Source organism: Oenanthe melanoleuca, chromosome 1A (genome assembly GCF_029582105.1).
Source record: "Oenanthe melanoleuca isolate GR-GAL-2019-014 chromosome 1A, OMel1.0, whole genome shotgun sequence".
Lineage (NCBI taxonomy): Eukaryota > Metazoa > Chordata > Aves > Passeriformes > Muscicapidae > Oenanthe > Oenanthe melanoleuca.
In genome coordinates this window covers 60,043,125-60,115,213 of record NC_079334.1, presented here as the reverse complement: position 1 = coordinate 60,115,213, position 72,089 = coordinate 60,043,125, and the positions used below count along the sequence as shown (strand labels likewise).

The 72,089-nt window shown below is 37.4% G+C and overlaps 1 protein-coding gene across 3 annotated transcripts; it reads left to right on the top strand.

Annotated features, from left to right (window-relative positions):
- The first annotated feature begins 13,905 nt into the window (after nucleotides 1-13,905).
- HGF (hepatocyte growth factor) lies at nucleotides 13,906-70,700 on the top strand. 3 transcript variants are annotated; one of them, XM_056516419.1, is made up of 18 exons: nucleotides 13,906-14,138; nucleotides 26,110-26,275; nucleotides 30,945-31,057; nucleotides 31,693-31,807; nucleotides 35,842-35,969; nucleotides 37,723-37,843; nucleotides 42,034-42,152; nucleotides 50,738-50,912; nucleotides 52,353-52,480; nucleotides 53,865-53,967; nucleotides 55,766-55,905; nucleotides 57,891-57,929; nucleotides 58,392-58,488; nucleotides 60,931-61,005; nucleotides 61,609-61,755; nucleotides 62,428-62,534; nucleotides 64,403-64,548; nucleotides 66,622-70,700. In XM_056516419.1, the coding sequence occupies exons 1-18, from the start codon at nucleotides 14,063-14,065 to the stop codon at nucleotides 66,790-66,792; spliced, it is 2,166 nt and encodes a 721-aa protein (XP_056372394.1). In that variant the 5' UTR covers nucleotides 13,906-14,062; the 3' UTR covers nucleotides 66,793-70,700. The 3 variants fall into 3 exon arrangements, with proteins under 3 accessions (XP_056372394.1, XP_056372393.1, XP_056372395.1); XM_056516418.1 differs by having other exon boundaries at nucleotides 35,827-35,969; XM_056516420.1 differs by lacking the exon at nucleotides 66,622-70,700 and having other exon boundaries at nucleotides 35,827-35,969; nucleotides 62,428-62,598; nucleotides 64,403-64,487.
- Nucleotides 70,701-72,089: the final 1,389 nt, after the last annotated feature.

Sequence of the window (72,089 nt, the reverse complement as noted above, 5' to 3'; positions counted from 1 at the left end):
GAGCTATTGCTGTTCTCTGGTAGCCCATCTCTATCAGCAACAGGAAGCTGGCAAAATCAAAACAGATTTGGAGTCATTGACCCCAACTTAGGAACTCTAAGGGTGCATCAATATTTAGAAGGATGCAAAGGCTTTGCAATAAATACAGCAGTCTTACAGGTTGTGTCTAAACTGAATTGTAGGTGTGAATATAATTTGAATAAAAATCTTAATTCCTGGTAATTCAGATTAGGGAGCAAGGCTGAAAAACTTGTCTAATCTGATCCAATTTCCTGGATGTTATTTTCTGCAAAGGAGTGAAGCAAAGAAGGGAAGATGATTTGTACCTATCATGGAATGGATGTTAATTGAACTGAAGAGGCAAAGCAAAACTCAAAAGCCTGAAAGAAATAAAAATATAAATAAGAAAGTCATAATAGGAAAAGACAAGGAGCAGTATTCTTTTACAGCAGACAAAAATTACAAACACTTTTGAATTTAAGCCTCTTCAAACTGTTATTGCATTGTAAGGTTAAAAGTCTTCAGATTTAGATCTGGTGGAAGAATGAAAGATAAAGGAATATATTCAAACAATTTGTGAAGTAGAATTGCAAACAAAACTAAATAAGCATCTAACTTGACTTTTAAATATTCTTGACAAATATATACATGAAAATTAAACATAATTAATTTTGTCCTCCTATCTTTCTTTATAAAAAGTACCAAAAAGAAAATGAACTGCAGCGATTACTGACCTAACTATATAAGTGTCCACAGCCATCTTCTCAGATATTGCCTTGCTCAGACTAGAAGTGGAAAACCTTTCAGCTAACCTTTTGGCTTGAGTCTTCCTATTTTCCCCCTCCTTTAGTTTTATGGATTTATTCCAAAGACGATTTGGCATTAAATATCTAATTTCTTTTTTATGCAGTCTATGACTTTTAAAAATTTGGATATCTGCATCACATCTCTGGAAAAAAGGTATTTGCCATTACTGAATTTTATAATGAAAGAGATGAACTCTTTAAGTGGTCTTAAATTGATGAGAAAAATTGCACATCAAATATTGTCACAGAACAAATTGAGAGAAACACATACTAATCAGAGTAGTTGCTGTTTTCAAATCATGTTCTTGACAACCTGTTGCTATGTAAATCCAATTTCTGCAAAAGCTTTCTCTCTGTACATGTTTATATAAGTTTCTTAAGGAAGGCATAGCATAAATCTGTGATGCTGAGGACACTCAAGACCTAAGTCCTGATACAAGACATGCAGCTCATTGGCTTGGATTCGTGGTTCCAGATGTCTGGAAGGTGTCTCAGTGCAGAACTCAAAGCCTCCTGCCTCAGCACTCCCCACGAATTAATGGTGCAGGACACGTCCAGCCAGGCCCTCCATGAGGCAGTGCTGTGGATGATAAGAAATATGACATGGCTGTTCCAAGGAAAGGGAGAGCTCCTTAAGAGGCTTGCAAACATTGCTGTGACTCAGAAAGCAATTTAGGGTTTGCTATGAAAGCTGAAAGCAGAGAACAGCATGGACCTCTGCTCACACAGGTACTCAGGTGCTGAAGGTGGGATTTTCAACACCCTTGCAACTGTTCAGAATGAAATCAATTGGCAGGTTTTCCCCTAGATACACTGAGGCAGAAACAGGTCAGCTCTGAATGGCAGTGGTAACACCACAAATCCAAAACATATCTTTCTTGAGTGGTCTTCTGTCTAAGATCAGGATTCTCGCAATTCCCAAAAAGTCTGTGCTAATTTGCTGACTACAAGGAACTGTTTTCCCCTTTGCTGCATGTTTCAGGCACACACTCAGATCCTGTGTGTTGAGTTGTTGTTGCCTGCCTTGCTCTCAAAGAAAGAAAGAGCATTTCACAGGAGACTATGCATTATCAGTGGTGATGGGAGCAAACAAAAGCTGCAAGGTGCTATGAAGTATTCACCTTTGACTGCAAGATCCTCTGCTTGGATTTAACAAATTAGCTTCTCAGAAGTTTGCTGATCTGAGCAGCAGCTGTTTGCCATATGGATCAAAACTGCATTTGGCAAATGGAATCACTTCCTCATGCCCATCTGATTTTCATGTATAGTCAAATATCAGAATGTTTAAGGGAGGAGTTTGCTGGTCTGCTGAGGGTGGTTCAGCTGAGAAGTGTTTATTTTCTATGCCAGTTTTTCTTTTTTTTTTCTTTTTCCCAGAAAGTTCTTTTCCTACAGAAGACTTAAAACCCAGCCAAAAAAAAGTCCTAAAAACAAAACTTACAAAGGAATATGAGGAAAACAAAAGGTAGTTGAAAAGCAGGTGAGAAATATGTTTTAATCTTAGTAAAATAAGACAAATACTCTGAGTGAAATTCTATTTCTAAGGAAGGAAGAAACACTGTGGTTTTTATATCTTCTAAATATTGGATTACTGTCAACAGATATAATAATTTAATCAAAGAATATGAGGATGATTACTGTTAGTCATAATATTAGTGTAGGAAGCATTAATAGTTTTAAGTACTTTAAAATGTTGACAAGGAATTTCTAAGTTTAACAAGTTATGGTTTAAGTCTATGCAACAGGATTATGCAAATAGAAATGAAAAAACCCTTGTATTTGTTATAATTCTGTGAACACATAATTTTAGTTAGACTTCTAGCACTACTCATGCAAATCTGTCACAGCAGATTTCATGCTTTTAATGAATGAACAGAGCCTCATAACACCTTCTGGTTGTTATGGGTTAGAATTGTTGGAACCAGTAACTAAAATGAATGAGATTAGAAATTTTTTCGTGGACATAATGCATCCCCAGATTTACATATTATGGTCACATGTTCCCATATGGATTCCTACACCAACAACACAAATCACATCAGAGAGATAATACATACATAATACATACATAAAAATCAGGTAATGTGTAATTGTGGATTTATTTATAACTTTGGGATGCTCTCCTCATGACCAGAAGACTGGTTCATTGACCTCTTGAATTCTTGACTCATGACTTATCTAATCAGAACATTAGTTACACAGGGAATTACTTTTTATCATCATAAGAATTATTTTTATTATTTTTTATTTTTCTAGATTCCCATTGATTCTGTATTACATCACAAACATATAAACAAGGAATTTTTCATGTGTTTCCACTGGTTTCAGAATGGTTTTCTAATTCACTTCTGGTTCATTAAAGCAACAGAATTTCTGTCCTTTACCTATTTTTTGTTTCATGGGATATATTTCCTTAATTCTTAGAATTTTTTTCCTATGAACTTATTTATCTTCTTGCAACAAGAATCAACGAGCAAATTTCAGCTAAAAAGATGTAAGTTGAAGACACTCAGAAAAAGGGGAATTTGACTAAAAAGAAGCAAATACTTCCAGAATACTTTGAGGTCAGTCTGAAAACTGCCTTGAAATTTATTCTGTGAAGGCTGACTGATTGTGACACCAAATGCTTCTTTACTTCTAGCAATGCTACAATGAAACCTAAGTGATTACCTCAGATTTAATTGCCCAAACTCTGGACATCCAGCATTACATGAAATGAATACAACCCACAATCAATAACTAGGTACAAGTGAGAGGCCCACATAAACATTTCCATTGGAAAGATATCCTCTAGCAGGGAGTCATTATGTATATTATTGTTTGTTTGTGACCAGAAAATGTGATTTTGCCATGGTACATGGCAGAATGGTGTGTGTGCTGTTCCCACCTGCACAGCTGCTGCTGCAGGATGTGGCAGACACCTGAAGGCAGCTCAGGGACAAGCAGGAGAGTTCTCAGGAGGAGATGTGACCCCAGGAAGCTGGGCTTCCTTAGGTAAGGCTGGAGGACTACAAGGGAGAAACATGTAGGAAATGTGGGTATAACACAGCATAAATACAGTGTGACAGGCAGAAATACATATTTTCCCATCTATGTAAGAGACAATCACAGGTGTAATGATTTGCCTCTCTTCTAGTAGTATTTTTTTAGGCTTCCTGGACTCTAGAATATATCTGAAAATTTTTCTTATGTTTCTTATTTTCACTTCTGGTTCCCTGGTGTATATATAAAAATGTCTTTTAAAATGGATTTGTGGGTAGGCAACCTTCCATTCCAAACACAGATGGTACATCTGCATTTATTATTTAGACATGCTAAGTGGAGCACTTTTTTACAGACTATTGTAACTATACTATTTTTCTCACTGACTTAATCCATTTGGATATGATACAGTGACTCTTATTTAAAACAGAATATTTGTGCTCTATTGCCTTTTTAATAAGATGAATAAGCAAACAGTTTTATCCCTTTGCTGCAGCTTCTCTTCCTGCTTGACTGCAGATGTTTTTACCTGCTTAGAAGGTTGTGTCATTGTCTTGATTCTCAACAAGTACATGATCAGTCTTGGCTTAAACAGTGTGATACACTGCTAAAAAATTATTTTCCTTCCTGTTGCAGCCATGTCATATTAGACTGAATACTTGTTTCACCATGAGTGCTACTTCATTGGAATTTTTTGCTGGGCAGACGACCTATGATTTCCAGTTTGAGTGTGCATTTTTCCATCCTGACGTTCTCTTCTTTGCATTCCATCATGAAGGCTAGCTATTCATTCAGACTTGACTGTACAAGGCATATATTTATATTTTGGCTTTTTTTGTGAGTGTTTGGCTCAGGATAAAACTCTTACAATAGTTTGTAAGCTATTTTGGAGTCAACACCCTTTGAAATACCTCCTCTATTTTTATAAAAATAGTCCCATATACCTAGAGCCAAGAAACTTCTTTTGAAAAAGTGTCTACAAACATTAGTAGCCCCATAGATATGACTGGGAGATAAGCAAGGATAAGTGAATTTGTGACCATATTTTGTTATCTGTTTAAAGAAGGGCCATCCAGGACAACAGCTGGTTAATGTTATTCAGATGAGATCTTTGTGAACAGGAGAAAAGCTGATGATGCTGTTAAGCTCCATCTTTGAACAGGCTGCTGTTTACAGTGCTGATAGGTGGATACACTGATGTGATAGAACATTTCAAGCTCTAAGCATCCTTCCACCTCCTTAAAAAGTATCTTTGAACATCTACCACAGAGAAGTATCTTTGGTTCAACTGTAGCTGCATTTCAGCAGTTGTTCTGGTATCAGCAAAGTCAGGAAAGATGACCATGGACAGGATGGCAGGCAGCATGACTCAGTATTCCACCTAAAATGCCTACTCTCTGGGATTTAGCCACTAAATTTTGCCCTCAGAGTCACAATTCTTTTTTAACTTTCCATCCTGTAAATTTCTTTTTTAGTGTTTGTTCCATAGGTCAAAATTAAATTCATAAATCTTAGCCCACGTAACTATATTTTAAAATTAGCAATACACAGGAAGACTGTGGGGTTTTAATAAATCTTTTAAAAGAGAGAAAAAAAGAGGAGGGAAGAAGAACAGAAAGGTAGGGAGAAAGTTAAAGGAAGATTGTAAGAAGAAAGTTAAAAGAAGATTGTGATGAAGAAAGAGAGAAAAGGAAAAAAGGAGAGAAAGAAAGTAAGGAAGAAGATGAAAAAGTAGTAAAAGAGAAAAGGGGAAAGAAAGAGAAAGAAAGAAAGAAAGAAAGAAAGAAAGAAAGAAAGAAAGAAAGAAAGAAAGAAAGAAAGAAAGAAAGAAAGAAAGAAAGAAAGAAAATATTAAATTCTGTATCCACCATCCGTATCTACTGTCAATGAGGCATATAAGTGGTTTACCACAGTAATTAGCACTCAAGCTCTTTTTAAAAATGTGATCTACAGCATTCAACATTTTGGTTAACTATGCCTCCTGTTAAAAATTGGAAAATAATTTCCAGATACAGAGACAGGTTTCTATACCAGTCCTTTCAATAGGATTTTATCAAACATTCTTGTCATAAAATACAGATTAAATGTCAATAGTGTGTTTGCTATTTTAATCTTGGGAAACAAATACCAGATTTTTTTTTTTCCCTTGGAGCAGTTATAAGAAAAATAGTTTAAATGTTGTTCATCTCAGGCTGAGTGACATATCCCTGTATTTCCTGTGGGTGCTCAATGCACATTATCAGTGGTTTATCTGAAGTATTTCCATAACTGAAGGACATGTGTATAAAATAATCTCAGGCAAAAATAAAGAGTATTGCCATTGCTCTTTAATATATGAATTGAAACCACATTGGTTTATCTACTGGGAATAAATGAAGAAATACATTGGAATGGCAAAAAACTTGCTAATCAGATTTGTGGTATGTACATCTACATATTTTCTGTATTGATGGTTTTACTTCCTTATTAAAAATTGTTTATTCAAGGGTTCACATGAAAAGCAAGTAGAGGATAGAAGGGTTATTAGGGTTTGGTTTGGTCTGTCTTCTTCTCTTCCTAAGTAATATTATTGCAACCCTGAATATTCATTTTTCCATAGTATATGAAAAAAGCTATTTTTACCAGTAGAAAAAAAGAAACTCACAAAATGGTATATTTTAAAATCCCTTGTTCAGCTGATTTAGCTAATTTTTTTGCTTAGCTGTTTACATGGGAAACATCTCTTCACAGAGAGAGAAAAAAGTCATAAATCACTGGGAAGATAATTAATTTCATAGCACTGAAAGTTGGATAACCATCAAACGTTGGCATGTTGGGAAACATTCTAAAGAAATATCACTGAAAACTTGTTCTGGTTTTATACTTTTCCCTAGACAACCTTCATTGATTACTGTCAGATAAAATTTCTTACCTATTTGGACTTGTCCCTCAGCCTAATCTGCCGACTCAAAAATTAAAACCCAGTGTTACTGACCTGGGGAGTTATACAGGGAGTATTAATCTGTATATCACTACTGTAAGAAAGACTTAAAAAAAACTTCAAGTAATAATACAAAGTCAGAAATAATGTATTTCAGTATAGGGCACAGCACAACTGCTATTCAGCAGAGAAAAATAACTTTTCCAGTTTTTTCTGTGCTACTATTGCAAATGTATTTTTTCTTTGTGTTTATATGCATCAATCTGATTTTATTACTAGGAAAATCTTATTTAATAATATAACAAAAAACATTGAAATGGCCTATTATACCACCTTGCTTAGCAGTAGTGCTCCAAAATCAAAACATTTTTATTTGGTAAGTTTAATTTTTCATATAAAGAAGGGGAGCAAAACTTTAGAAAAGTTCAGCCAAGCTGCAGACAGCTTTAGATTTTTAACTTCAGCCCATAGACATCCAAATTCTGCTTCAGTCTTATTTTTGCTGCAAAAATTGGTAGCAAAAAGCTCCAGCAGAAGAATATGCTAAGGAAAGAATATACTCTGTCATTGCCTAATGTGCAGTGAAGCCTAATCATTCATGCTCAAATTTCACCTCTAACAAAAAAGCCTGGCCAACAGTTTATCTCTATGAAATGTGGGGATTGGGTACTTTATAAATAACACTGTACATAGTGTTGAGGTATAGAACACTAAAAATAGCCTGGAGAAGTGAATATGCTTTATTGACATAGCAGATGTGGAACAATCACACTGCTATCAGCCTCATTTCACTACCAGAATTGCAATACCTCTGGTAAGACCTTAGGGGAGAAAGCTGGGCTGAGGAAAGGTTTTCCTTTAAGATATAAAGAAATGACACAGCAGAGAAATTTAACAGTTTGCCCCAGTCTTCCTTTGAGAGTTCCTGTCCTGATTCTGCAGCCACATGTCCTTTTTCCCTACTTGACTATTTTCCAGTAGCTGCATTTCAAAGCTTGTATCCCAAACACAGAGACTTTGATTCAAATAAAGCACCCAAAGCTTGTTCTTTAAAAGTCAAGCTGAGATTTCTCCTTTGAGAGCATCTTTTCTGATATCTTGGCAAGCTTTCTGTTTTTGGGCTTACAGACCTTAAACCAGGAAAGATCAGTGTTTTATGGCCATGAACCACGAGCTCTTTTTTGTTTGTGTTTTTTTCTGAGCTGTTATTAACATGGCCTCATGTCTGGGAAACTGGTGAATCCCCATGAAGATTTCTTTCTAAAATCTTTAACAGCACCCTAGGTAGAAATTCTCCTCTTTGATATGAAATCCTAGAGAATTTACTCTTGACAGCAAGTTCTGGAAGTCTTCAGTCTCTGGAATTCAAAGAGCTGAGGCTTTTGTCACTGGATTTTAGAATCACTGGAGTTATTCCATAGTGTACAGTTCACAGTCAAGACCAGTTTACTTTTAATCTTTGGTACTCTAAACTCATTGAAAACACTTCCTAAAATTTATACCAGTCTGAGATATACTAATAGTATTTTTATAGCAATATCTCATTTTTATTAAACCACTGTGTGATTCCTTTTTTATTGTATCTGATCTCTCAGTTTGGGTAGTGTTTTCTCAGCTTACTGATAACAACATTTTTTACAGAAGTATCATAATGGAAAATAAAGAACCTTTGATTTTTGCCACCTACCTCCTCTAGGGATAAAATATATGCTATAGAGAACTTGTTGGAAAGTTTTCCCAATTGAAAAGCACACATTTAAGTTGAAAAAACTAGTACATGGGCCTGTGTTAACATGTCTGAATTGCTTTTGTCAAATTCTTCCTAGAATAGTTATGGTTTGTTTTGATTTTTTATTTTGATATACATATACATACATATATATACACATACATACATACATGCATATATTCATATATATATATATAATTTTTTTTTAATTCAAAGTAAAAAGCTATGTCCTGATTTGAAATCAATTCAAATTTTATTGTGTTTCTGAAATAAAAGCAATTACTGAAAATAAGAAATGCTCTAGGAAATGCAAAATCTATTCTCCAGTTTGGGGTCTAAAGTAAAAAGATCTTAGAAAAACTATCCTAGGTTGTATGGTTTAGCCAGGTAAATGAAAATAAATATTCAGCCAGGGATGTTCAGTGGTATTACTTGAGCACACTCTTGGATTTCATTGATTTCAAAAAATGCAGGGGAGGGGGTGAATTATTTCTACATATGAAAGGAACATTTGGATATATATGTCCAAATGACATATATACACAACTTACCTCAGAGACAAAAATCATCAAATTGATTTAAAAGACAGATAATTCTAAAGACAACATTACTTGGAGATTTTCTTGGTGATTAAATATTTACGTGGATATTTTCAAGCTTTTCAACAATAAAGAAAAAAGTACAAATACAAATCTGGATTTCCTTGACCATGGTCAAGCTTAGTACATTACCTAAATATGCAGAAAAATGAAGACTTTCTGAACCAAAAAACACATCCTCAGAGAAATAACTTTAACTATGGCATGTAAATTAAGGGCTTCTAGGGCTGTTGCTTCATATCAAACATATTCAGCTTCTGTTTCTTTTTCCAAAAGCCAGTACCACAACTTAATTCTAGTAGACCGAGGTCACAGAGAGGTTCATTTTTTCTTACATTCTTGCACAAAAAGTATAAATAAATAAAAAGCTATTGTAAAGGGTTTGCAGTTCAAATTAGGCCATGAGTAATACAAAGTAGATTAGAATCTATTTACGAGTACTACCAGGGATATTTATTCTTTGCAGACTTTCTTGGTATTGCAGACACTAATAGCAGAGGAAAAAAACAAATATAAACTAAAAGTTTAGCATTCTTCATCAATATCTCTAAACTCTTATTGTATACAAGGAACAAAATTCTTCAGAGTTGAGTGAGGGATTTTTTGGTGTTTCAAAATGCACATAACCATAATGCATCACGTCCTACAAAACTTCAAATGGTTATTAGTGGAAATTTTAATGAAAATAATAATTTTGGAAGCACATCTCCATGTAGGTAAAACATTTACATGTGGAAATATCTAAATTTCGATCAGATAAAATTTTAACAGCTATTTCCTACTAATAATATTGTTTTGTATATATTATTGCATTTTTTTCTTTCTTTTTTTTTTTCCCCTCTTCCCAGATATTAGTTATAGTCATTTCTGATGGGCTACATTATCATCTGCTGCCCTTGGGTGCCATTCCATAAATGACCTAAACGACTTTCATACTAGAACTTAAAAATTGCTCTGTTATCCATCTTAACTCTTCTTAGTTAGCATAGAGCAAATATGAGAAAAACACTTGTTTTATCCTGTGTCCCATGAAGGGAAACCATAAATGATTTATGCCATTGACTGACTGCAAGGATGAATGCTGGATTACCTGGCTCGGGTTTAGCAGGCAGGCATGAACACCTGGGACTCTGGGTGCAGGAAGAACTGTAAATTATGTGTGTTTGAATATTCTGAACACATGTGAATGATACAGGGTGGAACCAGCCCAACCAAGTCTCTCTGGACTCGTCCTCATTCTTGGGTTTCCCAGGTGGGAATCAGCTCAAGAGCTCATGAGAGGTGCCACACTGCCCCACTTCACTCACAGGCTCTTGGCTGGTGTGTGAACCTGCCCTCTGGGACTAGCAGGTCAGATCTGCATCATTTAGTATCACGACATGCAAAGTCCTTTGGGTTGAATCTGGAATAGCAGACCGTGACGTTTCTGAGCCCTTGCTTTCAACTGGACATTAATTCCCGTGTGTGGATCTTGTCATCCACTTCTTCCTGCTCCTCCTTCCCATTTTCATGCCTTATTTTCCTTTCTCTTTCTGCACAAGAAGGATGGGTATAATCTTGGAAAGTACCACATGTTCCCAGAGCTTAGGCTCTGGCTGAGGTGCCTCAGCAAGTGCTGACACCTCTCATGTGCTGCAGCTCTGCTTAAACTCTGCCTTTCCCACCAGTGTCACATCTCTGTGCTCCATACCACAACTTTTCTGTTCCTAATCTCAAGATCAGGTTATAAAAATAAGACAATAGAGCTTAATACTTCTTGAAATGTGAGGCTTGGTTAAGCTACTCAGGCAGCCTGAGACTTTTTAATCAACCAAACTCCCTGTTTAACGATAATTACTGCAAGCACTTACTTATTTTATTTGGCTTATTGTCCCGTACAACTTTACCACAGTGATACCTATACCAGATAAAGAAGTATAAAGGTTTATTTTGAGCAAAAGTGTTTCTTCAAATGAGACATGCTGGTTCATTTAGAAAAGATTTCTTTGAACTAATTGTGACTTAACATTATTTTCTATACATGTAAGGATTCCTGCCCAAACTGTGAATATCTAGCATTTCTGAACAGCAAGTTACATCTGAAAAACAGATTCATCTGTGGTTATGGTCAGAAAAGAGAATATAAAAATAGCAGTTTCTATGTGTTTGGTCATGTCTGCTTACTTTTCCAACCAAAATAAAGTTTTTCAAAATTTTTCACTCATGTAGGCAGTCCAGAGCAAATACCTCTCTGGTAAAGTGTGCAGTAACTCTTTTCTTTTTAGATAACTTCTACAGAAATGTTATGCTACCTTCCTAATACAGAGCTATGCTGATTTGAAAGCCAGGTTTTCAGAGCATGTTTGCAGGGCCGCCAAAAAATTAGAAAAAAAATATAATCAAAAAGCCCAACAGCCCAAAAATCCCCACTCTTAGATAAGCACCAGAAACAGAAATAGAGAAAGAGATTAATAAGTCCAAAAACATGCCCTCAAAAGGTCAGAAAAAATAATATTCTTGCATAAAACCTACTAGTTTTAAATATTATATTTTAGTTTTTAGTTACTCTATGTGCAGACTGAAACTGAACACAGAAATTTTTCAGAAAATTTAAGCATGAAAATGCAACTTTTGCAGCTTTCCTTCATACTGAAAATTCATTTCAAGGTAAAATTTGATTGAATTGACAAAACATAATGCTTCTGTTGCAAAATTATGGAGCAAGAAGACACAGAAAAAGAATCATGCTACGTTTTACAGTATATTATACAGCACCAAAAACTATTTTCCTTTCTCAAATCCAGACACAAATCTTTGTCTTGACAGATAGAACACCTGAATATAGAATCTGCAGGAACTTTCCCTTTTTAATGTCCCTGGCCCTCTAGTCCATGTGCCCTGACTTCCTCTGAGGGGAGAAATAGATGGCTTATGTAAAAGGCTGAGGCATCCTCAAGCAGCTCCCCAAAACTGGAGAAATGGAGCAGCAGGACTGTGGAGTTACACCTGCCCAGCACAATATATGCAGCTAAAGAAGTTTATGATCAGGACTTGAGCTCACCTACAGAGCTGAGACACATCATGAATAATCCACAAGATTATGTATTAATAATAGCAATCCATATAGCAGAATATTTCCTCCATTAAGGAGCACCCTAGTCCTCAAGAGACACAACAGCAATCTTCCTAAAATTCAGGAGGAATCTGAATACAGGCCAAGTATTCCCCTCAGGGAAGTCAGTGGTAAAAAATTCTACTTGACTTTAATGGCACATGATTCTGTCCTCTGCAGAAAAGGTCACTCAACACATGCATGGACAACAAGTCAAATACATCTGGTTAACAGAACGTGGCTATTTTGGGCTCAGAATGGTGATATGATTATTTTTGTTGCTTTTTGTTTATACTTATGTATATCTTTGGCAGGGAAAAAAAGAGAAAACAAGACCTGGGAAATCCATGTTTTGTCAGTTGCAGTGGACAAGGATTCCACACAAGGTTGTTGGCCAGTGGAACATATATTCTCTGTTTCTCAGGTTGTACATCTTCAAGAAACTCCTGAAAGTTAACTTTTACTCTTGGGAGAAAACAAGGACAGAAAAAAAAAAATTAACTAAGCCCCCCCTAGAAACAATGCTCATTCTGCAACAGAAAGTATTTTTTTTTCACACAAATGTGTTTTTCCTGTAATACCAAATGTTCAAAATATTTTCTTAACAGACTGTCTCTCAACTGCTTTTGTCACCTTACTTTCCTTTAGTAAGACAGTAATTCCCAAATGGAAATTTTAACTTTTTGCCACTGGGCACAAACTGGGTAAAAAAATCCCACTCGTATATGTTGGAAATACTTGATTAAAAGTTATTTGTGGATTGAGAAACAGCCTTTTTGTTTTTAAGAACAGCTGTTTCACTCGAAGGTGCTAATCATCAGTAGGGGCAGAGGAGTCTAGGTTGGGAAGGAGACATATTTTTCTGACTCACATGGTGTGGGGCCACATGTAGGTCTCTGGTTTATTTGTGGAAAATGGAGAGAAATGGTTTCCGCTGTTGTCACACACTCCTGCTGTAGATGGTAGGTGGATGCATGGGAGAAAGGAACAGTTTAAATTACAGAAAAACTTTTCCTTAAGTGTTTATTTTTGAACACTTGCGTGTCATGAAGGCCGGTCTCATGACTTTAAACAAAACCCAGTGTCATTGCTTCCATGAGGTTAAAATGAAGTGCAAGAGAAGAATTACAATGACTTTGCCTGCAACAGAAGGAAGGTCAGGCATGGCTTTGGACTGAAGCTTGTCTCCGTGGATCGATGCCAGCAGCTGATACTTGACCTTTAAATTCCCCAGAGCTGCCACAAATTTGGGGAAGTGGCATTTGTCAGATGGCCAAAGAGGGTGATGGAAAGGCCAGGCTGGTGGCTGGGGGTAGCCATGGGCAGGTGAGAGGAAAGGTGTTCCCTTACAGTGAAATTGTCCACGGGGTGGGAGAATCCCAGTGAAATGGCTATGGATGGAGGTGCTGCCCAAGGATCAGGCCAAGGGGCAGGTGCAGAAAGCGGGACGATGTGAAGGGACGTGTCTGCAGGGAAGGAGAGGTCTGTTCTGGCTGCAGGTGAGATGCAATGGGGGCTGTGAGAGAACCGTGCAGCACAAGCCACCAGCCCCGGGTAAGAGTTGAGAGACCCGGTCCCTGCTCCTCCGAGCCTCTGAGGGATGGAGAGAGAGAGGCGGGGGGAAGGAAGGAGGGAGGGAGGGATGAGGCGGTGGAAGACCTCTCCCTGGGCTGGTTGAGGGGTGGGAGGGAAGGGAGGCAGCTCCTGAGGAGGGGAGGAGAAGAAGAGACAGAGAGGGGATGTTGTTAAACAGTTTCTTACCGTAAGAGGGAGTTGGGACCCAGATCTTTCCAGTTAATCACACAACAAACTTAGATCATCGCAATAAAAAGCTCGGCTCACTCTGCCTCCTCTAGTGACCGGCGGTGCACGGGGTCCCTGCGAGGAGCCATCTCCCCTTCTGCTCCCCGCCAGCCGCCGGGGGCCGCCGGCACCATGCGGGCCACGCACCTCCTGCCAGCCCTGCTGCTCCACCAGCTGCTGCTGCTGCCCACCGCCAGCCCCGCGGCAGGTCAGTCCTTCTATCACTTCGCTAGCGACCCCCGTCCGCCCGCAGCCGCAGCACGTCCGCGGCAGGGAGCGAGGGAGGGAGGGAGGGCGCTGGGGCGGCGCGCCGGGAGCAGCCCGCAGCTCCGAGCCCCAGCCCGCAGGTCAGAGCCCCAGGTCCGAGCCCGCAGCTCCGAGCACCAGCCCGCAGGTCAGAGCCCCAGGTCCGAGCCCGCAGCTCCGAGCCCCAGCCCGCAGGTCAGAGCCCCAGGTCCGAGCCCGCAGCTCCGAGCCCCAGCCCGCAGGTCAGAGCCCGCAGCTCCGAGCCTGCAGGTCAGAGCCTGCAGGTCCGAACCCGTACCCCGCAGGTCAGAGCCCCAGGTCCGAGCCTGCAGGTCAGAGCCCCAGATCCGAACCCGTACCCCGCAGGTCAGAGCCTGCAGCTCTGAGCCCCAGCCCGCAGGTCAGAGCCTGCAGATCCGAACCCGGAGCTCCGTGTCTGCAGGTCAGAGCCCCCAGGTCCGAACCCGCACCCCGCAGGTCAGAGCCTGCAGGTCGGAGCCCCAGGTCCGAACCCGCACCCCGCAGGTCAGAGCCCCAGGTCCGAGCCCGCAGCTCCGAGCCCCAGCCCGCAGGTCAGAGCCCCAGCTCCGAGCCCGCAGCCCGCAGGTGGGGCTGGCAGCGGCTCGCCCCCGTGTCCGCGCTGCTGGCGGTGCCCGCGGTGCCCCGAGCCGGGCAGGACAGCCGCGCTCCGGCCTCTCAGCCCGCGGGAGGCGGCCCCGTCCCGGCCGCGGAGCCGCCGCCCGCACCGTGCGGGAGCGGGAGCGGGAGCGGGAGCGGGAGCGGGAGCGGGAGCGGGAGCGGGGCTCGCTCCGGACGGGCAGACCTGGATGGAAACCGGGAGAGGGGGCAAGGAAATCGCATCATCGCCCAGAGGCGCTCCCGGCCGTTGTCAGGAAGAGACAGTGTATCCTTAATTTCCAGTGGTAGAATAAACGTTAAGTAACAGAAGTTGACAAGGGATACCCAAAGCACGGGATAGTGCATTGCTGAACGGGAGTGTCCTTGCTGAAGTTCAGCAGCATGAACATGCTATTTCCAGACTGAAAGACTTGTAATTTCATTAGATGTTCCCGCTGAAATCCGGGAGGTGGAGGGGGGGACAAGGGACGAACAATAAGTAATCAAGTGCTGGATGCTCTTTAGCTGAATTTCTTTCCTGAAGTGTCCCCCCTGGACTGATTATCTGAAGAGCCAACTCTGTGCTTTCTATTGGCCCTCTGGGAAGACGTTTAAGGAAAAAAGTTTGTAAAGGTTTCTACAAACCTTTCCTTCCTTCCGGCAACATTGTTAGGGTCAGACCTTTGCACAGACAGAAACAAAGGACAGGAACAATTCAGGGAAAGAATCTGCCAGGAGCGGGCAAAGCAAGGGCAGGGAATAGTGGCAGCTGGGTTCTGGGGCAATATCTGAGGGCATCAGGCACAGTATGGCAGGGAACACTGATGGCTTACAAGATGTAGCTATGTTTTGTAGTTAAAAAAATAAATATTTTGAAATGGGATTACAAAGTGGAATATTTTGTGATCTGAGTGGGCAAGTCAAAAACAGACTGGCAGCATCACGTGCAGTAAAACCTGTTGTTTTCCCCCTGCAAGCAAGAGTGTGGCTCTGTAGGATGCTGAACAATCTCATTACAGCTTCTGTGCTCAGTCTGCCCACTGAGGATATTGTTTTCACAGGCATTCTTTAGCAGGTGACACAGAGATGCAAGACACTATGATACTATACTTTTCTGAATTCCTTTCCCATGTACATTGCAATTCTATTTTTTTTTTGATATGAAGCTTCTCTGTAAAGTGATGACTAGAGCTGGTTAGGAATTTTCTGAGAAAATTTTTGGGGTTTCTTTTACTGGAAAATGCTGATACATTGAAACTTTTCACAAAAATCATTCCTGTTAAAGAGAAAGTTTCTTTGGTTTGTTTCCCTCAAATCAAATGATAGAGAAATATGCAGCAGGAGACATTGACAATAGCTTGTAGTAACCTGCTGTTGAGAAACCCTCACCTGAGACAGAAGCTCATCAACTGATGGGCTAGTTAGAAAAAAAAAGCAAAATAAACACTGCAGACACACTCACACACACACTTTATTCCACAGGCCAAAAGTACACATCTAGTCTGTAGCCAAGCTCATAAGAAGCTAGGTCATGCTTTTCTCTCCTGGTAAGTCAGGGTGCTTTTCTTGAGTGAGAGAAAGTTGTCCCTGACTCTAAGGTCTTAGTGCGGGCCTGTAGTTTACCAGCCTCAATGTATGTTGGATCTATCTAATATTTTGTGAGGGAGACTGAGAGGAACCTTCTGTACTGCCTGTATGAGTACTGAGCTGATGAGTAGGGCTGTGCCTCCACCAATGGGCTCTCCAGTTCAGGAGTGAATGGTTCACTTTGATGAGGAGAAAATCAGGTTTCCAAAACTTCAGAGTTTTTCAGAGTAGGACTGTTTTTCTGACCAGCTCTCATAGTGACAGTTTCTTGATAACCCTGCCTTTCTTAATTTTCCTCCCCCTCCTTCCTTAATATTAATTAATCCTGTTGTTTGCCTTATTGGTAAGAAAGATGACTCTTATCACACGCTGCCATTTTGTTTGCCTTATTTTAAAAAATATGTGATCTTCAACAATAGTGTCTGTATGTTTACACTGTAGGCAAGGGAAAGTTGTGCTGCTTCTTTCTGAAAATACAAATTTCTGGATCATTTCTGAAAGTTATGGCTTTGTAAGCATATATGTTGTCTTAGTTTGGGATGTTGAATTCTTTTTACTGGGATGCTTTTAAGAAAGATTAGGACTTGCCTACATATGATTATTTTCAGATATGAAAAACAAACTATGAAAACAGAATTAAAACATGAGAAGTCTTTTGCTAGTGCATGTCCGTACTTCTAGTGATGCTCTGTCAAATCTGATACAAATGTACATAATGATGAACATAGTTTCTTCTGTGAATGAATATTCTGATTTTGTGACCCCATGCCCTAAGTTCACTGCAAAGACAATGTCCTGTGTATCAGAAGTTGCTGACTAATACAGTTGGGTTATATTAAGGGGTAAAGAAAAAGAAGAGTGAAGAAAACACAAGAAATTTAAATGTCAGCAAGCTGCCTCCGTTATCACTTTCTGAGTTTCTTTTTAATATGTAAAAGATAAAACAGTGATTGATGAAAGATAAATGTGCATGGTTCCTATAGACTGCTTGCCTAGTCATTATCAATATCCTGTAAGTCTCTGTGACTTGCACAAAGAAATTTATCTGTAGCTAAAACCTTTATCAGAGTTTTCTCTCTTGTTCAATATTCTTATTATTCAGTATTCTTGGGAAGCGTCTCTTTAATAATGCTCATCTAGTGAAATTAAAAATTACTCTTTAATCAAAGCAACAAGTAGATTGGCATGTTGCAAAAGAGCGAATGTTAAAGATTTATTTAAAGTAAAGATACATTTTTCTGTGAGAGGACTGTCAGCCAAGTATGTTTATTTAAATTTATTTAAAGCAAATTCTGTAGTTTGGATGATCTGAAGAAGTTGCTAATGAAGATGTGGGAGTTGCTCTTAGTTCCTATATATAATTATCACTTAAAGAAAAATAAAATCAAGTCCCATAGTCATAATCGATTTTTGAATGTTGTGTATTCCTGTGGTCTGCATAGCTAAGTATATTTTAAAAAATTAATGTGATTTATACTTTCCCATCCCAGCTGTAGGTAATCATTATACTATATACTGTCAACAAAGTGAAATGATACTGTGCCAGTTGGAAGAGTGTATTCCTTCTGTTTAATGGAATCCTTTTGGTGCTCAGTGCCAGGGGCTGCTTGTTTTGCTCTCACATGTAATACAGCTCTTACCCTGCTTAACAGATTTTCTGTTTCTATTAATGCCATTTTCATAAGCAACATAGCAGGAGAATACAGAGTTGAAAGACATGGGATTAAAATGTTGCATAAAACTCTGGAAAATCGACCACTGAAGTCAAGGAAAGGAAAGCCTCTTATTGGAGGAGCTCATCTGTCATTATTGTAATACTTCAGCTGAGGCCAGGGCTGGAAGTGAAATGTGCAGTCTCCCTCAGAGAGCAGAATATCTCCCTTTTGGATCTTTATGCTGAACATTAGTTTGCCACTTAAGCATTTCAAACTTTTCCAAGGAGGTTTGAAATCAGGCTAACTGGGCCTCTTTTTGAATAAAAGCATGACATGGGGAGAAAAAGCATTGCCTTGAATGTTTTACAATTACCTGTACTGGGTGAGTGTTGGAATTTCACTTTCTCCCCACCAGCATTGAGGTGGGGTGGAATGGTGGAGACTGGAAGGACAGAGGTGAGAATGGATTGATCATGGGGGTGGGAAAGGATTGATCTCCATGCTTATTTGGGAAGCAAGTATACTAGGACAATTGCCATAATGCAAGCAAAATTGCTGTGGGAAAAGTATGGCAGCTGAAAAGAACTGAGAAGGGGTGAGGACATCCTCACCCATCTTTTCCTGTAGGTTTTTGTGGCAGTGCCCTCAGAGAGCTGTAGAGCTGTTTCTGAAACTGGTTAGTACCTCCAAGCAAAGCAGAACTGTGGCAAAGCAGAGCTGGGAACATGCTCCAGATTAGTCAAATGTGTTGGCAAAATCTAGCTGTACTTTCAGTGGCTTGTGGGCCTCCACCCATGTGCAGTGTGATGAGCCCAGCCGTGCCTGGCAGTCCTCGGTGCTGCTGGCCCAGCTGGGACTGGCTGCTCCCTCTGTCCCCCTCAGCTCCAGATTTTCCTATGACTCGTTTCCTTGGCCAGCAGCACTATTTTTATGTATACAAGATGCAGCAAGGCTCCCACCACCCCTCACAGGGGCTGTTTTGCTGCCCTCAGCCATCTGTCATTCTTTGCTTTGCCCAGTCCCTGCCCTGCCCACTTGTGCTTTTCCCCCTAGCCCTTGCTGCACGCCCGGAATTCCAGTTGGCTGGGACAGGGAGGAAGGGCACAACATGCTGGGTGCCTTGAAGGGGACTCCAAGTGCTTGTAAAGACTGTTGAGTGCAATGGAAAATGGTGGGGATTTAATGCACAATGCATGAGGACAAATCTTACAAGGGGAAATCCTCTCAGCAAATTAGCCAGAGGTTAGATACAGTAAGTCAGAGTACAAACTGCAGCACATTTGTTTCTGCTAGTGGGTCCCAGCATCCTGCTGAGCAGATAACCTTTTCTTGGAAGGAAAAGAGCTGTCCATTCGCAGCTACCATCCAATTTTAGAATATACTATCAGTTGTTAGCATTATCTTTAGCTCCTTGAGCTTTCATGCTGACTAGAGGAGCGGGTTCCAAAGGCAGGACTTAGCATAAACATGAAGTTGGGTTCCCAGTTACATGGCAGTCTTTGCAGTTGCTAATAAGGGTGTGTGGGTGTGTGGTGTGAGTGGCAATGTAAAGCCAAAAAGAAATATCTTTTTGCATTTCCTGAATCTGCTCAACAACTAGACTGAGAGCCAACGTAGAAATGCGGAAATAATTATCTATTTTATATAGATATTGTATGGAAAGTTATATTTATTTCAAACTTCTTTCTAAAAATTGCATGTTTTTTCCCCATGAGGCTCCTGTGCCAAGAAAATTAATTTCAGAATTTAAAACATTCACATCATCCTCCAGGTACTTCTGAGAAACTGTTTAGTTTTGACAAGTTAGAGATGCCTCCTTAGACAGCTGGTTTTATTTTGGTGACTTTCCATCTACACAGCTGACTGCAGATTTTATGGGTATGGTTGGTAAACTTCTTTTACACCAAATTATTGTCTTACATAAATAGCGGCATTAAACTTAATCTGGCATTTTAAGCCTATCCAGCCTACAAAGTTGTTTTCTTGGGCACAACTCACATTGTTCCAGTTTCTCATTATGTTGGTATGCCTTTCTTCCTTTTTTTTCCCTTTTCCCCCCGAATGAGAAGTCATTTGGAAAAGGTGTTCACTTTTTGCATTCTAGCCAGGAGTCTGGATATTTCTGATGCTGAAGGAAAGAAGGAAAAGTTAAAGTAGATGAAAGTAAGTTAAAAGTGTTGAGCATTAATTTTTTTTGTCAGAGTGACTCTTTTATGACTTAAGAGATAAAATTGCCTTCAATGTATTTGCTGAAAAGTGCTTTCTAACTGTTCACACAGATAACAGTACTGTGATGACCTATTAATGATCTTAGTATCAACATTCATCTTTAACATCCTTCCTTTTATTTCTGTGGCCACGCTCTTAAGTATATTGTATCCAAAAGCATTTATTGACATCTACTTTCACCATCTGGTGAAGATTGGGTGTGTTTGTTTTTTTCTTTTTTTCTTGATGAAGCCAGTATATTTATGCTAGTATACTAAGGCACACACCAGAATACAGAGTACCCTTGATGTTTTATATCCTTTAGAAAGTATTGTCTTGGAAATACTTTATAGAACATAATTAAAACTGTCCCTTCTATCATGTTTAGGAGACAAACATCTCACTGTATTTGCATACTGGTTTCAACCCATGTATGATGAGAACTGTTCCTTTTTTCCAAACCCTGCTCGCTGAGCTTGTTACACAAGTTTTGCCAAATGCTATTTTATGCATATAAACATACTTTGTTTTTAATTTTTGTATTAAATTGTCAGTATTTATACTGATAAAGCATTCTGCTTTGATATATCTGACACTGTGATAATACATTGTTCTGCAGATTTTTGCTTTGCACATTTTTTTCCCATTCAGAAACTTATGAATATAAGTTACCATGCATTTTTTGTCAAGTGTGGTGTCCCCTGATAAAATGCTTGATATGTTTATTGTGTTGAACTGTGTTTTCCTACATTTATTTCAGGTGTGTTTAAAGTTGGAGATTTTTTCTTTTTTTTTTTCTTTTCTTTTTTTTTTTTTTTTTTTTTTTTAATTAAAGGTCTTTCATATGATGATAGATTTCTAATTTCCCACCCCATATGCCCAAGTTTTAAGTCACATGATATTCCTCTCATATTTTTTTTCCTAGCTCATTGGGAAAATCCAGTTTACTTTATTTTGCAGTTTGTTTGCAAAATTAAATTAATAGCTAATCTCATTTTAGTGTTCTGACCTGGTTATCAACTGTAACACAAATAAGTCAGTCTCTGATTAGTCCATCTGTTAACTGCTCAAGGTCAAGTGACTTAATTTCATTACAAACATGATGCAAAATATTAAACAGAGATCTGATATGCCAGCTGATACTAAAGAAAGTGCCTATGTCTGCTTTACATTTCTGAAATAGTTCTGTCACTTTATGTGACTATTTTTCTTCACTGGAATACATTTTGAAACCTCAGCTTCTCCATGTTTCCTGCAGAGCACGTGGACAATTTCCCTCTTTTAAATATTTCTCCTCATGCCATGTTGTTTTGTATTTCATTGTCCATTTGGAAGGGCTGCAGTTGAGTCCTGCAGTTCTCTGACAGCATCTGCTAGTCTAAGAAATTCAGGTACCTTAATTTCCTTGATTTATTTTATCATAGATTTAGTTGATCTCTGACATCTTGCAAACAAAGAGCAGTGATTATTTTACATGAGTATTCATATTCTTTTAAAAACTGGGAGTTATACTATAGACTAGAGTGAAATCTGGAAACCCTGGAAGCTGACATGCTGAGTGCATCATAACTGGTATTCAATAAAAGATTTGTAGAGTCTGTAACAAGTCCATAGAAGAGGAGATTTTTCTAGGGGAGGCAGCCAGTATGTTCCAGTTGTGCTCTGTAAGACCATAACTTTGCAGCCCAAAATGAACATCTTTATTGCAAAAAAAGGGAGTGGTGGAGGAAGGACAAAGGGATTACCAATGAAGCAGGTAAATTCAGGTAATCTCCTTGTAAAATTTTACACAAGTAATGTTTTGATCTCATTAAAATGAACAAAGGTGATCTTTGGGCCCTATGACACCCTGTAGCTATTTTGATTATGACAGAAATGGTATTTGCTGTATTAGGTTTTTTAGTACTAAATAGATAATGTAAAACCAAATACTTTTTGTGATGAGACTAAGACTTGAGGGTGTAAAATGTGACTTGCTTAGGTGTTTGAATTCTAAATAACCTGAAATTAAATTTATGCTGAATTTCTGTACTCTCATTTAGCTTGGTATCAGACCAATATTCTGCAAGGTGTAAGTTTTAATTTGGGACCTGGAACATAATCATGTAGTTTCAGAACTGAGTGATGTGGTGTTTGGGAGGCCCGAAGCCCTTTTTTGGTGTGGGACATGAGGACAGAAGGAAAAAAAGAAACTATTTTGCTGTCATTTTTCTAACAGCCCAGTAATTACAGAACAACTGGAGAGAAAGAGAAATCAAAATACAAACACCTTTGCCTTTTGAAACCTGTTTCTCTTGTTAATCAAGAATTTGTCTTTCTGTGATATTGCACACTGTGGCCTCCATTGCTCACAGTTCTCTGTCTTACTGGTTCAGTTTTGTATAAATATAATTAACATTAAAGTCTAGAATATGGGCACTGCAGCTCAGTAGTGAGTCTTCTTACAAAAATGTTGCAGAATGTCAATTTTCTTTATCTATGATTATTGAGATTATTTGACATGGACTGGAACTGCTCCAAGAGAAGGTATTGTTGGAAATCTTTTCCTCCAGGTGCCCTATAGTTTGAGCAGTGTCAGCCAATGATTCTTGTCTGAGAAGATTGTACAGAAACCTCATTTGGAAATGTAGTAAGGGAACAGAAAGGGGAGTTCTTGTAGCTCCAAGGCAAATGTCCTTCCCTATGAGATATCTTTTTTCTTAAGTAAATATTTAAAGTCTTTTATGAAACTGGGGAACACCAGCAGGGAGACTTTGGAAATCCCAAATGAGATTATGGAGCACTTGTCCAATGCTGCATCCTACTAGAGCAGATGTGTCAGTTCCCATTTCTCTAGGCACTGACTGAGCTCTTCTCTTTTCTCTCCAACTTCATGTCAAGAAACAGAAAAAGGCACCACCCTCACCTTTTTGAGGATTTTTTTTTTTTTAAGTGGACTGAAGAAATATTTTTAGTTAGTGGTTGTTTCTGTTGAAGAAAGAAATGTTGGTTCATATTTGACTGGATTCCTTTGTGTGTGAATCAGCTGCTAATATTTTCAAATTTAAGTGGAATGTCAGACTTCCTTGGTAATGTGATATGAAACTACAGGAAACATGAGAGGACATGGCCCACAAAATGAGCAGAAATCCTGATTAATAAAAGTTTAAAAAATTGAAATGAATGGCAATCACAAATTAGTTGCATTTCCATAGCATACTGCATACTAAGCTTTAATGTGGAGAGTGCCTAAGGCACTATTTGAATTAAGATTTTTTTAATAAAGGCACCTAATTTGAATCTAAAAGAATATTTTATATCTATTTTGTTGTGAGAATTGTTAAAGTAGTGCTTTGCATTATTCTGATGTTTCTAACAGTCACACCACAGATGCACTTGGCCCTTTGCCTCTTGGATTATAGGCAAGACATAGAATGTTGTTGTTTGAAAGCTCAACTAAATCAGGCTGTTATGAATTGCTAAATGCAAGATCAAACCCATAATCCTCTTTGGACAACTGCTAGGAAAAGAAGAGCAAAAAGAAAAAGCAGAACTCTCTACAATATTTTTCAGGCAGAACAGAATTTCTTGATTTTTTAAATCATATTCTTGCATGCTGGCTGGTGAGTTTAAGAAGCTGTTATCATTGGGAATTAAGATAATAGCACTTATCAGTAGATGGGAAATGTTATTATCAGAAACTGAAAGAAAATACTTTGATATTTCTCTACAGATTCTTACCACCACTTGACATAAAAGTCTTGGCTGACACAACATAAAACTAACAAGTATGTCTTGGAAGATAACAGTTTGAGAAATATACCACAAAAGCTTTATAGAAGATTTTTTTTTTTTCTGTGGTTGACTTAAAGGGCAAATTCAATCCTTTTTGAAGTACTTTGGCTCTATCACAGGTACAAAAAAAATAAAGCATCTTGAATGTAGACACAATTGTTTCCAGTAACAGGATGCAGATCCTTTAGAGGAGAACATTATCATAACATTTCTCTAAGCAGTGATTCATTTTGGGTTAATGTGCACTGCACAAATAGAGGGCTGAAAATGCTTAAGAGATCTGATACAAGTCCCTAAAACAACACCAAAATTACGAGGATTTGTTTTTTTAATCAAAACTTTTTCATATAATAATAATAATGATATTTAAAGGTAAATATTTTTTCATAATTTTTTTTTTGTGATTGGGATTAAAACTGTGAGTTGTTAGATACTGGAGAGTAGCATAGTTGATTTCCATCAGTTCAAAATGAAAGGAAGGAGGATTGGGTGGAGATTATTTTATAGGGATGTCACAGCACAGATATTCTGCTCCTTTGCTTTTCTTTTTTTTTTTTTTTTTTTTTTTTTTTTTTTTTTTTTTAAAGCTGAAGCTTGATGAGATCTAATGTAAATGCCTTTGTCATATTTCTAGGTGTCTTAGGATAACTCACCACTGAGAGGTGTGATTTAGCTGAATCTGGTAAAAATGTGAACTCAATTATCAGGATGGAAGTTCTGCAAAGGGAACACTCTAAGCCCTCCTTGGTTTTTCAGTATGTGGAGCTGTCAGTAACTCCTCCAGAGCCTCAGCTATTGCAATTTACAGTTACTCTGAGCTTCTGCAGAGTGCACCAAGCAACACTTCACTGGGCTAAGGGCAGCCTGCAAGTGCATGAGGATCTATCCAGTGCACTAGGCTGAAGTTTTATCTATTGGAAAAACTCTGACGAAATTTAATAAATTGAACCAGAACATTTGTGTTCTATTATTGTTGCAGAGTCTGTAGAGAAAAATGAAAGGACAGCTGTGAATACAGTTACATGGAAATAAGTTATGGAAAATACTATTATCTACTTTGTAAACTAGGGAGGAATTTATTCACCTAACCTTACGTGGATAAGCCATCTAATCCAAAAAGATCATCTGGGATCACTGAGTGAAAAAGGAGAAATAGATCCACAGGGCAATTTATTCTCCCTGTGTTAACTCATCTGACAGAATAGGGACAGTTACTCTCCAGATGTGCTCATCTGTCTTCACAGACAATGGAGTAGCCTTCACTGGCAGATTGGTTTTCATGGAATTCGAAGTAAAAATATAAATAAATATTGAGAAAACTCTGGAATTTTCTTGCAGATATCAAAGACCTTTCCTCTTGCACTTTAGCCAAACATCTCTAGCCAATCTTCCTCTCTCCATTTTATACCTCTTCCTCTGGGCCTTTCAACAGAGACATGGAAACAAGATCATTGTGTTCATCTTTGCAGGAATCTTTGCAACACTGCAGACTGTTTCCATGCTATGGCCTCTGTTAGACCTTATAATTTTTTTTATGAGCTAGCAACTCTAGTCAGTCAGACTAGACACAACACTCACACTGAGACATCATTGGAGTGAGAGGAGAAATTATTATTCTGTGTCACTTTGAGAATCCACTTCTCTTCACAATTTGTGATAAATACATTACGAACAGTTTTTTGCATTCAGCAAGTAATAATCTTTTTCAACTTGAGTTTTTCATACTTCATAATTATCTCAGATAATTATCAGGCATATTTTGCAGGTTCTGAAAAAAATTTGTGAATGGTGAGAAATTTTCAAACTTTCCTTTTACCATTTTACAGCATTATGCAAGTCTTTATTTGAAACTGGTTTTGCTATATTTCCTACCATTTTGGTTTTAAAAATGGAAATAAATCACTGTCTAAAATAATCAATTCTTCTGCAGTATATGCTTATAGCCTATTTTTGTGAGATTCTCTATGCTTAAGGTACTGAAGATGCTGTAATTCCTAGAAAATGTTATCCATATCTAATGCTATCTTTAATCTCAACATTTTTCTTAACAATGTGTTTTTGGTTTTTTTTTCTTCTTTGCTTGTTTTTTAGAGGGTAAAGGAAAAAAGAGAAATCCTCTTCATGACTTCAAAAAAACAGGAGAATTGATGCTCATTAAAGTAAACAAAACACTGGAAGTAAAAACAAAGCTGTTAAATTCCACAGAGCAATGTGCAAAGAGATGCAGCAGGAGCAAGGGCCTTTCCTTCACTTGCAAGTAAGTTATGTATCTCTTTTTGGTTTTTTCCCCCTAAGAAAACTTGTATAATAACCTTTGATCAAAGATCTCTCTGTAATTGTCCTCAGTGGTAGCTTGTACCAAGAACAACCTAAAGATTGTGATTTTTTATTGCAGTGATCTTGCTCTACATGTCCAGTGAGTGTCAGTCTTTTCTGAGGCTTCATCTGAGTTGTCTGTCTTCTTAGCTTGTCTAATCTGTAATCTTTTCCATAACATAGCTGAAAAAATGTACTCCTGTTAAGATGCAGATGACTTGGGCTGCAATGCAGCATTAGGTGAGCATTTCTGAGATTTTTATGTTTCTCATAAAATGGTTGTTGTCACACATCACAGCTGCAGTATCTCAGCACCACTTCAGGCCATACTCTGTCTCCGTTCTATGCACATTACTCCTGCTGAAATCAATGAGAACCTCACACAAGGAGCACAGATACACTCACTGCTGAAGCTCACTGGCAAGTACTGCAAACCTGATAAACGGAATCAAACCTGGGCTGTGGATAACTGTCCTTCAGCATCTGCTGTCTCTTAGAAACATCATGCAACTGGTTGCTTGTCTGCCTTGTACATATTCTCTACTGTTTTTTGGAACAAATCACTATCATTTTACTGACATGTTTGACTTCTCTGATCCCCCTGGCCTCTCAGTCTGGACCTTTAGCAATCAATAAAAGGCCATGAATGCAGAAGGATCTTGGAGAGAGTGGATGACTTGGGGAGTGGAGTACTGGGCTAAATGTGAGCCTGAACTTGAAATACAAAACACTTTTGACAATTGGTACAAATGGAAGCTGGATGAAATGTGCCAACAAGAGTTCTTCCTTGGTAGAGAAGATTCTTAACTGTGATTAAATTTTTCCTTAAACCTTTGATTCCATTGTTGCAACATCTTGTTTGTATCATTCTGTCTCTGTTTGTATGTGTAAATAATGAGCAGAATTAACTTTTTTCAGATAAAAATATTTTCCAGGCACTAACATTTTTCACGTGGTACAAGCCACTCCTTTCCCTATCAGCAGAGCTCCCATTGCAGTCATTGCCAAGAGGATCAGGTTGATATTCAATACAGCAAGACACCCTTGAGTTCTGATGAGCAGCAACAAGGAGTATTGCAAAATTAATTATCATATTATAAAACAAATTCTGAATAATGCCAAGCAAACAACAATTCTGTATTCTAGCATCAGTTTAGGAAAACCTTCTCAAGCTACTTGTAGTTGCTCTGGATGCTATCTTTTGTGTTCTGAAAATGAAAAGCAACATAATAATTGTTTTTTATAATAAAATTAATCTAGAATCTCAGAATTTTTAAAATGCTTTCATGTTTTATAGATTTTTTTTTTTTTGAGACAGTGTCTGATGGATATCTTAGGTGGCAATTTCCCCTTTAATGAATCAATACAACACAGAAGAGACATGAGGGACTTTTGAAAGTACAGCTTGGAAAAGCCCTGCTCACAGATAACAGAATGGCAATCTGTTGTGCAATTACTTTGCACTGAATATGGAGAAGAATTACAGATCCTGATGATCTCTAAATTCCTGTTTTTCTGGTGGGCTTTTAGCACAGAAGGTGCTGAAAACCTGCTTTAGCAGTAGAGGTGTAGGTGATGAGGTCTTGCCTGTGCTACCACTATGCACTGAGTGCATGGGATTTTCTTTTCTGGGATCTCAGAACATTCTTGTGGTTTCCCTTTTGGCCCCATATGGGTCCTGTTGTGGTGTGAACTGTTCTTTGATGCTACTGTAAACACACATTTTACAAGTGTTCCCTTATAAAGGATCTAGTGTTTACTAATGTTTCCCTTTTATTCATAGGATCCCAGTCTTTAGCTTCATATCAGCACATGGTTACTACAAGGTGAAATTTGTTGCCAACTTAAACGAAAACCAATTAGCTTCCTGCCTGCTGTGGGAGCATTCTAAAATAAGAAGTAACACAAAATGACATTTTAAATGCTTGAAATATGAGACTGGAAATTTTCTATGATTATTGACATTTTCATGGCTTGATTCTTATACTTCATATCCATGCAGCAGTTCTTTATTGCTTGGGTCACAGCATTGATGTTTTATTTTCTGTATGCAAGCTTTATGTAAGAATTAAAAATGGAATTACTTTATAACATTGTGACAATAGCACTGGGAGCAACAGCATCTGTGTCTGTGCACTGTGAGGTACACAAGCAGGAACAGTGTTTGGCTTTTTTTTTGCCAGAAAGTGGTAAAAGTAGCAGATTTCAGTCACTACAGACTTGTAAAGGTTCAGGTGCTCCTTATTTTGTGAAGGGGGAAGGAAATTAAGACAGCTTTCTATTTCTTCATTATATGTTTATGTATCATTTGCAAGTAAATTCTGAGTATTTTATTGGCTAATCATTTATCCTTGCTGGTTTTTACTCTAACACTTTTTTTGTTGAAGCTAATGCATGTCACTTTTCAAAAGAGATATTTCCTCTATTCCCTTGCTGTCGTGCTTGCACAGATCTTGTTCATTTCTGAGTTACAAGATCCTTATTTAGACTTGTTTCTTTGTCATAACATTATTCCTAAAATCCTCCATAAAAGAACTCCTTAGATCCACTTACTCTGTGTTTTTGACTTCATAAATCTCTGTGCCTCATTTTCTGCCTTCCCTATCAGTTTTATCAAGCTGCTACTGAGCTGTTCTATTCCTTTGTTTCACTATCCTTTGTAATCCATTACTTCCTCTGTTTTCCTACAGTCATCCTTGCAGTTTTTCCCACTACAATTACTATGGATGAAAAACAATCAATATAATTACTATTTTATTTGCTATACAGGTGACTTTTGCAGGTGTGTCACTTCCTTAGCTGCAAACTTGTCACTGTCTTGTCCTTTTTTATCAGCTCAGAGTGTCTGTATTTACACAGGAAGGGATTTCAATATAGACAACAGAATTTCAGTACCTGATAAGAAAACCAAAATCTGCAGAAAATCTACAGGCTATCCCAGTGCAAAGAGAAAAAAAAAATTGTTGTGATCGGCAGTATCAGTAGAAGAAAGTCCAAGAATTTGCTCAAATATGTTGACTTTGGAGGTATAAAAACCCTTCAGATTTGGGTCCAAGAAAAGATTTTTACAAACTTTTATGTGCAGAAGTGGTTGAAGCCAAACTGGAAAGAAACCAAAAGGCAACTGAAAGGCAAAAACTGAAAGAATAGTTTGTAAACAGTGCATTCTGCATTCCCACTTTAGCAGGGAGGAGCGGAAACGAGAATGTAATTGGAAAGGCAGGAAAGGTCAAGGATATTTTTGTGAGTGATGGAGTTAGAGGCACTTGGATATGCTCAGATTTGAGAATCAGCCAGAAGAGAACAGAAGGCTGCACAAGGGCAGAGGGATGAAGGTTAGCAGGTTGGAAGGATTTGGAGTCAACAGAGTAGAGAGAGCAGTTGGATGAAAAATCTGTTTGGTGATGGAAACGATAATGAAGAAGATGTTTGAAAGAGAGAAGACTGGGGAGATTGGATAGGATCTTGTAGCATTTTTAACTGAAGCCAGCAAGATCTCACACGGAAAGCTTGTGTGGTGAATTAAATGAAGATCAAGGAAGTTTTTTTGGAGAATGCAGTGCTGAAGAATATGGCATAGCCAAAGAATGGATGAAGTGTAAGAAATCTGTGCAACTCTTGGATATTATCAAATAGTGTTAAAATGCCTTCTTGGATCAGAAAAAAATATCTCAGAAGGTACGGGATGAATGACAAAAATGTAGATTTTCTGTTAGGCTAGAGGAAACAATGTCAATTATTTGTTATTTGGTTCAAATGAAAAGCTAAGGAAAAAACACCAGTATATTTTTTTTTATTTCTTTATGGAATAACTTGCTCCCTCCAAGGCGGTCAATTTTGGTTTTAAAATCCTTTAAAATATCTTACCTATAGTTAAAGACTATTCTTTCAAAACTGTAATAAGAGAAAAAGGTCTGCATTTTTCATTTCAGGTATTGAAAGAAAGTGGTTTTACCCTGTGATATTGTTTTTTTTGCCCTCCCCCATATCTGGCCAATTCAGCACGCATCGTAGTCACTCCTAGGAAGCAGTTAAAAATAAGAGAAAAAAAAACCAAAACAACTTACACTAAAGTGAGTAAGGACAAACTCTAGGTACACTATCACAGTTTATTTTATTAATTAAAATAAAAATAATCTTGTTTTTAAACAGGCCAGTTGTTGTAGGCAAGAAACAGATTCCTTGTGCTTGAATTTTGCTCAGTCCATCAGTGTGAGACACCTAACTATTACAGAGACATATTGTAAGCATAGCAAAGATTATGTTTCTGTCCTCATGGTTTTTTTTCCCAGAGAGCAGCATAACTGAGGACACAAATGCTGTCTCAGTCACATTTATCTAAGTTTTAAAATAAAGATCTTTAATGACAAGGGAACTTTTAGATTAGTGTGAACAACCAAACTGGTATTTAATGTAATGACCACATCAATTTAATTTCTTTGTTTCTTTGCTCTTGTCAGCACAGTTGTGGGTTTAAATAGTAATTTGGACTGTTTCTCTGACTTTCCCAGTAAAAATAAATCTGATGTCATTGCATGCTCCTTGGCAGGCCATGTGTCATTATTATAAACCACACAGAGATTTTTTTCTCATCCAGATTTTCTTTGCAGGGCCTTTGCTTATGACAGAGTTACAAAACGGTGCCATTGGTTATCCTTCAACAGCTTGACAAATGGTGTGAGAAAGAAGCAAGACCATGCGTTTGATCTGTATGAAAAGAAGGGTAACTGATTTATTTACAGATTTTGTTTTTCCAGCTAGGGAGGGAAAAAAAAAGCCCGAGGTCAGTCAGTGATTTTTTGGCTGTAGGAACATCCTGGGCATGGGTGTTTTTATGCATTTTGAAAACTGCATCCTACAGTTTTATTTGCACATAATCGTGGGTTTTCTGTCATGCAAATTTCTCTACATACTTGCTGTTGGTCAGTTTTCCAATCTACATATTTACATATGTACCATCATATATACTAGTTACAGTTTTGTACTTCAGTTTTCTACTGAGCACCTTGGTTTTATGAGCTACCATTTATTACTTAATATTGCTCTTATTTACTTCATTAATGAGTAGGATACTCAAGTCCTCAGACATGGAGTGTTGTTCAATCAGATACATCAGATTGGAAACATTTCCAGGATTTTTCTTTTGGGGGGTCAGATAGTGATCAATATTAAAAAAAAAAAAAAAAAAAAAAAAAAAAAAAAAAAGACAGACGTGTATGTCAACAAATATGTAGTATTTTGAAAAATTAAGTATGTAAAGGCTAATAAATATGTTAATTTTATGTGAAAACAGATTATGAGCTTTAGCTTTGAATATGTTAATCAAGACCCTAATTTTCTTCTCTTTTGCTTCAATAGATTATGTCAGAAATTGTATCATTGGAAAAGGAGCAGACTATAAAGGAACAATATCTGTTACCAAAAGTGGTATCCAGTGTCAGGCCTGGAATTCAATGATCCCCCATGAGCACAGGTAAGAGTTCAGGAGCAGAGACAATGGGAATAGTGCCCAGACAGCTTCCATAAAGCATAGGAATTTATGGGAAAACTAACCTTAGACAACCAAATCTCTTAGGTATATTCTTGCCTTTCTCCAAGAGATGCCATTCTCCAAATCCCAGAAAATCCATATCTTGGACTTTCTCCAAAAAGTTCTCACTTCATGCCAGCCTGTGTGTCTGTATCTCTTTCTTTCCTGTGTTGGGGGGTTTTTAGCTGTTTAGGTCCTTTTGATCTCTTAGCTACTGGTAGAAACAAAACATCTGCACTATTTCAGCCCAGGGTCTGGAAGTTCATCACTGTTTTCTAATTGACTACCAAGAAACAAGAAATTTTGAAAACATTGATAGGAAGCAGGGATATTAGGCCACCTGTTTGCTTAGTGTATAATATTGTAAGTATATTTTGCATAGATTCTGTCAATTCTCTGTTACTTATAGAACATCTTAAACTCTATGGAGCACTTGGACCAGGCAACAAATTCATGGAAAGGAATGATGAGGCTTTTGAAATCCTTAGTTTCAGATCATACAAGCAATAACTAAAGAATGAGGGAGCATGTACAGGACTTATCTTTTCAGATTAGGACCTGGTACAATGAGAAACTGAGACCAAACCTCTACCTTGAGAGTAAATCTAGCTGAACTCTGTTGGCTAAGGAAAAAGAGAAGAAAGCCAAAATCTGAAGCCAGTAAGAGTAATGGTAAAAACAGATTCATCCCTAGCAAATGTTCCCAAAAACCAGTAAAAGGACTACAAAGTACTGGTCTACTCTTTAACCACTTATCTTTAAACATTTTTGTACTGGCTTTAGCCATTCAGATAATAAAACTTCAAGAGACAAAACCAAAATTTCCTTCCACCCATAAGCTTGCTGTCCACATTGCTATCTTTTGCTCCAAACTCCCAGGGACAGCAATTTGTTTAGGAGGAGCCAAACTGGAGATCACTGGTGAGGAACTGGGCTGTGCACTGCTCAGTCCTGTCCTGACCAAATCAATCCAGTGTGCAAGAGGATATCTTGGAACAACATTAAAAGACAAAGGGTAGTTGAGTTCTGCCCTCTTATGATGTGTTACAAAGCTGAGCCTCAGGCTTGGACTTACTGGACTTGGCTCTTACAGTATGGACAGCAGTGTCTGCTTTTTAGTTTGGGACCAGACCTGTTCTTAACTGGGAGCCTACCATAAATACCACCAGATTCCAAAATGACTTCTTGAGACTCAACACCTTGAAGTATATATCTTCACCATTCAGAAGTGAAAGAATTCGAACTCATTATAACCAAAGCAAAGATGAGCATTTATTCTACATAATATGCATGTGACTTTATATAATTTGAGAAAGTAAAGTATCTGGATTGCACAAATTATCACTAAATTGCATTTTAATACACAGCATACACAGTTTTATCCAATTCATTTGGACAGCTACTCTTCTATGATGAATTTTATGAGAGTGACTCTTCTCCTGCCTTGTGCAATAAGTTTAATTTTTCAAAGGTCACCGGATAAATGAGGTGGCTGCATGCTAATTTTGTTTTTCAACATCAGAAAATATGATTTCATCATCAGAGACATGAAGGAGGTGGGAAGAAGCAGACAGTAGTGGTGTGTTTGGAACTTATTAGTACAAAAGATTTAGCTTTTTAGGTCAGTTTTTCTCAACAGCTGATTATCACAAAGTGCCATTGGAAAATAAATCCCTTCTTCATATTTAAGGGAGAAATGCATTTTAATGATTTTTAATTATATTTCTAGGAAGAATTGCAATAGCTTGAACCCTTAAACTTTTGCTTAAACCTAGCAAGTCATATTTTTATTTATTTGTATTCCAACAGAACACAGAGATTCCCAGCAAAACCCTACTTTCTATTATTGTCATTTCCATCCTAGTATAGATTTTAAGACTCTTAAGTTTTAAATTTAAAAAATCCAATGTAAAACGTTCTCAAAGAGAAATGGTCAAAGAGAAGACCAGTGCTTCATAGACTTTTGGCTAGTTTCCATGGCTTTTTTGTGGTTGAATCTGTTTTTACCATTACCCTTACTGGCTTCAGTTTTTGGCTTTTTCTCTTTTTTCCTTACCTAATGTAGATGAACTAAATCATCAGTTATAGGAGTAGCCCTTTCTTCCATTTCTGGGTAAGATCTCTACTGCAACTCATCTTTTCCTCTCTAAGAGTTTTGCTTCAGTACCTGTTGAAGCCAGTTGTATATCTGACCCATCTTGCTACTCATTTAGAATTTTTAGTGCTACTCATTAAACTTCTTGTTTTTTTAATGCTCTTACACCATATCTGATATAGTTTGAGATGCCTTTTTCCTATATTTTCTAATGAACAGAAAAGTTAAACAGAATATTCTAACACGCACTGACACCAATTTAATCAGTACACAGGTTGGAATGTCCCATCAAAAATGTTTGCCTGGGGGTCTTTAAGTAAAAAAAGTTTGAGATACTTACATTGTAAGAGAACAGAAGAAACACCAATCTTAGAGGCAGCAAGATTGACACAAAATCAATTTCTTCAAGCACCAAAACCAAAAAAGCACTTCTATGTAATGCTTCCACATTGCATTGACTAGAATCACAATGTGGTTAATAAAGTTATTTTTTACTTCAGTTAGTTCAAGTATTTCATTAATAGGAATAAAACTTGAATTAAATGTCACATGTCAGAATTTTCTCCTTGCTTCTCTCTCTCAAAACACTAAAAAAATATTAGATATTTTCAGAATAAAAGGTGCGTTATTTATATAAACTTAAATACTCATTAAAAAAAGGGAAAAAAATCTTAAAAATTTCAAAAATTAAATAAATAATTAAGCTCAGTTACAAGTTTTACATGATCCCCTATATATTTAGCCTAGTACTTCAAATCACAAAAAAACCTTCATGAGACAGATCTCTGATTTTAAGGTGTTTTCTAACTCTAGAGATTTAGCTGTTGTTTAGCATCGCTGCAGTGTAACAGAAAAAGAAATGCCACTGGCTGAGTCTGCGATGTGCAGCCTGAATGGGGTCATGAGCATTGAACAGACCAGCTCTGAGGTTGGGTTCCTTATTATGGGGTTAGCTGCTCCTTATTTTGTGGGGTAAATAAGCTAGCATTACTTTCATGTGTAAATATTTAAATATCTATATAAAGTATGTGTGTGTCACTGTGTATGACATTGTTCCTCTAGATTTAAGCACATAGTTTTACAGATATCTGAGAAGAAAACATCTTGACTCTGGACACTTTGAGTCACCTGGGGTGCTGTTAAATTTGTGAACCTATACAATGCAATTATGAGTGAGTCTGTAAATAGCAAACCTAAAGTGACAACAGTGGGGCTTGTGGCAGTACATGAAGGAACCCAGCTAAAATGGCACCTAGGGAAATCTCTTGTGCTGAAATGCAAAGCAGCCCCCAGTTTCAGGCAGTGAAAGCCTCTCAGTGAGGTTTAGCTCAGCCTTGGTCACACCTGCATGCTGCTGCTGATCAGTCCTTGCTGCTGCCTGACCAGGGATGCAGAGGCTTCTCTGCTATGGGTTTCTCAAAGTAGGTGATCTCAGCCCAGCTGGAGCTGCTGTATGTGCCAACATGCACAGGTAAGACAAGCCTCACCTGGCTACAGACCCAGTCCAGCCCTTTGCACCCAGAGCTCCTGAAGGAGAGCACAGCACAGGCTGGCAGGGCGTGTGTGACTGCCTCTGGCTCTGCCCTAGATAGCTGGCTCTGGACAGCTGAGGGATGGGAGTAAAACTCTCTAGAGCACGCTATGGGCTAGACAAATTGTCCCAGATTTAGGCCATTTAGGTTGAGCAATCCCAACTGAAGATGTGTGTTTGTGTATGGACAGATATTTGGGTGTGTGCATTTGCTTAGGCAGGGTGGAGGGAGAAGGAAGCAGAAATGTGATTGTTTCTAACTGTTTGTAAAAATAGTATGATTAACCCCAACGTTTGCATGCTCTTATACTGTAATGATTGTCATTTTAAAACTAGCTTTTTGCCTTCGAGCTATCGGGGAAAAGACCTGAGGGAAAACTACTGCCGGAACCCCCGAGGGGAGGAGGGAGGCCCGTGGTGCTTCACCACCAGCCCGGAGACACGGCACGAAGTGTGTGACATCCCCCTCTGCTCGGAAGGTAACCAGCACAGCTGGCACAGCTGCACACAGCTCCCAGCAATCGCTCGCCCACCGCCTTTAGAGAAGGAATAGGTGATTTCTCAGCGAGAGTAACTCGTATGGCAAGAAAACAAGTTGATAGAGGAAGAGGAGATCTTGTGATGTTCCAGGTTTCAGGCTCAGCAGCTTTTTTCAGGTTGTGGAGGAGCTTGAACAATTAAGTTGTGCTGATCACAGAAATGTGACCCTTTTTTTCTGCTTGTCTAGTCCATAGTGAATCCATTAACAATTTCAGTATTACCATGTGATAAAATCATCTAGTGCCATTCCATGGTAAAATCAGCTTTTCGTCTTCTTTTTGATGAAAATATAGATGCTGGATTACAAGATGAAAGCTTAAGATAAGCATGCATTTTGCTTTTTGAATAAATACTGTAAATAAGTATAACTCTTTGCAAATCCAACCCCATTTGATTTTCAAGTTACAGAATTTGAAAGACACTTATATGCACCATTGCATTTGTTGACTTTTAAGTTATGTTCACCTCCAAATGAAGCTCTTATATCTTGCTAATCAGCCAATTCAGTTCCAGTCAATCAACCTATTTAAATCTTCAAGATAGGATGCCTTTAATTTTCCTGCTCACATGTCACATGCAATAACTAAGCTGTCCTGAGGAAAGGGAGAGGGAGAGAGGGAGGGAGTGAGGGAGGGAGACAGGGAGGGAAAGAGGGACAGAGAGAGGAAGAGAAGGAGGAATAGAATGATTTACAAAGAGCTTGAGAATTTGTTGAAATCTATCATTTAAAGATTAACTTATGTGTACTTCAAATAGGATACTTGACCTAGAGCTCACTTTAGGATGAAGTCTTTGGTAGCTAATGTTTTGTGATATCTGTAATTCCATAAAATAGTATTTTCTAATGATCCTTCCTTACAATTTTTGTAATTAGGGAGTATTTGAGCAGTTTGTCTGTAGATAATTTGTCAGTAGATAATTGTGGTGAAATTGTTTTATATTTTCAGACATTTAATTCTAAATTTTGTTCAACAATTCTTTGAAATTTCTTTGGTAAATTTTGCCCACTTTCCATCCATGCCCCCTACCCACTTTCCCAAACCAGGACTGAAAATGTATCTTAGTTTAAGCTGCCAAAACCCATTATCATCAACAAGATACAGTATCATACATAGCTGAAAGTGCTGGGTATATAAAGAGACATACTGTACTGCACTGAAATTGGGATTCCTCCAATATTCTGTACTTGATCTTGTCTTGTAATTATACTGTGACTTAGAGAGATTTAGAAAAAAAAAAAAAAAAGGTGCTTAATTTGATAGTATCACCTTCAAAAAATGCTTCTTCCTTAGCAATGTGTCTTTCTCTCTCAGTAACATAAGTCAGGTCAGTAAAAGACTGTTAGGAGCATGAATGCCTCTAGTAGCTCCCCTCTAGCTGCTTCAAAACTGCAGGTGTCCTATAAAGTGATATCAAATTTAAGCATCTGGGTTAGGGCTAAGAGACACAATTATATTCCAAAGGACATTACACATACCAATCCAATATAAAGATACCACTTATTAATACCTCTTTAGGTTGGTATCGTGATATAAGAGTAGGGGCACTTTGGATTTTGTCATTGTTGTTGATGATGATTTCTTTGGTTTTGTTTTTTTTTTTTGGTTTTTTTTTTTTTTTTTTGGGTTTTTTTTCTTTTTTGTGGTATAAGCCATCAGTGTATTACATGACTAGTATCTGTTTTTTTCCTAGTTGAATGCATGACCTGCAATGGAGAGAGTTACAGAGGGCCAATGGATCACACCGAGACAGGCAAGGAGTGTCAGCGCTGGGATCTTCAGAGACCACACAAGCACAAATTTCGTCCAGAGAGGTAACCTCTCCTCCTCCCAGGCAAGGCCATGTGGTATTACACACATTCTGGAAATTTGTTCAGCAAAACTAGCATTAGCTCAACTGAAATTTATGGAGTTCACCAGTTGAGGATGCTTGGGCTCCTGGCCCATGGTGTAGGCTGACTACTGACACGGTGGAGATGCAGGATGGGGAGTAGAGGCTGTTTTGTGCAGTCCTGGCTACATCCCGTGCCTGACTAGCGTACTAATGCTGCTACTGATTTAATTGATCAAAAATTCCTCCCTAGTTCATTGACAGTAAATAAATAACCTCTGAATATTTCTGTATATATTGATATGCAGCTGCAGTTAGCTCAAATACCTTAATCACACAGTAAATAATGTTTTAAAATTATAAATTTTTGTTAGATTTCTTAAGACAAGTAATGAATATAAACTTCCAATATTGTCAAATAACAATATCTTCCTTCTTGCAGTATTGAACAGCTTTAAAGCTATAGGTGACCTTCCATTTCATTCACATTTAAGTATCCAATTTGTTTGACCAACCTGTTTGCCCACTACATCTGTTTTTTCACTCTGGGAAAGGATTTAATCATTCTATTTAGCATTTTATGAACACTGGTTTCTTTATTAGGCTTTATATTTTTTTTTAATTTAGGCACTGATTCAGAGTGCCAAAAGTTGAATCAGAAATAGTAAGACAAATTTCATCCCTGTTAGAGTTTGTCCTAGAAGGCCAAATTCACCCAACTACAAAGGGTCATCTATAATACACACTTCTGAAAGTGTTGTGGGAAGGAATGAGTGAACATGGGTTAGGCCACACAGAAGGGGTCTTTGTTCATCTCAAACTGGACTACAGTTTAATTTTAGTTTTATCTGGATTTTGGATTAACTCCATTTATATATTGTTTTGAATAAACTTAGACTGCCAGATGAAGCCTACAAGAATCAACAAAATCAGAATGATTAAGACCTTCCACTGAAAGTACATTTTTATACGTTAAAGTGTTTCACCAAATAAAGCATTAATTTTATTCTAAGAAATATGGGTACTGGTAGATTTTGGAAAGCCTGATTATTCAGGCAAAATATTGAGGATCTGCAGTTTTGGAGCTTATGTGGTATAACCTATTTTTTCCCTTGTCTTGGATGATCTGCTTCATGAATAATAGCAGGCTATCCCATTGTTCTGCCACAATAAATATTTTGTATTAGCAGAGTGGAACTGAAGATAATCTGTTTCTGAGTTTTGCCATGCACTTATTGTGCATTCTAGAATAAGTCACAGAAACAGTTTTGTCCCTTGGGAGTGAAACGTTTATAGAACTCCTGGGTACAAACAATAATAATTTTACTGTCAGGAGGAAATCTCTTTTTTTTCCATTAATTTCTGATTGTTTGCAAAATGACTTTTCAGACTAACCACAGTCTTTCGAACAATTGTCTTCCTCTTTGAAATAATTCCTTCAGAGAACATCTTCTAGAGAATTTTCAGACAGTAATAAAGTGCTTTTTTTTGAATCAAAAAGCACCCCCTCCAGATTGAACTGACCTGTATGGACTTTCAGAAGAGTAATGTAGTCCAGCATATTTCTGATATACTGATATAATGAGCTCTGTGAATGGTCAGGTTTTGGTTTGCTGGGGTTTTGTTTTCATAGTCATGTAAGTTGAAAATAAGAGAAAAGGTCTGGAAGAAATGATCCATTTAAATATAGCAGTCTCTAGACACACTTACAGTATATCACTCAGGTAAAATGTAAATAACCTGGAAACCAGGAAAGATTATCTGGACATGTTTAAACCTATTTTCATTTATGGCTTCATGAGTTGGAGTGATGAAGAAAAGGAATAAAGATGGTAATCTTTCCAAATGCACCAGTCTATGTGCTGTTGGACAGTTCTTTTGGCTCAGGGTAAATACAGCTCACTTTTCTGTCACCTCAGTGAATTTTTCCACATTGACTCCCCTCAGAGTCAGTCATGTCTGCTTAGACATGATTGAAGAGAGCAGAAGGGATCCCCCAAGCAGCTCCTGCATGGCCCATTTTTAGCTGTTGTGGATGCAGAATTATATTCTGAAACTCCACTTCTCTTGTGTACTCCTCACAGGCACAGATATGCCTCAGGATGGAAGGAAAACCACTGAGGATAATGGCTTGGGCATAGAGCAGCAGAAGGGGGAAAAGTTGTTTTTCTTCAAACTCAAAGCTCAAACTCAAACATCCTGTAAAATATTTATTACTGGAGGAAAGTAAGAGTTGAAGTGTATCACAGGAGGTGAATAACTGCAGATATCCTTTCATTAGTACCCTCGTTTATAACTCCTGTATTAAAGTTTGCTTAATAAAAACTCAAATTTCCAGTCCTACATGAGTTTAAAAAAAAAAAATAAAACAAAGAGGAAAAGAAATTTTGGTTAAGAGCTTTTGATACTAAGTTTAATTTTATTTCCAGGAGAGCTGAAGATCAGCATCTGTCTCTTTAAAAAGAATAAGTTTTATCTCTTTGGCTAATACTTTCCTCCCTTTTCTCTAGAAACTGAGATAACGTTTTGATTTTGACACCAGATAGTATCTTGCTACTTTATTTCAGTTCTGGCAGTGATGTACAGCTACTGCTGTTTCAAGGAGGAAAAAACAGAAATATATAGAATTCTGGAAGATCCTTGACACATCAGGCTCTTGCTTAGGTCTAAGAAAGGGATCTGTGCCCAAATGTTCTGGGGAAGGAGGAGTGAGCACAACAAAGAGACAGCTCTCAGGAATCCTGCATAGCCTCACTAGTGAATTGTGTGGAACAGTTTGAAGCCCTGTTATTTATCTTATTGCTAATATTTGTTTCTTAAAGGTAACACTTTAAGGCCTCTTAAAGGCCTTTTTTATAGCAATTGTTGCTTGCTGGGTATGAAGGAAGGCAGAAGCCTCCCTGAATATGGGGGAAGAACTGACTGGGGAGTCTAGTTTTGCTTTAGAAAAGGACAAGTAGATCTAGTAGATGAAAAGATATGGCTCACAGGCACTACTCCAACCCTTGAAGGCACTCAAAGCTTGATGCTGGAAGAACATCAATACCTAAGTTTTAATTAGTAAAAACATTTTTGATATTTTAAATTCTACTTAAATCTTATCCTTGTCCCTTGTATAGTTGAAGTAACCTGACTTTTCGTAAGAAATGGGAGATCAAGTTGCAAATGAGTCAAAATTAGCATGATCATTTGACAGAAAGAGCATCCTATCAAAAACATCCACTTGTAAATCATATTTTCCTCTGCCTGTGTAAAGCACATCTGCTTGCAGTTGTAAATGGATTCAGGTTCCCAGGTAGTTAACTTCATTGTTCTCTAACATACTTTTCATGTTTCCCTCAGAGGCAAATCTACTTTTTGTTTCTTTTGCAAACATCTTTCAATAAAACTGAAAGGCCAAGACAATTTGTATTCGCCAAAGAAAAAAAAACAAACAACCCTCAATGCATTTATCTCCTTCAAGTTTACAGATGTTAGTGTCATGTTTTATATAAAAAAACCCCTGGATATCTTGGATATCTGTCTGATTGTCAGTGATGGCTGTAGGAATGTGGAAACACATAAATATAGCACATTATTATCAAGTCTTAATGAGATAAAGTGAGATGGATTTTATCTCATTATTTTTTCTCCTTTCTCCCAATGCTTGAAATGAGGGCATGACCAAAAATGAGCTCTGTTACAAAAATGGAGCTATCATTAGTAGCATAACTATTCAAAATAGCTTCCAGTTTGAACCCAGGGCTGTTGCACTGAAGAACCTGTTTTCTTAATGAGTCCAGCATGGCAGGCAGTATTTAGATAATCCACATTTAATTGATCTGATTCAAAACAAATGAGTGGCTTAAGTGTCTGGTCATTGGTTGACAGACACAAGAGCAAGAGTTTAGCAATTAGTGGAGCTGGCCTATCCGGTACCCTGTGCATTAGCACAGCAGGGAGCCCCTCACTGGAGGTCCCCTTCTGCTGCAGATTGGGGAAGTGTTTATATGTTATTAACTTTCTAACTGCTTTAAAAGCGTATCCGCATCCATCCTATAGGATCAGAGCCAAGGTTAATAGGAACCAGTTCTTGTTTGCCTCTGCTGAAGTCTGTCCTTTAAGTACCTCGTGGAAGGCAGTGCAGTGTTGCCAGGAAGGCTTCCCTGACACGTTTCTCTCTGTGGTTTGCAGATATCCTGACAAGGGCTTTGATGATAATTACTGCCGCAATCCTGATGGCAAGCCGAGACCATGGTGCTACACTCTTGACCCTAACACCCCCTGGGAGTTCTGTGCAATTAAAACGTGTGGTGAGTTCAAGCAAAATTTATTACTTCCTTTTCCTTTCCAAAATCTGGACACAGATATTTCAAGCAGTGTAGGACCACCGCTAGTTCATTCATTGCCCTTCACTGGCTTTTAAAAGTAACTTTCAAAGAAGGTCTCCTATAAACACTTTATATTTAATCTGGACAGGAAATAAGAGTTGTGTGCTACTTATCACTGGAATATGTGTATGTCTCATATACTGTAATTGCATTCAAATCTATGAAAATCAAGAACTAAAAAAGTGAGGCAACAAAATAATGAGGATCTCATGTACAGTATTAGTTTGGCCATGTTGGACATTTGCATTATCACTAGAGAGTAGCAAATATAATTTGGTGCATACACACAATCCCCCCTCAGTGTCCTCTGCTAATGAGTCTTCACTGCTTTGCAATTCTAGGCCTTGGGTCCTGCACATTATTCACTCTTGTGCTGAAGATACAAGTATTAATTTCCTCATGGGTCTGTCTGTGTTATTCAGCACTCCGTATCAAAGCAGTCCACAGGCAATTAATTTCTTTTCATCCATCAGCTACAAGATGGTGGCATTTGTTAACCACTCTTTAGAGACAAGAAATTGAATCAAAGTGGCTTGGAGGTGTACAGTTATTGAGTGCTGACTTTGACATACTCTTGCTCAGCATTTCAGAGCTTACTGCAGCATGTTATGTCTACAAAGTTCAGATCATCATAACTTTGGTGACAGCTGGGACTGCTGTATTTTACTGATAATTAGATGTCTTAAATGAGAAATAAAGGGACATTGAGGAAGGTAAAACTCTTGGACATTCCTTGAAAAGTTGCACAAAGCAATTTTTCTGGACTTTCATGGTAATGCTGGGGCTAAGGCAGATGGCAGAATGAGTTTTGTTGAGACATGCTTTAAACACCCAAGATGGGTGGTGGGGAAGAGGTAATAGCCCTGACATGAAACTTCTTTTGTGAGCAGTTACTGCCTTAAGAGGGATTCTCCCTCTTCACTCAGAATTCTAATCAAACAAATTATGCCATGTTTTCTGCCTGAATCACCAATAATTCAGAATTTTCTTTCTTTGGCTGTTCATAGCTTAGGCCAATTCTAATACCTTGGAGATTCAGTTTGGTCCAATCAATTTGTCAATTTTTGAAATCCAGGTGTTGAGTAAGAATATTCTGTACCTCCTGATGTAGAGTAATTTAACTTTATCTTATTTCATTGTAATTCCATTATTACAAGGTAGTTAAATTATCAAAATTATTCCACTGTAAAAAAGGCAAAGTTATTTTGTTACTTTGGGCAATGTCTAATCAGGCTGTCCAAAGACAGAAGAAACTTGGCAGGATGGCTGCTTGTTTTGGGTCAGGTACCCATTAACTCACACCCATGTTGAAAGTCTTACCTGTGAACTACAGGACTAATTCATGTCTTTGTATCTAGACTTACTGATAATTGATAAAAGGGAAAGCTCAGACTTCCTCCTTTGTGAACACAGATTGCTTAGCTGTGCAACCGAATCATCTTTCAATTTCTTAGTTACTCCATTAAGTAAGGAGCTGTTGCTTTGGATTTTTGGCCTGTGTTGGTTTGGGTTTTGTTTTGGTTTGTGGTTTGTTTTTTTAAAACTAAACTGTGCTTCCTACACTTCTCCAATTATTAGATAACGTATGAATCATGTGTAGTGTACTAGAACTGTTCTTTTCCCCTGGTAAATATGCTAGTATTATGAAAAAGTATTCCTAAGTTACAGCTGACTGTTTCACAAATGCAACTTTTATAAACCTTTATCCTTTGGCATTTCCTGAGCTGATGTGTCAGTGTTCTGAGGATTCACATCTGGCTTTGCTGGTCACGTAAGCTTACGCCCCATGCAACTTCCAGTGTCTACAGTCTGGCCTGAGCCTTTTAAAATGGTTGGGTGGGAAATCTCCTGAAAACTACTGGATTATCACCATTGTCTACCAAGTCATAGTAGAGGCCTAAAGAAAAGGTAAAGATCAAAATGAAATTAGAAACAACTCCAAAACACAGTGTAATGATTATCATATTGTGATGAAAACCTTTTGTCTCATTTCTCTGAAGGAACTAGAAATTCTTTCCTTCAGTTAGAGAGCATATTAAAATCAGTGGAAATGTGACATGTAAAACTGTATTTTCCCTGCAGAATACTGTATCTCTTTTGAAATTAATAAGGCAATCTATATGAGAAAAAATACAAAAGTAAGGGGTCTTGAAAGCTTAATCCAGCAGATATTTTCAAAGGGTTTTTCTCACAGGCATATGATATTGTCCTCTATGCAAGATGGAGTGATGCTCAATGCTTTCCTTTATAACCCAGTAAAGGAATTTATTGCTGATGCTACTGTTAAATCACCATCTTGATGGCCAGAATACTAAAAGAAAATATCAAACCCTGTTTTCAGTTTTCTGTCTTTCTTAAGGCTCATAAAAACAATCTGTTTTCCCACCTCCTAGCAGGGAGCCCAAAACACTTGGCTATTCTGGGTTTCAGTGGCTGCTCTGTGTTTCTGATGCTGGGGCTGTTTGCAATCTCAGAACACTAAAAAGAGAACATCATGAGTTATAGGTCTTTATAGCTTTGTGGTTTGGATTCTCACACAGGTTTTTAATTCCTATGCTGAAGACTGTTTATTTAATTTACAAGAAATACTAATTAGGAAAAATGCTTTGCAAATCCAAGTTCTTGGACCATGTACAAAAATGTAGGTGTCCTCTCTTTGGGGAGTGACCACAAGGCAGCATGCTGCTTGTGGCTTTTGCTACATGTCATGAGTGCTAGTGTGCTCTATAGCCAAAATGCTGACAACAGCTCATATACAAAATTTTCGGCAAAAAAATTGGTGGAAGGAAGCATTTAGAAAATAAATATGGTTTTAAGACTGAAGAGAGAGAGGGCATTGTAGTTTTACTTCCAAGCACAGAATGCAGCATAAAACACAGTGGCTTACAGCCAGGGCTGTGAGAAAGAGATGACAGGAGCAATTAGGAATTAGAGATGGCTCAAGCTGCAAAAACTGGATTTGGATTAAGACTTTGGGGACCCCAGGACTGGTTTGAAGTTGCTCACATATGTGTCTGTGGTTTTGGCTTGAGACAATTTTTAGTTAGAAGAGAGGATAAAAGGACAACTAACAGCAATGAAGAAGTCTAGGATGAAATGAAGAAATGGAAGCAGTGCCAGCAAACATGAAAAAGGAAAATTACTGTTATTTTGGCATGAATGAGAACACTGACTGCAGGAAAGACAGGACTAGGGAACTAATACTGCTTTAAAAAAAACCAAACAGATAGCAGCTTCTCTATGGATGAGCTCTAGAGATGTTCTGAGGCCCATGAAGAAAGCTACATATATCAGTAATTTGAGAACTGCAGAGCTTTTTGGAATTACTGTGCTAAGGACAATGTCTCATTGATGCCTCCTGCATGTCCAGCCCCACCCAGATGCTTTACTCTGGATTTTGCCTTTGCCACTAGTAGTCACTGACAGTAGTCAGGGGTGACCAGAGCCTAAAAAGCCTTGAGAAAATTCAACAAAGGGGAAAGTTTGATGGGGAAGAACAAGTAATGAAACACCAAAATCGAGAACCCAGATCTAAAATGAGCTGTTGCCACTTGCTCACTGCTTTTGTGAAGGGAAAAACCCACCAATATTAAATTATTCATTTTTTAGAAACAGAGATTTCAACTGCCCATTTGAATGCAGAGTTCTGATTGAAGATATTTGTTGAATCATTGCATGTAAGCAAATAAAATTTAGATTCATTTAAGGTTAATATTTGTCTAAGACAAAGATGTTTATAGGAAAAAGGCAGTGAAAAGAGACTGATATTTAGTAGTTGAAGAAGTGTTACCTTCCATCTTACTTTACAAAGAGACAAAGAATAGGTTCAGTGTTCACTATTTATACAACAATTTAATCCATATTTCCTCAAAAAGGATCCTTCTCAAATCCTTTTCATCATTTCTATGATAATTTGAAAGTGAAGTGTAACTCTAAATGTAATGAGATTTTTTTTTCAATAGACTTTAAATATTTTTTTTTTTAATTTAAAGTCTTGTTGTAGACATTGGAACAGCCTGGAAAGATCTCTCTGTTGTCATGGACAAATGAATTATATGTGTGGAGGTTTTAGGTGACAATGAATTTTTCAATACTGTGATTCTTGAGCTTGGCTATAATTGATTTCTTCACTTTTTCATATGTTTTTACTGAAAAAAACCAAAACACTAAAAATCAGTGGGGTTTTTCTTCCATTCTTGTACTGTGTCGTGGTACATTGAAGAAAATGTGGACAGGAAGGAGCTGCCACTAAACTAGTGTCCAGAACTGTAATTGCCATTGCTAAAGGAAGGGATGCCTGAAAGCAATATAACTGAGCATGAGCAACTTCAAAACATCACTCAGCTTTCTTACTAATATTTGCATGGATCATGTTTAGAGTAAACTTTTAAAATTGTTTTGTTACAAATCAGGGCACATTTTCCTTCTGTTGACTGACACTTTAGAAGAGGCATTGCATGAATATAAGCAAGAACAGGTATTTTCCTCATTATATAATTTAGGGCTCTGCTTCTTTTCCAGCTATGTTTTTTCCACAAATACATAGGTTGTATTGTCATGAAAGAACATGCACTCTCCAGAAAAATCTCTACCTTCTTTTAAGTCAGTATGATTCTCACATTTGACCTAAAGTTTGTGCAGGATTTTCTTCTGGGTCATTGGGATTAAAGTCAGAAATAGTATCTAGCTGGCTGCCTCAGCTGGGGAGTGACTCAAGCTCCTGCTGATTCCCTCATGCTGGCATTGCTGTGAGAACCACAACTAGAGAAGGCTATCTGTGGCTTTACACTCCAGGCTCTGCATAATGTTTCATCCTTTTACTTAAGCATCTATGAATGCATGAGCTAGCCTGTATTATTAAATTATGTATTCTGAAGTATCAAAAAAGGAGGGTTTTACCCTCCAAAGATATCTTTGCTTTATTGCCTTTGGTTGGGGACTTTACAGTGAACATGTGAAGGTAGAATTTACTAATGGGAAATCCCCTTATGTGGCTGTCTGAATTACATGTTTAATCTTAGTCATCCAGAATTTTAAAAAAGAAAAAAAAAGTCCCCACAAAGTTCAAAAGTAACAAAATGCTGCAAACAATTACCAAATTCTTCTGTTCATAATTAACTTTCTTACAGGAGTAAGAAGTGACACTCAATCCATAAATTATAAATAGCAGTTTTTTATAAAGGTGGTATTTTGTGTGACCTTTCTTTAAGAGTACTTTTAATCTCAGTTCAGTACTAAAAAAATTATTGAACTGAAGCAAAAAATCCTGGGAACTTCTATTATGAAATATTAGTAAGTACTGCAAAGTAAAGATTTCTTGTTGATTTTCAATTAAACTAACTAAATTCATATTATCTTCCTCATTGGAACAACCCCTTGGATTTTCAGATCTTAGTTTATATTTTAGAGAATTTAGAGGGATAAGGATAGAAATTCACTTTTATAGACTTTGATCTTGATCTTGATTTTGCCTTGTAAAAGAACTGGTGAGTGTGGTCTTAGGGCTCTTTCACCAGTGCTCTGCACATCTGATGTTCATGCTCAGAGTTATTAAATTTAGTTAATTTGGGATGTGGGTGATGAGTAATTAGCCTCAACAAGACCAGTACAGAATGGAGATGACTGTGTAAGTTGTAGGCTTGGACAGCCTGGGCACTTCTTAGTTTGGCAAGTGCTGTAAAATCTGCAGTGTCTGGTGAGGCAGGCACTGCTCCTCAAGCTCTTGCCTGCTCCTGTGCACATCCAGCCCAACTTTCATTAACAGGAATAGGGAGACTGTTCCCATCATGCCTCTTTGTGGAATCGACAGATGAATGAAGGATTTCTCAAGCCTTTATTGGTAAGTTCTGAGCTTTCTGTGAGACTCAATAGCCAGAATGAGAATTGGTTCTGAGGTCACAAGCTCTCAGAATTTCAGAATTAAATTTCAGAAATATTTTGGAGTCTCATTTTTCATGTTTTAAAATGAGACGTTTGTAGTATGTGTAGGTGGTACAGCAAGAAGAATTTTGGGAGGGTTCTGTGGACCTTTTGGAACAATAAAACTTCTTTATTAGTTAAAATATTTTAGTGATCTCTCTCATTACTAGAATTCTTATTGAGAGCTGCCACAAAGTAGTAGCAGATAACCATGTTGCAGATTTTTAAATAATTTCTTTCTTAATCATTATAGTGCAAATCTTTCCAGAAGTGGCTTGGCTGTGCAGGTACTCATGACAATGTGAAAGTTCTGCTGGTGCCTTTACATTGTATATTTTAGCATGGCCAAGTTGTAAAAACTGATCTACAGGTAGAGGTCACTGTCCAGACACATAATGTAAGGTTCAACAATGAACTGTGTGTATCTGCAGACATTCAAGAAGGAATGCTCTTCAAAATTACTATGGCCTTACTTAAATGAATTGATGCATTACTGATTTAATTTCAGGCATGTGATTAAAAAAACCCAATCCCATGTAATGATATATAAACACCAACTTAATTACTTTTCCTTTAGCATAACTGAGTACAGAGCAGGTGCCCTGTACAGTTCATTACAGTTGAAATAGTAACTTTTTCTGTATATATAAGGTCTCTGCAACAGCTTGTATTTGACTGGTTTTTTGTACATTATTGCTATTATTTAAGAAGACTTTTTGCTAAGGTTACATAGTTTTAATTTATTAATTGACTTAGGAAATATTATGAAGCCAGGATTTATGCTGAAATTTTCCATCTTAGGGAGCTCTTCTCCCCTTCACCCTCAAGTTTTTTCCCCAGATCTCTTTCATTTGTGTAAAGGAAATGCATGTGTTTTTGAAAAAGACTAATATGTATTTGAATGTGGCATAGCAATGTTCACTCTAATCGGCTTAGAAGCTATTTGAGAATATAACTCCATTTGTTTTCATATATTACTTATAATGGAAAACAGAAATATTGCAGCCATTTATTACTAAAAGTTGTATGACTCCATCTTTTTGTAGTCTAATTATTTAAAAAGTGGTGTATAAAGTTACTAGATGCAAGACTGTTTGATGAGTCCCCTGGAAAGAGTGCATTTATCAGCCTGCAAAAACCTCCTTGTGATACTTGCAGTGCCATATCCTTTTGACTTTGGAATGAGCTTGGAACTCAAAATCCCATTGAAACAGGACAACATTTGCCTTGGGAAGGAGGGACAGGAAATGAATTTGACCATGAAACACTGATTTAAAAACATCAACCAGATGAACAGTAAAAGGGATGCATGGATAAATGTATAATTCAACTGCACAACTTGATGTTATCATCTGACAGGGAAATGATCTTTAACGTCAAAGATCAGTCAGCAAATCAGACAAAACCATCTGTTATGACATTTGGTTTCCTTAAGATCCATATTTTCTCTGAGTTCATGGAACTGGCTCAAGTTACCAGGAGTGAACTACATTATGAGTAACATACAAATACTGTTCTATTCACTGGACCATTTGAAGAAAACTAATTAAAGAACTTTATTAGCATACTTTTTGCTGGCAACTAATACTTTTAAGATAACTAATAAAATTAGTCTTGTGGACAATAGCAATTACCAACAGATATGCAGTTACTTTAAAAATATTGCATTGGGAACTTCTGAGGATATTGCAGAAGAATTGCTCTTACTGCAGTGTATTTAGTTTTGTACTACTTTGTATATATCTGATGCAATATCTGTGCCATTAATTTGCAATTATGAAAATTGCATAAGAAATAAAAAGAGACTTTTAAGTTATGTGACTGAGTCATTTAAAAACCACTGTTTTTCTGAATTTAGTTCAAGACAGCCCACACCAGGGTGAGTGCAGAATATATCAACATCTGTAAGAGATCTTGAGTCTGATGAATTTGTTAGTCTTTAAAACATTTTTCTCTCTGTAGAGAATACTTATCTTTGATTTCAAAAGCTGGGCCTTTTTTCCCCCTCTTTTAACCATATGAGGCATAAAAAAAACAAACAACCTTCTAGGAGAGTTTAGCACATTATTTTAAAATAGGATCTATATGGTTTTTTTTATTGTTTTTTATCTGCATCTTTTTTTCCTGTGACCTGATATTCTTGGAATTCTTTAGAGAAGCCCAATTATATTTTAATCCTACAAATACGTGTTACCATGTTTAACATGTGGGTGGTCACTCCGTTTTTCAAAGCTGAGGGAATGATATTGGCTGAACTTGAGAGAGTAGCCAGGAATATCTTCTAACCTCCAATGGTACAGCACAGGCCAGGTGTCTCAGGCAAAAAAATATTGCAGACTCTTCACATGGAGCGGATAAACTAGCATAAAGCCTGGCTCTTGTTTTGATTTTGGATTTTTGGTGGATGTTGTAAATGTGAAGAGGAGAAAACGATTCTATAATCACATTGGCAATTTCACCAAAGAACTGCCATTACCATGACCTGAACGTCCTGTAATCCATGACTCCATCAGTACTGTGGAGCTCAAACCTGACATCCTGAGCCCTTCCTAAGAGAATGAACGAGCCCTTCTTGTCTGGCTCTGCAGAGGACAGCGTGGGGAACGGCACGGAGGCGCTGGCCACCACCACGGCGTGCGTCCGCGGCCAGGGCGAGGGCTACCGCGGCACGGCCAGCACCACCTGGAGCGGGGTCCCGTGCCAGAGGTGGGACTCCCAGCTCCCCCACCAGCACAACATCACTCCTGACAACTTCAAGTGCAAGTGAGTAGGGGCATGTGGGTGTTATTGCTGCAGTGGGGTAGGAGCTGAGGTTTAAAGTGTTCAACAGTTCGTGCTGCTGGAGCAGACCCAGCGCCCTTGTCCCTGCCCCAGGTGCTGGGGCAGCCGCTCCACCTGCTGAGGCTAAAACCATTTATGCCTGGGAAAATCAGACCTTCAGATCTCAAAGCAGTAGTTCTAGATGAACTTGTGTGAAAGCCTAGGGATTTTTATGAACTTTTCCTTCAAGACTGTATTCATCAATTCGATTGTGAAGTGTCTGGATGTGTTCCAGGCTGGGATCTGAATCCCAGCAGTGCTGGTGCACTTCCACTGGATTTTTTCATGGAACTAAAAATTATTCGCAGCTCAATTGCTCACTTGAATTTACTACGTCCTAAATATTACTTGTTATCTTCTTTGTGATGATCAACATTTATAATATTTGAAAACACTTTTTTAATGTTTCATATTTTAAATCCTTTTTCTGTCTCATTACTAAATACAGATGCATCAATAGGACTGCTTTTACTAGAGTGACCACTGGGCATCAAACCTTTCTGTCTGGTTCATAAACTTCCAAGGCATGAATAATCTACCAATTTTAGGCAGTTACCTAAAATTGTAATGTTCATTCAGTCCTTTCTTAAATAAGTAAACCTTGCTGACCAGATTGGAGCCACAGCCTAGTTTGCATTAAATATTTTATTGATGGGTAAATATAAGTAAGAATTACTGTATCAGACCCATTCTTTCCATAGTCTATTATCAGTAAGTGCTGCAGATGTGAAAAATACAGTGAAATATGAAGATGCACAGAACATGGCAACAACTGTCAGGAGACAGGGAAATAAAACTTACATTTAAGAGGTTTGAATATTTCATGAAAGCTGCAAAAGACATTTAAAGATGTTCCCTTGTGACTAACTTTTACTTTAAAGGTAACAGCTGTATAGAATTTCAACATACACTTTTTTTTTATTTTCCATGATTCAGTTTCCTAAATCAGTTACTGATAGTCTAAAGCACTCTGTATCTCTAAACTCAGCAGAACCATTCAAAGTACAGGGAGTTTTAAGCACTTTGGTACTGTTTGTATTTAAAAGCACTTGTAACATATTGCAGGTGTATCCAATGTCAGTTGACATGAAAAATTTAAAGGAGGATCATAAATGAAAATATTGATAATCTTCAAATGAAATCTTATATCACATCAAAACATATGTCTGCTGAAAATTAATTTCCACAACATATTCTTATTACATTTTTTTTTTTCTGGGCACTGTGTTTGTACTGGCTCCTCATCTCCTTGCACTTGACATTGATCAGTAACACAGAGGCCTGAATGAGCTTATATTTTTGTTAATTCACAACAAAAAACAATGGACCACGTTGGTGGGTTTAGGTTATCCCTGCTGTGAGCTAACATATTTATTTTTATAGGGATTTGAGGGAGAACTACTGCCGAAATCCAGATGGATCTGAATCGCCCTGGTGCTTTACCACTGACCCAAACATCCGTATCGGTTATTGCTCCCAGATTCCTAAGTGTGATGTATCAAATGAACAAGGTAACAGAGGAAAGGGTGGCAATGTGATTTTAAGTGAATGCCATACTGTTCCAAACATCAAGTAGGCAGCCTTGAAAACTGGGGAAGTTGTGTCTGTATTACACCTCTATGTAGTTCTGCTTTGGCTTATTGGCATGTTTGGGATTCATTGTGGTGTAAACAAGAGTCTCAGTTTTATTTGTGATTCCAGCAGCGAAAGCTGCAGCAAAGATTTTATGAAATCTGATTTTTAGACAAGTGCAATTATGTATCTGCTGTCCTTACCTTTCTTAGTTTGAAAGGCCTTTTTCTACAGCTGAGATTATTTCCTTGGTTCACAGTCTTTTTATAATTTCATATCAGGCTACCAAAAGCGATTTTTCCTCTTTTTATTTTTTGGATATACCTTCTTGTCTAGGAGGGATTGATCCTCTGAGTTCTTACCTACCTCTGCCTGTGAGGTTCATTCTGAGTCCTCAGGCAAATGTTTTTCCCATGAGGTTTTGGTATTACTGTAAGGAGTAATAATGCATCCTGAATGGATGTCAATCACAGCACAAACTGAGGCTAAGACCTCAGACCTATAACCCTACATCAGGCTGCATTAACATCTCCATCTTTAAATTTTAGCCATTTTTTCTGCAAATTTGAAAAAGTTGCAGTTGCAAGACTCATGTTAGAGAAAGAATAAAACTTTTATATTCAGTCTGTGTTTCTTGTAAAGTATCAATTATCAAAAAGTAAAAATACTGATGAATATGAAATTAAGTGCTTTATGCAAAATGTCTTTATAGTACTGATCCTTTTAAACAATTCCCTTGAAAAGTCTCAAAACGGATTGTGATAAAAGCTTATGAATTAAATATGACTTCTGCTGGAGCGAACAGGCAAGTTTTTGAATTACATTAAAATTAAAGTCATGATGGTTTTGTGATTTTGTTGCAGAAGTACTTAAGTCTAGAATTATATACTGTTGTCAGTATCTGGAAACTACACAAAGCTAAACTGAATGCCTGTTTTTGTGGAGGAAGGAATAGGGGACCATTTTTTCTTGGTTTTGTATAAACTAACTTCTGACAACTTTTAGGATATTCTGTGTGACCCCTCTAGTTAATCATAAACCAACTATTTATGAAAGAAATTTTCCAAGTCTATGTAAGACAAAATTTGAAATACTGCTGTATTGGGAATTAAGGTCTCAAATAGGAGATTATCTATGTAAATTTGAAAACTATTTTCCATTTTTCTTCTGATCTGATTTATACAATTGTCTTATTTATAGTGCATAACATTTGCTAAACAGTACATTTGTCTTTAATAATTTGGATTGCTGATGGAAGGAAGAGCTTTCTTCTTTGTTTCACAATCACACCCCACTTTTTTGTCCCAAATTTTTTTTTTTCAGATTGTTATCGTGGCAATGGCAAGAGTTACATGGGGAATCTATCCAAGACAAGATTTGGGCTAACTTGCTCCACATGGGACAAAAATATTGAAGACTTACGTAGGTGTGTACATGTTAAACAGAAAGAGATGGTTCAGTGAGTCCTGAATAAATACTGCCTCCAGATGGCAACTCTTTTTCATATGCATTGATTCTAAAGTAGCCCCTTATGCCCTGGAGCTTTTAATATCTTTGTTTTCCTAATCTTTGTTTTTATATTTTTCTTTTTTTCTTTGTGTTTAAATATATTGCACAATATGACTTTGTTTGGGCTGACCACTAACTGCAGGCTTTGGGACGCTTTTTAGTGTTTAGTTTGCTGACCTATTTTATCCCATCTTTGTCCTTGAAAGTTTGGTACAATGAGAGGATATCAGAAATGAGAGGCAATGGTTGTCTCATCAGCCTCATCTCATAGCTCTTGCTGCTTCAAGGAGGAGGTTGGACTTGAAACTACCTAATGTCCCTTGAAGCCTGAAATTGACTCTTTAGTCTACAATCTAGTGACACTGACATCAAATGGCAATAAAAAGACCTGCAATTTCTGTTGTTCATTATTACTTTGGATTCGTATTCACATAGTAGAAATTGCAAGTAAATTTATTTTTTCAAGGAAAATGAATTATCAGGACTATATATAAAAGAAGGGATCAAAAAAATGTTTTCCTATGTATGAGATATCACACAAACACACTAGTGGACATGATGAAAATAGTTTCTCCTTCATTTTCCTTTAGTTTCTGAAGCTGGTGTAGATGGGTCAATATTAGCTTTGGTACTTGTTGTAGAGTCACAGTGCTGAACATATAAGCCATTGTCCTTTGGAAGGGCTGTGTAAGTCAGGAAGTCAGCCCTTGGGAAGCTGTATTGCAAAATGCAGACTTCAGTGACCATGTCTGGTGTCATCACCTGGACTACTTGTGTTTCTTCCCACAGATGGTGATAGAGAGGATACATATTCCAGTGTTCTGCCCTTGTAAGGGAAGCAGAGGTTTAAACTCCTGCTTTCTGAGAAGCATAAGTCTTAGTTTGCTGTGGATGAGGCAGTATAAACCTACTGGATGCTTCATGCAACTGCAATCATCTAATAGAGCACAGATCAGCCTTTCTTTTCTTACTCCCACACATTTTCCATCTGGGAACTTCTTTGGGGAGTTATATTCTCACTCCAACAGTTTCTCTGGTTATGGGTGATCTAGAGGGAGCATGCTTGGCTGGTTATGAACTGAAGGAGCGTACAGCTGTAACTGTGGAAGCCTGTAACCTTGTATCTGACAAGCCAAAAATAAACATCTTCCTCTTCTTCAGGTTTTGGCCCCAAAATTTCACCTCTAAAGCGCTTCACGTAGGTTTGCAGCTTAGGTGACCTAGCTCTGCAGTTTGTCTGAGCCATTCATCTTTCTCCTTGCCTGCTGCTCATCCTTTCTTAGTTTGCCTTTCTTTTACCTTGGATTCAGCTTTGTGGATTCAATGCTCCCTTGTGCTGTTAACCTGCAGGTGAAGGTACCTGTGCACCCCAGAGAGGACTGCAGATTTACTGAGGGCATCACAGGCACTGTTCTAATCAGTATAATGATCCCTCTTGAGGGTATCTAAAGATTTTAGCTTGAGTGAGAGATCTAGAAGCCTCCCAGCTGTCCAGTGGACACAGTGCTTAAAATATCAACCAGAGGAAAGCTGGACCCAGATCCAGAAAATATTTGGGTCTCATCTTCCCTTTGATTTTAACCCACCCTAAACCCTGACCTGTAGGCTTCTCAATCAGCTAATAACACAATATGGAGAAAAGCAACATTTAACCTTTGGAAATCTGGGCTATAGAATAAAGCTTTTCAACACTTTGAATTTTTTTTCCCCTGTAGGCATATACAAATATTCAGAGAACCAGATGTTAGTAAACTGAAGAAAAACTATTGCCGCAATCCAGATGATGATTTTCACGGTCCCTGGTGTTACACAGATGATCCTCTTGTTCCCTGGGATTACTGCCCTATTTCTCGATGTGAGTACTTGGCACGCTGCTGGCACTGTCAGCTGTGCAGTCCTAGTGAAGCCACGGTGTCACATGCCTGTGCACACCTTCCTGTTGTCACTTGTGGCAGCAGAAAATGTGTGATTCTCTCAAGAATGCGTGACTGAGGAGGAGCAGACAGAAGCTGCTTGTGCAATATATGAACAAGGGGTTCTTTTCCTTGACCAGCTTGGAGATTTCAAGACTTATTTATGCAGCAGGAGCACAAAGGGGCTATTACAGATGGTCAAACATTTTCCAGCAGATCTAGCTATTGAATGAGGGTTGGACGGAGACAAAGAATTGTCTAGCGGTCAGAATGCTGGCTGTGGCCTCAAGAAACCCAGGCAGAGTTATCTTCTGGGCTGCAGGCTTCAGAGACTCTTTGTGTGATCTGTCTTTGTAAAGTTAGGATAACTCACTGTATGTAAGCTGAAGTGTATATGTGCTATAAAGATTAGATTCTGCTTTCGGATGTTTATGGGATGATTTAACTCCTGGCAAGAATTAGGAAAATCATGCCTCCAAAGTTGAATGTTTAAATCTAAATAGCTTAAATAAACAGAATTAAGAATCCTAGGGAATTCAGCAATAAACTGATGACAAGTAGAAAAAGATAGTTTTATGCTGAGAAATGTGCAATTCACATTTATGTTCAAAATCTTTCTTTTCAATTCTTATTTCTAAGTTACTTTGCTGTATGTCCTGGGAGAATACTTAAATGGTAAATCAGGCTTTTGAATGCATGTCTGTGATCTCTAGAGGTTAAGGATAATGTTACACTCATTCCTAGAGGCAATCTGCTGCATTTCCTCATAGTCTGAACTCCACCATCTCTAAAAGTGGTATTTGAAGTCTCAGGTGATATTTTGGCATCTATGTGAAGAGTAAACAAAACTGTGCAAAAGGTTATTTATGTCAATATAAATGAAGAGTAACAGCTGAAGAAATATTTTTTTATTCACTTATTCTGAGTTCATTATTTGGATCTGTGAATTCCTAAGGATGAATTCTCAGCAAACATTTGTAGGGTATCCAGAATTGGTGAGTAGCACATTTCTGCAAACACCAGAGTGGGGACATGCCAGTTTTACAATTGTAACTCATATGTACTAGCATTACAATACTGTATAAATATATATGCACATACATACAGTTATACATGTATGTATGCACATAGAAATTTCACTATGTATATATATGTATATGCATATAGATATAACTGTATCTATATATATATTAATATACCTATATATATGTGTGTGTGTGTGTGTGTGTATACACACACATATTTTCTTTGTGATGGAAATCAAGTTGGATGAGACTGTTTAAATTTTCCTTGTGCAAGTTTTAGCAGCTATCCCTGTACCTCCAGCTCATAGTGCTGGGTCACTCTGTATATGTCACTGAAGGTAAACATTTAGAAACAAGTTAAAGCAAACTTGTAACTAATTTTTTTTTAATTTGGACTAGATGGAAGAACTGAATCAGATTTTAGGACAAAAGTTTTGATAAGAATAAATTTTTACTGATAAGAACTTAAAAGTTCTTTCAAAGGTTTTTAAGGAATTGAGAATTTCTTTCAGTCTTCTTTGAATTTAATCACAGGATTCTATAGTTCCTGAAAGCTTATATAAAAGTGATAACTTCATTTTTCAGCATTTGCTTGTTTGAATGAAATATGTAAATTGAACATGATAGGCAGCCTGATGTCTTCAGGATTCAGCCAAGAAGAAAAATGCTTGACATTCCAAACAAAATGTTTATTTCTCATTTCATTTTATTGGAATAAAATTCTGCCCTCTTGTTAAGCCTTAGTGAATACTGCTTTTGCAGTATATTGAAGAAATCATTGAAGTTTAAAACTCTGTGAACCACTAAAGTTAAAAAATATGTCATTTGCTGTTGAATTTTATTCAATTTTTAAATGTATTTTAATTTTGTATTATGGCTATCTTATGTCTCTGTCTGTCTAGGTGAAGGTGATACAACTCCTACTACAACCAGCTTGGATGGTAAGTAAGTTTGTGTATGAACTGTGCAGTGCATGACTATCCTCTAGATCTAGACACTTTTTTCCTATTGGGGAAAAATAAAGATTAGTTAAAGTTATAAAAACCCACTGACTGAGCAAAATTAATTTATAGAACAAAAATGAGGAATAGCTTTATTATACTGCTTTATCTATTCTCACTGTCATGCCAGTAGTGAGATTTGGTAATGAGTTTCAATGTTTGCTTTTTAACTATGTAAATCTCAAAAAACTATTTAAATTTATGTATTTTGTATTCCCTATGGATATTTAAATAGACCTACTCAGCTTCACTGAAGTAGTTTTGATGGCCTAGAAATATATTCCATTAGCACAGGAAAGTTAATACATAGTAAATATTGATCTTCTTGTGGTCCTTATATGCTACTGTGCAGGTTTCCTACCACTGTTTTTAGTAAAATGTGATCTCTGGACCTGCTTTCAGATACTGCCATTCCTTGTGCCTCAACAAAACATTTGAGAGTTGTAAATGGAATCCCAACACAAACTAACGAAGGATGGGTGGTTAGTTTGACATACAGGTAACTATCACTTTGATTGGAAGGGCAATGCAACTACTGGGATATTCGGTTTAGGATTGTAGAAAATGTTGACCACAATAAAAATATTTCTATGTTGCAGTTAAGTTCTGTAAAAGCAGAGAATCAGCATTCTTCTAATGTCAGGTGATGCCATAGTATTCACTCTGCTAGTGAAATAGTTTATATGTTTGTTATCACTAACTTGTACACATGAACCTGCAAAGCATTTGTAGTATTCTGCTCTTTCAGTTAGTTACTGCAGACCTTTTCATAACATTGGCTTCACATTCAGCATTAAACTGTTCATTTTTGAGACTGATAGAAAAAAATTGAATTTCAGATCAATATTTTCACTTTGAAAGTAGGAACTATAAGGAAATCCTTTTCATCCTGTAAAGTTAGACCCTGACACGTACATCTTGTGTATAACACATGTATTACATTATGGCAGATCTTTGCTGCTGTGTAAAAGCCAGAACACAGAATGGCTATGTTTCCTATGTTCTTTACTCTGGTTCATAACTCATCAGTTGGAAGTGTGAATCATTAATTTATAACAGGATATATCTCATGTATTGGCCCTGGAACTTCTATCACAAAAAAAAAAAAAAAAAAAAAAAAGTCTTTTGTCTGCTGGGCCAAACTAAACTCAATCTACTGACTTATGATTCACCATCTCTTTTAAAGCTATGTTGTAAAAAAGGTATTAAATGAAAAATGGGAGTAAAGGAAAAGATAAAAAATATATTCTCTACATCTCTTCATTGCTAGAGAAGCTCAGGGGTGAGGGGGAGGAGGTGTTCTTCCCTGTTCTTCCCATCCCTGGTAATCTTTGCACTGTTTTAAAAGTAGCCTTGATATTTGGTGAACTTTTAGACAGGTAAGGTGAATTACATCTGAAATTTAAATGGCTATTTTTAGGGTAGTTGAACCTGGATTTTCTGCTATGCAATAAAATTCCATGAAACATGAGTGATTAAATGATTGCAGATCCTTTTATGAATAAGGGATTCCTGGAATACTCCAGCAGCAAAATATATTTTGAAGTATTACACATGGGCATAAAAATGTAGTTTTGTTTTGTATTGTTACCAAGGAAGCAAAGAGAATATTGTCTGAAACAAAATCTTAATGATTTCTGACCTTTCTGCAAGAAAGCCTAGCTGTATACTCCAAAATGGAATTGCTGTGTTTGAATGGTGAGGGCCCAGTGAAACTTAGAAACTATTCCTATTTGGTAACCAAAGCCCACCTCTAAATCTTAAACTGATCAATGAAATGTTCTTGTATAACCAATTCAGATTCTGTAACCAAGTGTATTTAAGTGTATTTAAATGGATTTCATCTGTTTCATGGAACCAGCTCTAAATTTGCTCCATGCTTAAATGAGGAAATAACGTTTCTACGTGTACTAATGAATCTTCTAAAACAGATGATGAAATTCTGTATAACATAATATGTAATGCAAACATAACATGGAAGAACATAGTTATACTGCTGACTGTGATATTTTTATAATATAACAAGCTAGAATCTACATTTTAGAAGACTCCAGCCTTTTGGATCAGATATTTTGCTCCTCAAACAAAATATTACTAAAAAAAAAAAAAGTCAAAGCTCTGTGTTATCCTGTCTGTGAACTCCACATATACTCTGGTATCCATCCAGCAGTTCTTTACAAAGCTTTGAACATTTGTGTGATTTGAATTTATAAATTGTGAGATTTTAAGTTTTTCCCCAAATTGCCGACAATTCTGATTCACTTTCCAAAGAGCTACAGAAAATAAATGTGATTTTGGAGGCACAAAGAAGGAAACTAATTAATCTGCATTCCACAGGAATTTTTTTAAGAACTGTCATGCTTAATTGCTTTAATTTTACTTGATATATTATGCTTCAGGTTTTCTATAATCACATGTAAGATGTCATACACTGCAGATTGTTTCCAACTGAAGTATGTGGGGACACAAATCTCCTAGGGCTTGTAATCAAATAGGAACTCTCCACCTTGAGGTCAATGCTTTGAATAATACTTACATGAATAATGACCAAATGTTGTTTACATCTGGTGGCAGTTTGGGGATTTGCTTGAAAGTTTCAGTCCAGTTCCTGTTACAAAGAATTGCCCTTTTTTTTATTTTATATTTTAAATTAGGTGTCTTATTACAAATTCAGCTTTGAAACCACGAAATGAACAGAGTAACTGAATTTGTTTTTCTGGTTTTTGCACATTGGAGTAAGCTCTGCAAAGTGATGTTGCTGTTAAGTGTTGAAACTGTAGAGCAAAGGGACAGAGCAAAGTTTCCACATGCTGTCAGTCTGCCACATTTCACAAGCAAATGTGTGAGGAGCAAACCACTCTAAACTTTTTGGCTATGTAGAAACCAATACTAGTGTTTTGGGGGTGTTCTTAACCTTTTTTCTTTTCTTTTTTTCCTCCAGGAATAAGCATATCTGTGGTGGTACTTTGATAAAAGAAGAGTGGGTGCTTACAGCAAGGCAGTGTTTCCCTTCTCGGTACAGTAGTCTGCAACTTTGCAATATTAAAATACATCTATTTTCGGGAACTTATCAGCACGATGCTTCTTCAACTTGAATGCAGAAGTTTTTCCTCCTGTTTGGCTTTAACACTGCTTTTCTGATATAAAAGGCCTGTGGGACCTTGGTATTTTCTGTTATTGTTGCTGTAAATCTAAATAGCCCTGGCTATTTTACGTGGAAGCATAAATAGATTTTCCAAGTGTCATGGTTAGACAATTGCCTCTTTATGAGAATAATGTCATGCTTCTGCTTAACTGGACAAAATAAAATAGAAAACTTGGGTAAATCTAAAAAAGTTCAAAGGTTCATACTGTCCAAGGACTTAAATGTTTGGATTCTATTATGAAAAAAAAAAAAAAAGATTTTAGTAACAGTTAAAGATAAAATTATGTAATGGCTTCAGGCCAAAACCTTACATCCAAGCATGTTGATTTTGGAATAGCAACTGGCAGCATGAAGCCATTTCTGCTAAGGAGCATTAGTTAAGATCTTCCAGCATAATCATATTAAGCAGAGTTTTTTAGTTATTCTATTTTATTATACAGTCAGCAAAACGATAACCAACTTTGCCTCATTTAGGTACAAAGATTTGAAAGACTACAAAGCCTGGCTTGGAGTCCATAATATCAAAGGAAAGGGAGAGGAGAAGCGTAGGCAAGTCCGAAATATCTCCCAGTTGGTATATGGCCCTGCAGGGTCGGATTTGGTCTTACTGAAACTTAGCAGGTCAGTAGCTGTTATTGTGAATTCTGGGACTTTCATCTGCTGGGTGAGATTCTTCCTAACTGAGATTTGCAGGTTCATTGCTCCAGTATCTCCAATACTACAGATGCTGTCTCCATGGGTTAAACTTCCAACTGAAAGAAATTTCACTTGGTATATGCAGAAATCCAGCAGGTCCATCAATGTTACTCAGAAAACAGATGTTACTGCTGGGAAGTCATACCTACATTATTCTTCCTGTTAACCATGTTTAGATTTGTTGGGAGATTTAAAGAAAACCTACAAACTAGTATATAATTTTAATTTATAGAATAAGCACCAGATTGTAGCTGAGATCCTGAGATCCTGTGTATATACAAGCTTTCAAAATTTCTCCACATTAACAAACCTGTATAGCCAAATGAAATGCCATCACTACTTACTTTTAAGATTAAAACCCAAGTTAGATAGCATAAAAGTGATGACAGCATTTCAAGAATTTCATGACAGTTGGCAGTTGTACTACAAAAAATAGGTAGAATCCATCACATTCTTCAAAGACAGAAAAAAAAAAGTAAAAGAATTGGCACAGTTTTTAATTGCTGTGGTCTATAGTAGACTTAATGTAATTTTTAAAATATATTTTAGAAGGTTAAGTAAAATCCATTATATTGAATATTTTTTTCCTCTTTTCAGACCTGCTATATTGACAAATTTTGTAGAAATAATCCGATTGCCCATTTCTGGATGTACCATTCCAGAGAAGACCAGCTGCAGTGTTTATGGATGGGGATACACTGGATGTAAGAAACTATTTTTAAAAACTAAATGAATACGTTGACAACTTACTTCCTCTTGTCATTATAGGTGAGGCTGCGGGTATTGCCTGATGCCACAGTTTTCCAACACTTCTTGTTAAAATATAGATTTGTTTTTTAAAAAAATATTTGTAAATCTCTGAGCCTTTTATCCAAGTTAATTTAATATGAAATATTTTCCAGTAGTCTCTTCTATTCTGTTGTTGTTGTTTCAGGGACAGGCAAAATGATTCAAACATTTCAAAGAGTGAATTAGAGAAAAAGACTAATCTACATGTAAAAATAAAAAAGCAAAATTTCTCTGCAGAATGCTAACAGGGTTTCTTGACAAACCTTTGTTCATCTACTTGAGCAGTTTCTTTCTGTAATCCAAAGCAAGCCCCTGTGGAAAAACTAATACAGAAACATGAAATCAAAGTCTTTATTAACATACACAATAACAGTGAGCTAGGGATGCACAGGCAACCCCAAGTCTGGCATTTCCTAACTTTTGAGTGCTTGACACTGCAACCTTTCAAATGTTTATTAAACACAGTTTTGTGTGAAGAAAATACAAATATGTGGGAGAACAGACATTTATTTAGTCTAGTAAATGCTATATCTGGCTAATTATGTGTTGATAAAAAGTTAATAGCTGCCAGTTGACAATAATTACTCCAATATTTACTGTGCTCAAATGTTGTTTTGCCACAGACCCTGAGTAAGCAGCAGAAATATACTCACACTGTCCTGGAAGCAGAGCAGAAGCTAGGCTGGAATTCTGAGGCTGTCTTCCTCGTAGCCACTACTCTGCCATTTCTTTGTGGGTGGCAATTAATCTGTACCAGCCCTCTCCCAAATGACTGCCTTTGATGTTCCCAGCATGCCCATATTAGCCATCCTCTGGGGGCATCTGTCTGGGGGACAGGGACATCAGGCTGGAGCACAGCACAGCATCACAGGAAAGCTTAGCTGAAGAGAACTGATAAGGAATTTGCAATGCTGTGGAGTTATGTAATACAGTAAATACATAACATCTGTCATCTGAGGACTTTGTACTATATTTTTTGCACTACTTATTATAATCCTCACAGAATCCTGGTCAGGGAAGGAAGGAGTGTTACATCCATTTTTTTTTCAAGAAAACAGGATAATAAGTCAGTGGAGGGCAAGCTTGGCATTTTCATTTGATGGCTGTGCAGAGAATGGGCAGGTCCAGACCCTTTATTTATCTTTGCAGCTTGTACAGGCTTGTCTTTCAACATGTAGAACAAGAGTAAGCTCCACAGGGCTCCTGCTTCCTGACCTTCACACTGATGAATGGAGATTGCACAAGGCTGTGGCTCTGCCCTTGCAGGCACAAAGTCATTCAGGGTAGCTGAGCCAGCACAGAATGAGAAAAACTCCACTCTGCTGCAGTATTTTTCAAGTCACACGTCCTTCCCTAGGCCATGGCAGGCACTGTTACACATTAACTCATGTTTAAGGCAGGGAGCAGAATCCTCCCTCCACTGATGAGAGTGATAACATTTCCAGGCTCATTTTCTCATTTCTTTGATGACTGGGCAAGTTGGTGGTGAGCTATAGAGGAAGACCAGTTACCCAGTCCTTTAGTCTGGTACTAAAAACTTGTCCAGATATTCTCAGACATGAACAGACATGAAAACCAAAAAAATGTCTGGCAAAACCCATTTGCAGAAAATATAAGAAAATCAAAACACAAAATCCTGATAACAGTGGGGACAGACAAAAATGTGAGTTTCGGAGAGAAAGTATAATGACTGAAATTACATGAATAAGTTTTTTTAGACTGTATCTTGAAACACTTTTTCCCTCTAAAATACAAATGTTTTTTCTTTTCTTTTCAATTGTAGTAGTTAACTATGATGGCCTTCTCCAAGTAGCAAACCTGTTTATTTTGGGAAATGAGAAATGCAACCAATATCTCAAAGGAAAGATTACTGTGAATGAGTCTGAAATCTGTGCTGTGGCTGAAACCATAGGTGCTGGGCCTTGTGAGGTAAATATTGTATTTCCTAATACATTTTTAGGACCCTGGCTATTTCTTTCCCCCCCCAAAAAAAAAATTACTATTAGTTTTTTTAATAATTATTCTCATTGTACTAAACTTTTGCATTGGAAAATTATTTGTGTTACAAGTATTCTTTTTTATGTCAGAGTGCAGAAATTACTTTAACTTCACTGTGCACCACACCATTGTAAGATTTACAGGAATCTTATATATAAACTCACATACTAAAACACTTCACTAGACTGAGACAAACTTGTGCTCTGTTTAAGAACTAAGAACAAAGGTGGGCTCTATGGTAGCAGTTGATTGAGTAGAAATCAAAGGCTAGAGGAAATGTTCCACCTTGTTTGGATGAGGTATTGCATGCAAAGTACCTAACAATCAGTACTCAACAGAGGTGATACAGTTATGAAGGAAGGAGAAAGATCCAAAAATGTCCTGAGGTTTTTATGAGTCAGAAGGCTGGAACATTTTGGTCTCCTGAGCCTGAGCAATATATTGATGAGGACAGGAGGACTACTTCAGTGATTGTATGGTTGTTTTGCTTAGCACTAGTTTTGATGATGGAGAAAAGACATCTGAGGAGAAAAGCTGTAAATAATTTATTACAGGAAGATATAATTTATTTTTTTTTATGGAAAATCTGACTGCGTATATCTAGAAGGAGGGAAGCCATGAAAATCATTAAGTATTTATTATCTGGAATAGACTTGTTGATTTCCTAATACTGACATTAACCATGTAGTAAAATTTTCCCTACCCAAGGGTACTACCCAGCCATGGGGAACATAAAGCTGAGGCCTCTTCCATTTGTTATTAATATTCCATGGGATCATTTTTTGTAGCAAAGTATTTTCTTCAAAATAAAATATTTAATTGTAAATGAGGTCTTAGACTTGTCAAGGCTTATAAATGAAACATCTGCATGGGAGTCTGCTGGGGATCCTGCACTTTGTTTTCCCCTGCAAGAAGAAATGGAATGAATTAATATTAGCAATCAGTCTTAATCACAGAGCAGTTTCCTGCTCCCTAAGTTCTCCTTTGAAGCTGCTTTCCTTAGCAGAGAACAGGCAGAGGAACAAAATCAGATTGGCAGGTGAAACTTCACTCCTGAAAGTGTTTTATGAGCCACTCTGATGGCGCTGACATAGTTCATTGTTCATGTGGGAACTAGTCTGCCGTCAGTCAGAAAAAAATCCCAAACCAAATAAAGGTCAAGCATTGTTGTTTCTCTGGTGATCCAGAGAGAATGCAATGCTAATTGTCAGCTTTCATTTTTTGAAACAATACCTCACTATCTGAGAACTTGCTGTCTAGTTTTTCAGCAAGTTTGCTGGGTCCAGTCCACCTTTAAGCTGGGTAGAAACTGCAGCATCTATGTTCAAGTCCCAGATCTATGTAATTGTATCTAACCTTGATCTCAGTGAGTCATACTCCACATTTTCATATACTGCATAAACTAGTGTATAGGTGTCTTATTCATTCATAACAACAAAAAAGATCACTTTAACAAGTTATGTCTCTAAATAATGCTTTAAAAATATTACCTTTTATTACTTTTGTTATCCCCCCCGCCTATTAGTGTGTACAGTTGTCATTATAGGGCCTTGTAAGATGATTGACTGAAAGAAAGATAGTAACCTGACTTTGTCAGTAGTGTTTGATGCAAAGCCTTTCATCATAAAAAAGATGTTTATCTGTCAACTCACACTCTGCTCATCTGGTTTATATTCACATGAAAAAAAACATTAGGCTTGCAGGTAGCTAAAGAGGTGAATAAAATCTGTTAGTCTGAAGTCATTAGAATCACATGTAAAGATGGATCACAGAGCTTAATTTGCACAGAAAGGAACAAAAGGTCAGAAGCCAACTCTGACATTGTTTCTCATAAGTTCTGGTTATGAAAAAAATATATATATTGGAAGTTGGTTTATGTCCTATGGCAAGAATACTCTTGCCTGGTGCATCCTGCCATCCCCAAAAGAAACCATTCAGACAGGTGGGAGCTGTGTCTTGAAGCATTGAGAAGTGACACTCACACCGTTTATTTTTTTTTCCCAGCGAGACTATGGTGGTCCTTTGGTTTGTGAACAAAACAGGCTGAAGATAGTTATTGGTGTCATAGTTCCTGGCCGTGGGTGTGCCATTCGAAATCGTCCTGGGATTTTTGTCCGGGTCTCATATTATTCCCGGTGGATACACAAGATTATGATGACTTACAGAAAACCCTGAAAAAGTCAGTAACTCCCACTGAAAGATTTTGGACAACATGTAATTAATATGTAATATAAAGATCAACAATTTTTTAAGTACTTGATAGTCAAGTTTGTTGAGTTCTTTTAATATTTATGGGTGTTTTTGGTGTCTTTTGTCTATCAGTGTTGTTTTATAAATGTTGGAGTGACTTACAGTATATGCAAGTATGGTGACATATCTCCTGAAGATACTTGAATGGATAAACAATTTTGCAAAGACATTACTGGATGATAAATGGTTTTGTAGAAATACATCATATGATTTCCTTAATGCTGCTCTTCAGATTATCTTAGAAGGAGAAACAAATTATAGTTCTACTTAACACATCTTATTCTTTCTATGAGCCATATATTTCTCTTCATATATAACAAAAGCCCTACTGAGAGATATATGCATCTGTCAAGGACAGCATTTATGATCATATTTTTGTTTCCCCCTTATAAGAGGTCAAAGATTTCAGTATTTTATTAAAAATAATATCTTTAGTAAGTAATCGTTTCATTATTGATGGACTTTGACAAGCCTGCCATAAGCAGAGTTCTCGTAGAAGTCACTACTCCTTTCTTTTACACAATGCTTACAGACTCCAGTTCTGCACTTGGCTCCTTCACTGTATATGTGGTCCTCTAACAGATATCTCAAACCCCATTTTGCTTAGCAAACTATTGATCATTTCTTTAAAGTTTGACCCCGAAATAACTGTGGATTTTCAATGCTAAAGACAGCATTTCATATGGTTTGAAAAACTAATCACTTTGGGCATTAAAAGAAATTTAAATCAAATATGCCCAAATCTTTCTAAACAGACAACTATTAAAAATTCAGTTGCTTCTAGTTATCTCATGAAACTCTGCATTTACAGCAAAGAAAAGAACAGGTGAATCTAGTACCTAGCTGAGAGACTTAAGACTGGGAAAAGTAAGTTATACATTAATGGTTTTTCAGAGACTTCAGAACTATAATAAAAACTTAACTAGATTCGGATAAAATTCTATCTTTTGTATATTTCCTTTCAGGATAATAAAACAATTGCAGAGATTGATATGATCTTGTATTTAATATGGACAACATCATCTATAGTTTAGTTGCTCTTTTCCTGCCAGTATATAAGACAATCATTTTCTTTTAGGCTGACAGGGAAAGGGAACAAAAAAATCATCATCTATGAAACATGCTTGCTCTCCTGTAAGCATTTAGTTTTATGTCTGGAAGTATTGTACAAATATGTTGTTATAAGTGGCACTGATTACCCTTTTATTTCTGGAAAATTGATACTACATATATCCAATTGTTAGTTTTACTACTGTACATGTAATTGCATAAGTAACACCACTGTTACTTCACTTGTGACTGTGTAAATTGTAAATGTTTCCAGTTTGGTCTGTGTTTCCCACCTAACTGCACAGCCACGAGGCTGACACCGTGTGTAGACGTACAAAAGGACATCTCATGCAGAAGATGCAGGGTTGAATCCTGCCCTGTCAGAAAGCAACCACTTCAGGGGAGATGTCTCAGGAGACAGGCCTTGTCTTGACCCACCAAATTTTCTTCAGCAGTGCACTTTGACTTCAGTGGGACTCAAGTATGCTGACATCTGGTGAGCTGGATGAGTTTCAGCCCAGGCTTAAGCGTCTTGGCGTGCTGAGGTTTGTGTCACACATCCAGCGGACTCTACTGGCACACAGGAAGAATTGTTTCAGCAAGCAGAGCTTCTGAAATCCCTCCCCATGTAAATAGCCTCTTTGGACAAGATGTGACTTCTCTGTACAGCAGATTCAAGGTTGTGGATGCTATGCAGACAGTCTGTCTCAATCTATGCTGGCCACCTCTGAAGGCTTCACGCTCCCTTTGGCCTCTCTCTTACCAGGCCTAAAGAGGGCAGGATTTAGCCTGTTGTATCTACACTTAATTATTGTCACATAGATGAAAAGTGTATTCATACTGAGCATATACTGACCATATCTTATTGAAAGGATTACATTTTTAAAAAAGACTTTTAAGAAACTCCAAGTGAGTTTTGTTCTCAGCCACAAGTAGAATGTGGAAAAACATACAATTCCATGTTCACTCTTCGTATTCTAAGAATTGTTATGTGCTCACTGTATTATATTTGCAGGAATTTTGTTATGTCTATCTAAAAAATTTGAATCCTAAAATATTTTAGTTATAAGCTTCTGCTGTGCAGAAGACTGTGATTTTTATATATATATATATATCATACACACACACACACACACACACACACACACACACACACAAACATGATAAAATTACTGTTTTTTGTTAGACAATGTGTAAGGATTTTTACCTGTTTGTTCTGGGCAGTGCCTCAGTAAAATAAATTCTGCAGAGTTGATGCTCCAGAACTTAACAAGTTTGTATGCACTTGCTTACCAGGTACTTTTGCTCTCCCTATCTCAGAATGGAGGGCACCTGAGATCCTGAAGAGCAAGGGAAGAGTAGAATAGAATAATGATATGTGCTAATGAATCTGTACTTCATTTATTCCTGTGAATATTTCTTGTTGGTACCAATGGTACCGTACCAGGCAACTGTTATAACTACAGGACTCTCTTAAGAAAGGACACACTATAGATATTTTTTCACTGTTTTAATATTTTTCTTTCTGTTATAACAAGGGAACCTGATCTAGTGCCCATCTAAATTGCTGAAAAATCTCTTACTAACTTCAGAAGGATTTGAATTTTACCTCATAAATATTTTTTTTAATCAGATAAGAATAAGGGGTACAGAACCTAAATTCTAAGGACATTCTTAAACTCCACTGAATTTCATTGTCATTCTCCTTGCTGTATCTAATCCTTTATCTCTGAAAGGTGTAATATCTGGATATAAAATTTTGGAACTAAAACCTAAGAGCTGATTTTGTGCAACTGAAGTTAGTCTAACTTAATCACTATTTTCTTTGGGCATTAGAACTGGGTAACGCTTCTTCCTATTATTAAAGAAAACATTTTTCCCCTGAAAAATTTTCCCTCTATCTCTTTTTTTCTCATAAAGCTCATGACCCTCAGAGAAAAATGTAGCTCTCAATTGGGAATGTACTGGTCTAGATTTGTGTTGCTACTGCTGAAATCTTTTTCTCTAGTTTAAGATTAGAATTCTCTGAGACATTCTACAATCCCTTCCTGCAGGTAAGGCCAATGTACTTGACAGAGCTACTCACTTGAGTTAGAGCTTTTCAGACAAGGGTCCAAATATATTTCTGGGGGTCAAAATCTACTCAGGCAAAATGTCCCTTGAATTCAGTGAACATGACTGTCAAAAGAGAAGGGTCTAAGAGTTGTTCAGTGCTTTTCCACGTGGATCCTTGTGCACAGATTCTCAGCTCCAAGGCAACCTCAGCAGGAGTTGAGGCTTTGTCATCATCCTTCTGGAAAGCTGGTTGCAAACCAGCTGAACCCCATGAGGACTGTGTGAAGCATATTGGATTGGCTATTTAGCTTGTCTCCTTATCAATTATTTTCTCCCTCCCTCATGTGCACTGGTATATTACTGTTTTTGAATGTTGGGGCTGCTGGCAGGAACTGACATGGCTTTTTCACCCTAAAATTTTCCAGTGTTCCTTTTTAAACATACATTTGGGCATTTATGTATGGTGTTTTCTTCCATGGAATCTAACTTCAGGGAGCTGCCTGTGGAGTTAAATGTATAATAAAGTATTTTTTTCTTATTTAAGTGGGAAAAATAATGCTCCCATTAAGTAGAAGTTGCTGAATGCCTAATGAAAAGGGAACACTGTGGTTATAACTTGTAATACAAATCTTCTGTAATTAACATCTTCATTAGTTAATAAAGTTGGTATTTTTGTAACCTTGTTTACTCTTATTATTCTTAATAAAGTATTTTATAAAAAAACCCAACTTAATTAGCATTACATTTCTTATTGAAAGAACAAGGTCAGAACCCCACTGCATGTCTCCCAGTTCCAACTCCAGTGATGGATTTTAATGGGCAAAGTAAGGAGGACCTGTCTTTAAAGATCTTCTTATGTCCAATTGCAGAATTGAAAATAAAACAAAAGAAAGAACCAAATACATGCTGATCTTGTTGAGACTTCCCAAGACTTTTCTGAATGATTTCTGCACTGAGAATTGTCTAAGAATATTACTGTGAGAGTATATTTGCAGTGGAAAGGATGTTCTCAAGCTAAACATAAATATTTTCCAAAAGTTTTTAGTTTTTTATAATTTCAGTATAAGCAGCTTGGAATTTGACTTATTTGTATAAATGCACTTTACACTTCTGGAAAGGGCTCCCCTCTCAGTATCATTTGATACTACTGATGATACAAAAGATGATGCAAAGGAGAGCAGTAACTTGAAACAAACCTTAGTGTGGTTGCTGCACTTAATACCACAACCAGCCAGCAGCTACCAGAAAAGGAAATAAGCAATACCCTTACTAACCCCACCAGATCAGTGCCAAGTACTGTCAACCTCCTATAACATCAGAGAATTCTGGTGAGTTCAAATAAGGGACAGTAAGTTCATTACTTCTTTGTAATTATCCAGCTGAAATTTCAAAGTTGTAAGCATTTCTGATTCTGTGATTTATATGATTTAAATATATTTTGCTCCAGCTATATCCAAAGTGAATCATTTTTCAAGTAAACTCATATGCAGAGTGTTTGAAGTCTGGTTCTGAGCTTTTCCATGGCAAACATCCCTTTTTGTTTTGTTTTGTTTTGTTTTGTTTTGTTTTGTTTTGTTTGTTTGTTTTTGTTTTGTTTGTTTGTTTTTCAAAAAGGGGGTGTTCTAATCAATGCATTAAATCAATGAATCCTGAAATCAGTGGGAAGCTTGCAATAACTTCAACCATAAAGGAATGCTTCCAAAGTTATAAAAATCAATAAATAGTCCATATGTCAAAGCAATACTTTGATATAGCTTTACATTCAGTTTCCAGTATGTTCAGGTGACCTGTGTGTCTTTCTGGGAGCCATGAGAATTAACTGCTTGTACAGCAATTTGCACCCCAAAAATCTCCAAAGGGATATTGCCCATTCTGTCATGGCTTTATCTTTTGTAGCTGCAGGAACACTGTAATCTGCAGATGATAAATGATGGAAACCCACACTGATGCTCACTGCTTGTGATCTGCTCTGTGTTATTTAACAAGCCTCATGTAAACAGAGCAGCCCATTTAGTAGGGCTCAGTTGTGTATTTACCCTGCCTTCAAAAGCACCGACTTCTGGACAGCTATGTTCCTATAAAACCCACGTGCAATAAATAGGAAAGAAAACAGCTGG

Bases quoted from the DNA above. Each gene is read 5' to 3' on its own strand.
- HGF (XM_056516418.1), top strand. From the start codon at position 14,063: ATGCGGGCCACGCACCTCCTGCCAGCCCTGCTGCTCCACCAGCTGCTG. The intron at 37,844-42,033 runs GTAACCTCTCCT...TGTGGTTTGCAG, and splicing joins CACAAATTTCGTCCAGAGAG to ATATCCTGACAAGGGCTTTG. The intron at 61,756-62,427 runs GTCAGTAGCTGT...TCCTCTTTTCAG, and splicing joins GTCTTACTGAAACTTAGCAG to ACCTGCTATATTGACAAATT.